At 43.6% G+C, this 72,089-nt stretch overlaps 1 protein-coding gene across 1 annotated transcript; it reads left to right on the plus strand.

The window, feature by feature from the left end:
* Positions 1-8,836: 8,836 nt before the first annotated feature.
* On the plus strand, positions 8,837-53,156 carry SPATA31F3 (SPATA31 subfamily F member 3). The gene is made up of 5 exons (XM_055125335.1): positions 8,837-8,969; positions 47,492-47,564; positions 48,238-48,298; positions 49,315-49,805; positions 52,779-53,156. The coding sequence occupies exons 1-5, from the start codon at positions 8,856-8,858 to the stop codon at positions 53,036-53,038; spliced, it is 999 nt and encodes a 332-aa protein (XP_054981310.1). The 5' UTR covers positions 8,837-8,855; the 3' UTR covers positions 53,039-53,156.
* The last annotated feature ends 18,933 nt before the right edge of the window (positions 53,157-72,089 follow it).

Genomic DNA, 72,089 nt, shown 5'->3' on the forward strand with positions numbered 1-72,089 from the left:
CATACTCGGCTATGTTGTGTTGGAGGGCACACACACACAATTATGGTGATCCAGGGTCTTTCACACTTGCTTGTGGCACTGTGTTCATACCAGAGGAGTCAGGAATTTGTGCTTCGTGGTTAGGGAAGTGCTGGGAACTAAACTCTAGCCTGATGCGTACAGCACTACCTCAGAGATGGTTCCCAGGCCCCGGTCTTTGCTTTCTTTTTGTTTCACTTCTCCCTCATCTGGTAGAACAAATTAATCATACATTTCTGGTAATTTCTCCTTCTCAGTATTTCCCACCTTTCTCCTTCTGCCCATTATACAATAGATAATGACATTTTCCTAGTTCAGATCTTTGAGACTTCCTGCCAGTGTGTATTTATAAATTCCTAATTAATTTATTTGCCTTGTATATAAAGCCAGTCCCCCAATTCTGTAGCCAAAAATAACTTCTTTTAAACTTTATTCATTCATTCATTCTTCTTCTTTTTCTTTTTTTTTGGTTTTTAGCCCAACTGTGCTCAGGGTTTACTCCCTGACTCTGCGCTCAGGAATCACTCCTGACTGGCATGGGGATCATATATGTTATTGGGAATCTAACTTGGGTCAGTTGTGTGCTAGGCAAGTGCCCAACCCACTGTACTGTAAATTCTTTTTTTTCTTAATGTTTTATTTTTAATGTTGTTTATAAACAACAGCAGCAGACAGTCTCTTCTGTCTGTTGCTGTTGTTTATATGATGGCCCTGTGTAGTTCAGTCCCACACTGACTGGATTGCGGTGCTCACACCCTGGGCTGTGGGACAGGCTAGGATCCTTATTCTTTAGTGGTGCCTGCATTAGTATTGGTCATATGCTCACTTCTGGCCCCTGTGGGGATCATGCATGGGCCTCTACGAGTTGTGTTCTGGCCACAGTGCTCACACCCTTTTAGTTGCAGCTCTGTCTCTCTGTCTCTGTCTCTCTTTGTCTCTTTGACTCTCTCTCTCTCATGCACACACACACACACACACACACACACACACACACCCCTCTTTGTGTGCAGGGAATGGCACACTGTTGGTGCCAAGGAGCTGGGTACAACCTCCTTGAATCCAAGGAGGACCATGCTTTGGTCATGTAGACAATGATGGGAGGTCAAAAACCATTTGCCTTTGTTATATCTTTTGGATTGTAGATCCTGATCACCACAGAGTGTGACCCCCACCCCCACCCCACAACCAATAAATAGTAACACATATAATATAATATATGATAATAGAATTTATATGTAACACACATGTACATATTGTATTATATGTGTATGTAACATAATATATGTATGTGTGTTATATATAAATTCTATTAGGAAGGCTGAGTTGAAACCTTGATTTTGCATGTAACTTATAGCCAGTATAGCAAATCAGAAACAATATCACATTTCTGGAGAATGACTGAAGACTACTGTGGGCTTAAACAAGACACAGCCTTCATCAGAGCTACCATGCCAAATCTGGTTTAATTGCTAAGCAAATCAATAGATCTTCAGGTACATAGTATATGGCCATTGAGCTGACAAAAGCGTTCTTTTCAATTCCAATCAAGAAAGAGCATCAGGAACAATATGTATTCACATGGGATTGCCAACTATACTTATTTAGTTTGGCCGCAGGGTTCTATAAACTTTCCTGCCCACTGTCAGAATTTATTTAGATGAGAGTGGGAAGGCCTGGAGAGCCACAGAACCAGTAGTACTGATCCATTTCACTGGTGCCGTGCTGGTGCGTGCCAGAGGATAGGAGATAAACCCCTACCGATTTGGAAACCTGACATTTCATTGATGTTTTGCTGAGTCCAATGATGAAGGGGATGTTGGGAAAGCCAGAGAGACAGCCTAAGAGGTCGAGCTCATGCACTGCATGCAGGAGAACCCTTTCCACCCTGGTACCACATGATCCCCTGAGCACCACTGGGGACCTCAAAGCATTGAGTCAGGAGTAGCCCCCGAGTACTGCCAAGTGTGACCCCAAAACCAAACATAAAATTAAAGACTGCAGTGGAATATCTCTCCAAGGCCAAAACCTTGTATCACCTGCTACAAAGATGAAAGCACAGTGCAGTTCAGTTTTGGAAATGGTATATTCTACACCTTGGAACATCGCTCCAGGTCACATACAGGTGACATGGAAGTCTGTCTGCTTTGTGTGTGACTTGGAGGAGAAAAGGGCACTGCGGTACATTCAGACTGTGGGAGAGAAGTTTGACCAATAGGATCTGGGGCCCCATATGGTACTGAAAGTCAATGGCAGGGAAAGACTCAATAGGGAGCTCATGTCCATCTCCCGCGAAGGAATCATTCACAGCAAGGGCCTTTGGAATTCTGGCTCCTGCTGCCTGTGGATGTTTGATCTGACAACATCAGGAACTAATACAGAGCCCTGGTCTGCATTTCTTCCCGAAAGAAACCATCCAGCTACTTGGTGTTGAGTCAACTGTCGTGGGCCTCGCCCAGAGTGGATGAGCTGGTGGCTCATCATCCCAGAGGTCTGCACTTGTGTTTCCTACCTGAACTGCCTCTGCCAGTGCCACTGTTTAGGGGCTTGTGAAATGCTCGCTCCACAGCCAGGGACTCTCTCAGCACTGCATCTCAGTGGGGGCTCTGAGACCCCTTCCCAATGTTCCCCACACACAATTCTTGGACACCAGCTGGGTATCCTATCTGCTCAGATCTTCCCTCTCTACCAGGACCTGGCACCAGCTGCCAAAGGTTAGGGATCAGGCTCAGGGCCAGGTTCTTTCTAGTTGCAGGGTTACCTGTGCTTCAGAGCAACCAGCTACAAACCTGAGATTCCTTCACCTGCCTCCCCAGGTTTGATTAACTAGCTAGAATGACTCCGGGAACTCAAGATACCCATGGACTCACCAGCTCAGCAGTTTATTACAAAGAATAATTCAGGAAGAACCAGAGAACCAGAGAGAGGAGAAGGACATGGCTTGGGGAAAGAGTGTGGTGTTTCTGTGCCCTCTTTCAGGGGTACCATCATGTCCCCAAGTCACCACATGTTTGCCACCCTGGAAGCTCTCCAAAAACTGTCATGCTGGGTGCTTATGGCAGCATGGCCCCTCGGGCCCAGTTGATGAAATCATTTGTCATTGGCAGCTGAACGCCGTCTTCACCCTTCTTAGCTCCCTGCAGTCTGGGGGTGGGACTGCAAGTTCCAACCTTGAAATCCCAGGATTCGTTTCCTTGGCAACAAGTCCAGTCCTCGGATGCTTCCAAAAGTCACCTGATTAACATACAAGAGATACTTTTTTTTTTTTGGTTTTGTTTTGGGGACATATCTGCTGTGCTCAGGATTTACTCCTGGCTCTGCACTCAGGGATCACTCTTGGTGGGCTTGGGGGACCATATGGGGTGTCAGGGATTAAATTTGGGTCAACCACATGCAAGGAAGCACCCTGTCTGCTGTACTATTGCTCTGTCCCCCAACAAGAGCTACTTTGATCTCTCTTAACACATAGGAAATGCCAAGGGTTTGAGAGCTGGGATCTGGGAACTATGGCTAATCAAAAGTATATGAGAACTCTATTTTGGTGATTTGAATAAGATCAGCTATATATTTCTTACAAATTTCAATATCAAAGTATTTGATGAAGGACATAGAAAATGGGCCCTGACCGGAGTCCCGTAGATACATCACATAGCACCTCACTTGGGGACAGCTGCCCCCAGAAAGACTTTGTACAGCCTTTTATTATTATTTGTATTGGTTCCCCTTCTCTTGCTGCTTTAGTTGCAATGACCAGGACTCATGTGTGCTTGGTGGTGGCACTCCCACCCCTGGCTATAGGCTCATCAGGGTCACACACTTCAGTTGTGGTGATGGCACACGTGCTTACCAGGCATCATACTTTTTTTAGTGATTGTGATGCTGTGGCACATCCTAACTGTGCTCACTGAGGGTCCCATTCCTGGCCACAGTGATCATGTTTCTGTTTTGGTACTCCCTGGGGATCACATACTTTAGTTGTAGAGCTCACACACACTTGACCACACACCAGACCTCACAAATCTTGTTGCCCTACTGGGACTCAGGGATCCAATTCACGGTCACACACTTGCAAGGAGGCAATTTTAGCCACAAACCATCTCTGAGGCCCCCTGGACAGCCTTTTTTTGGTTGTTCTTGTTTAGGGGCCACACCCAGCAGTGCTCAGGGGCTCCTGGTTCAGTGCTCAGAGATAACTCCTGGAAGTGTTCAGGGGACCATGTGGTGCTAGGATCAAATCCAGGCCTTCCATATGCAAAGCATGAGCCTCAGTCCATAGATTATCTCTCAGTTCCCCTGAACAGTCTAGAAAGCTCAGCTAAGGAGCCAGTTTGGTCACAATGCTCCCTGGACAGAGCAGCATGGCTCAGTATACATATGGTATAGAGAGAACTTTCCATGATGTGACATCTACTGTGGGATTTGCATGGGTCTTCCTATCCTTTTGGTTCTGAGTTCTGCAAAGTTGTAGGTCTTGGTCCAGAAGAAAGGTATACAAGGGCCCACTGACCAATCAGCTCTGAGTACTGTGGGGGTGTTTGAATACCTCGTATCAAGGGACTAGTCTGAGAGAAGAGTCATGTTATTCAGCAGAAATAACTGACCCTGATCAGCAAAAAAGGATCAGATCATTCTATAAGACTGAGGTGACCATGTGAGCATGCAACAGCCCCGAGTTTGAGCTCCAACTCCACAGGGCCTTGAGAGGCCCCGCAGTGGAGATTTAGAGGGAATGTGAGTGAGAGCCCAGGGGATGCAGCTAGGAACATGCTGGTCCTCTTTTGCTCCATCTACATTCAACAGCTCCAGCCTGGAAAGGGTGTGATTTCAGCTGTAGGATCACCAGCCCCTCTAGGAATGAAGGCCAGGGTCACGGTACCAGGAGGCCAACAAACCCTGATGAGGTGTTAGAAGATGGCGAGGGAAACTTAGGACAGAGAAGGCAGAGGCAGACCTACAATCCACAGCAGGGGTGAAGTTTATAGCTTGTTCCTCTCAGCGTGCCCCTTGAGTGTACCCTCAGTTAGGAAGGCTGCAGGGCATCATGGGGGAGCTGCTTCACGACTCCCTGCTGGGAAGATGTGTGCATCCCAGAGAGTGACCCCTCCTGCTGTGGGGAGCATGATCGAGGACTGGCCCCCATGGCTGTGTTCTCGGCACAGTGCATTAGCTCTGAGGCCACACTGCTCATATTCCCTTTCCAGCCAGTGACTGTGCACAGCAGGGACCTCATGGCAGACCCACTGCTGGCAGACAGTCTTCGACAGATGGAGGCCTGAGGACTCTACAACAGCGTCACGGAGACTCTCTGGAAGCTTGGCCTCAAGGTTCTACTCATCCCATCTTCCTCTACTCATCTTTCCTCAAGGATCTTAAGTGCTTTATGGTCTAACCAATCTCACTTTCCCCAATCTTTTATTTATTTTTGTTGGGGGGCCACATCCTGAGGTGCTCAGGGGTGATTTCTGGCTCCATGCTCAGGAGTGATACTTGGTGCTGCTCAGGGTACTGGGGATCAAACTGGGGTCAGTGGACTGCAAGGCAAGCCCTTCTCTCTGTACTCTCTCAGGCCCCAGTCTCTTCCAGTGTTTTCCGTCCCCTCCCCTCTTAACTTCACAGATTTTTCCCTAATTTCTTAGAAGTCTGTTCTGATCTTGGTGTTCACATCACGGAAGCTCTGAGCTAATGCAGGCAGGTATAAACATACCTGCAGAGCTGTTTCCATGTGGGCTGTCATGCATGGATGGCTCAAGCAGTAAATTGCGGGGAACTATAAAAGCCAAGGAATGTTTGGAGACAGCAGTCATATTCTGAGAAAAATAGTCCTTGGCCAGCTCAGCACAAAGGCCAGACCCCATCTGGGAGAGACCACCAGAGTTAAATGTTATCCTTGACTATTACCTGCTAACGACCCTTAGGCTAGTTGAGGCAGCTTGGGGAAGAAATTCTAACTGATAGAACAACTTTTGCTTTTTGGGCCACACCTGGCAATGCACAGGGGGGTTATTCCTGACTTTGCACTCAGAAATTACTCCTGGCGGTGCTCAGGAGACCATGTGGGATGCTGGGAATCGAATTCGGGTCGGTTACGTGCAAGGCAAATGCCCTACCCGCTGTGCTATCGCTCCAGCCCCATGATAGAACAACTTTTGGAGGCAACACAGGGCCCTCTATTCCGGACTCACCAGTACCCCCTTCTCTAGGTCTGTCCTTTATGGGATTTGTCTCTCTGTCCCTCTGTCTCTCTGTCTCTGTCTCTCTCTGTCTCTGTCTCTGTCTCTGTCTCTCTCTCTCTCTCTCTCTCTCTCTCATCTCATGTTTCCCCAATAAATAAATCTGTTACTTCACTATCTTGGGAAATTCTTTTCTGTGGTGAAAGACAAGAAACCTGGAATATAGGTAGAGGTTGGCATAGACTTTTTTACTTTTTTGTTTGTTTGTTTGTCACCCTGCAGTGCTCAGGACTTACTCTTGGCTCTGCACTCAAGAATCACTCCTGGCAGTGCTCGGGAGATCAGATGGGCTGGCAGGGATCAAACCTGGATTGGCCTCAAGGCACAGACTTTTGTGTTTCCTGCACGGAACAATAACCTCACCTCAGCCTGAGAACCGGGGGCAGGACCAGCTCCCCATCTGCAAAGATCAGGTGAGTCCTAAGTGCAGCTTTCCAAAAGACTTAGTGAAACTGGTGGGACATTTATTATCTCAGCCAGAGCCCAGCCCTGCCTCTTTCTCCTTCTACCTTCTTCTATCTCCTTTCTGCTCCCTTCCGTTCCTTGTTGCTAAGGTTTCAGAGAGGTTAAGTAACTTTCAGTGGTGGGACCCTGATTTAACTTTTTTAGCCTTTTTGGCAAAAAAAGTGTGAACCTGGTGATGCTCAGAGGTTACTCCAGGACTTGTTTGTTGTTTTGGCCACATCCAGCGGTGCTCAGGACTTTCTCTTGGCTTTGCACTCAGGAATCACTCCTGGAAACCATAGAGGATGCCAGAGATTGAACCAGGTTGGCTGAGTATCAGGCATGTGCCCTGCCCGCTATACTATCATTCCAGCCCCAGGGCCCTGATTGAAATCTGGCATGATCTGACTTCAGAGAAGGTGAGCCTTGATGCCGGTTCCTGTTTTCCTGCTTATGCAGCTCCTGTTTGCTCCACCGTCCACTGTCCCCTACTCTCCTGGAGAGGCTCTTGAATATTCTAGTTTGTTTTCATCTTGCTACTCTTGGAATGGGGAAGGCCAAGCATTGTTCTCCTGTTATAACTCTTAAGGTAATAGAGTCCTTTGGGGAAAGAGAAACTCTGGAGAAGGTATTGGACCATCCTTGGCATGCTTCTCCCTGGAGAGTTAAACTGTGAAGGTTTAGTTTTGCTATTGTTTGTAGAGAACCCATGGGCTTTATATCCACATATTAGAACATGACCCTCCTTTATACAAAATTTTCTATGGCTTAGTAAGGTTTCTTTCTCTCTCCCTTTTTTTTTGGGGGGGGGTCACACCCAGCGATGCACAGGGGTTACTCCTGGCTCATGCACTCAGGAATTACTCCTGGCAGTACTCAGGGGACCATATGGGATGCTGGGAATCGAACCCAGGTTGGCCATGTGCAAAGTAAACACCTTACTTACTGTGCTGTCACTCCAGCCCCTCCTTCTCTTTTTAAGTCAATTAAATATAAATATAATTTATTCCTTTTTTGGGGGGTGGTTGCCATACCTGGTAGTGGTCAGGGCTTACTCCTGGCTCTGTGCTCAGGGGACCATATGTGGTACCACCGATTGACCTAGGGTTGGTCACTTGCAAGGCAGGCATGTTGTCCTCCATACTACGTCCCCAGCCCCCAAACCATAACTTTTTTCCATAGTGCCTGTAAAATTTTTGATCAGTTTCCTTTCCCCACATTGGCCTCAAGGAGATGCTACTGACAGTTTCATTCTCAGATGGTCATGGGTTTCCATTAGATTCTGTCTGAGAAGTGGAGCATCTGCGTGGGATATGAGTAAAGGGTCACCAGAGGGAAGACAGCCAGGGAGTTCTGGGCCCAATGTAGGCATGTGGCTGGCAACATGCATTTATTTTCAGAATCTGCAGGACGCTTTACAGTCTTGGGCACCACACCTGGGTTTCTTCTGGGTCCTCACAGGATCTCCTTTAGATGGAAACAAAACAAAACAAAAAAACACTCACTCTGACAGGAGGAAGGCCAGAGAGCTTTTTGCTTTTGGGGCTATTTTCACTGTTTTCATCATCGGTTTCTTTTTCAAGAACTTTTGTTCACGCTTGGTGTTTGAAACCAAGAGTCACGGAGCGAACTGCACGCTAACACTCTCCCTTGCCCACAGAGACGCAGTGTCTACAGGACATCTGTCACTTAATTTAACCTCTTCCCATTCATCCTCATCCTCCTTCTCATCTCAGCTGGACCATTTGATCTTCACATCAGACAAAAATATGCCTGGACAGACCATCTTAAAAACAAACAAACAAACAGACAAAATCCAACCATCATTTTTTTGTGTGTGTGATGCTTTGTTCCCTTTATGGCTCTTTTCTCTGTTCTCCCTTCAAGCAAAAACACTTATCTGTCTCCACTGCAGTTCATTCCATTTTTTTTGAATCCACCACATCAATTAGACTTTAATTCCTGCCATTTCACTGAGAATGCTCTTGTCAAAAGCCTCAGTGGCCTTCAAATGATGAAATTCAGCATTCAATTCTCAATCCACATCTTGTTTGTTCTCTAGGCAACACTAACATTGCTGATTTCTCCTTCTTAACCTAAAAATTCTCTTCAATTGACCTTGGAGACACAACACCCCCACACACACCCCCAGTTTTCTTCTATATTATGAACTGCTCCCTCTCATATTTCTTACCAGAGCAGAATGCGTCAAGACTCGTTCCTTTATCTATATTTACTCCCTATATCAGGAGTTGCCAAACCACTTTTGTAAAGGGTCTGGTAAGTATAATTTTTTGCTTTGTTTGCTATATGGCTTCTGTTTTAACCACTCAAGAACCATAGACATTATCTACTGAATGATAAACTGATCATTGTTCTGATTCCTATATTTAGTCAGTGCTTACTAAGTAGCTATTTGTCAAACTGGTATTTCAATTAGTTACCTGAGTATTACTGGACTCAGAGGAAGGAATAGTTTCTTTCGTGAATAGCAGAGGGCAGGGAGTTCTATCCTGATGTATTTCTCTTGTGTACAATTTCCTTTGTAGTTTGGGGATTTTTGAGGACTTGATGTCAGCCGTCAGATGTCTTTGCAGACTACTTGGGAGTAGGAAGTGTGTGTGGTGGTGGAGGGCGCAGTCTGAGGGATTGGGGGAAGGGAAGAGCCTTACCAGATGGGGGTGGGGTGGGGAGGATTAAGGGACTGTTTCTTAGTAAGGCTGAAAAGAGGAGGTTACTTTATTTGTTGAGATGGGCGATTAAACTCCCAAAGTGAATTTTGAGAGACAGCTGCACACAGAAAAGAGATGGTGATTAGAACTAATTACTGTTGTTGTAGATGTTTTGCATTTCCACAGCACTTTGTATTTACAAAGAATTTTGTAATCACTTATTAACTCTTCCCCACCAGAACCTTGTGACAGGGGCAACAGCACTGCAGATGCTTTTGTTTGTCTTCTGGAAAGAAATCTGAGCTGTTTTGGCCATCAACGAGGATTAGAGAATCCAAATCTTTATTCTAGCTCTTTTACTCGCTGACTTTGAGAATCCAATACTTAGACATTGTCTTTCTCATTCTATTATGATCTTTGAGGGACGTGAGGGAACACAACTAGTGTGCTGGAATTTGTGGTGCTAAAAATTGAACCCAGACTCTGGCCCAGATGCAGAGCGTGCGCTCCATCTTTGAGTCATCTCCCTGGTCATTATGGTTGCATTATGAAGAAATACTCATGAGGATAGGCCAATGCTTTGCAAAATTAAAGAAAGATAAAAGTAGGGGCCAGAAAGATAGTTCAGTGAACAGGGCGCTTCCTTTGCTCTTGACAGACCAGGTTCCACCATCTCAGACATCCCACATATCCCCTGAGCCCTGCCAGGAGCCATCCCTGAGTGCAGAGCCAGGAGTAAGCCCCAAACATCACGAGGTGTGGTCCAAAACCCCCAGAAAGATAACAGCTGACATGTATAACAATACTAACCCCTCTAAAAGTCAGCTTCCTCCATGCTTTTGAAAAGTGAAAATAGGGCTGAAGAGAGAAGTCAAAAAGCTGAGCACATCCTTTGTGTGTGGGAGGCCTGGTTTGATTCCCCGGCATTCACAGATCCAGAGCATAGAGCCAGGTTACATATAGCCCTGTTACATATAGAGATGCAGATCCTCAGGGTCTTGTCCTCAAGGCTGAAAGCAAGGGACTCAGATGGCCAAATTCAGAAAAGACTGATGAAAAGAAAAGAAGGCAGGGAAGCTCCCAGATCATGGGAGGGATCTTCTGAAGAAGGAGTCCAGAGAGTCCAGAGAAAAGAATCCTTTTCTCTGGAATTTTTATGTCCTTTTAACAAAGGTGGGTGGGCGAGCATTTCTTTCTTATGTTCCAAAAATGTTGGCTGTTAAAACAGGGGAGAGGACACTGAGATGATTATCTTCTGGTGCAGACCCAGAAGGGCCCGGGCCATCCAGGTTATCAGACACCACCTCAGCTGTCCTAGTGACAGTTCATGTCAATGATTCCTTTTCTTTAGGGCTGAATCCCTCATCTCACCCTGCCTACTCCCCTTTTGTCCCTATCAGCCTCTGAGCACCACTGGCTGTGGCCTCCAAACAAAAATAACAAAAAATAAAGTAACAGTCTATCATAGATTTATCAAGTTTTAGCATAATGCCTAACTTAATAAATGCTTTGTAAGCATTATTTATTATTAATACTGAAATATGACCCATGAAATATATGCATTCTTATTCTCTATTTCCTGGCTTTAGTGTCTGAAAAAAGATGCATGCAGCTTATTTATTTATTACATTTATTTATTCAACAGTATTTATTAACCATTGGGAACAGTTTGTTAGACATTATTCTGGAAACTAGGGCTACAGCGGTGAACCAAAAAAGGATTTCTTGTTCTCACTGTGCAGACAGTCTGGCCGAAGTGAAGATACGCATCTTTGTGGGTTTGAGTTTTAGTCTGAGAGAGATCAGATGGGAGCATAATTAGGGTATATCTAGAAAAGGTGTGGGGGAGTTTTTCTTCTGATTTTTAAAATAAAAGTATAGCAATAGCTTAAGTCTACGCATATAGGTTATTCTTTTTTTTTTTTTTTGCTTATTGGGTCACACCCAGCGATGCTCAGGGGTTATTCCTGGCTTTGCACTCAGGAATGACTCCTGGCGGTGCTTGGGGGACCATATGGGATGCCGGGGATCGAACCCGTGTCGGCTGCATGCAAGGCCAACGCCCTACTCGCTGTGCTATCGCTCCAGTCCCATAGGTTATTCATTTTCTAGAAAAGTATTCACATGTATACTTGTATGTGTTGTCTTAAAAATAAATACCACTTTATAAAATATTTCAAAGAAATGTTTTATTTACTATTATATAAATAACACCACTACCTAGAAAAACCTTTTTTGCTTTACAATATATTATTGTTTAATTGAGTGGTGGTTTGCAAAACTTAATCCTCTTAGAGGCATGGTAGTAAGCCTCCATTCAAAAGTATATTAATTTGGGGGCCAGAGTGATAGTACAGCAAGGAGGATGTTTGCTTTGCATGTGGCCTACAGGGGTTCAACCCCTGGCATCCCATATGGTCCCCCAACAAAGCCAGGAGTAATTCCTGAGTGCAGAGCCAGAAGTAACCCCTGAGCATTGCCAATGTGACTGCTCCCCCCACAAAGTATATAATTTTTTCCTTTTTCCATTTTTTAAAAATACATTTTAAAAATTTGAAACACTGTGGTTTATAGTATCATTCACAATAAGGTTTCATGTATATATATTTCCAACTCCACAGCCTCCACCAGAGTATCTGCTTCCCTCCACTACTGTGCACGGGTCCCCTCCCATCCACCTCTGTCCCCAGCCATTGGTAAGCTCAGATCTGTAGACCCATTTTCCGTTCTGTTGTCTCTGACCATTGTTTGTTCCTTGCTGTGTTTCTTTATGCCCCACATACCAAAAAAAAAAAATTTCTAACTACCTAGGAAAATTTCAAGTAGAAAAGTTGGCTATCATTTCATTATAATGATTCCTTTAAAACTGCCTTCACCTGTATCTGTACTTAGTTTATCCAATGCACATTTACCAAACATTTCCCAGTGTGGATCAAATGAGTGCAATTTCCTGACATCTGGGAGTATCTCAGAGTTGTTGATGGCTTGAAAGAGGGTAGCGATGGGAGAGAATATTGCATAGACATATTCTCAGCTCCCATAGCCCTACGCCTGCTTTGAAAGGATGAGTGAGATAAAGGGAGAGAAGTCTTCATGATGACGACTGGAACTGGATTAAGTCACACCAGAGAGTTAGGAAGAGCACCTCTAGGTTCTCCACTTGCTTTCTGAAGTGATTTCTAGGGAAATAGTCACCCTTACCCCCCACAGAATAAATACTTGCACTTTTGTGTAAGCTACTGGAGTTCTTTGACTGAGATGGAGCCCAAACTCCTTCCATGATCCCTTTGAGATAACTCTGAGTCCTATAAGCCATGGGTTTTGCCTCTTGCATGTCTTCCTAGATTGGGTCCTTGCCTAACTGCATCTCAAATCCGGAAGCTCCTTGACAGTTTAATCTCCGCACTTCAGACACCAAAACTGTCATCAAACTCTCTGGGTTTGCCTCTTGGTGAGTGCTGGATCAATGGCTACGACCAAGCAGGAGGGGATATGAAGAATTTTCCTGCTTATGGCAAGTCATGGAGACAGGACACCAGTGTTTCCAAGTGCTGCCCCTCTCAGCTTGTTTGTGGGGAGAACTTATCTGTGTCAGGGGTTGCAAGAACTTGAAAAGTCTGCTGCTAGGTGGCTCCATTTGTTCTGTGCCCACGAGAGGGCCACATGATGTTGCTGCATGTTCAAGAAATGGTGGCTCAACTGCTCCCTGGGTGGAGATGGCATTGTGCTCTCAGCCATGAAGGTCATTTTCTTTGTGTTCTATGCATGCACCAGCTATAGGGCTTGGATCGTTGGCAGAAACATCTGGCAGTGGCCTTTGGGTTCTGGTTCTTGAAAAGGTTTCCTTCAGAAAGTCTGAAATAAGAATAGCTGGGCACACTGTTTACAATAGCCAGAATCTGGAAAAAACCCGAATGCCCCAGAACGGATGACTGGTTGAGGAAACTTTGGTACATCTATACAATGGAATTCTATGCAGCTGTTAGAAAAAAGGAGGTCAAGAATTTTGTAGTTAAGTGGATGGGCATGAAAAGTTTCATGCTGAGTGAAATGAGTCAGAAAGAGAGAGACAGACATAGAAAGATTGCACTCATCTATGGTATATAGAATAACAGAGTGGGAGACTAACACCCAAGAACTGTAGAAATAAGTACCAGGAGGTTGACTCCATGGCTTCGAGGCTGGCCTCACGTTCCGGGGAAAGGGCAACTCAGAGAAGGGATCACCAACTACATTGTAGTCGAAGGCCATGTGGGGGAAGGGAGTTGCGGGCTGAATGAGGGCTAGAGACTGAGCACAGCGGCCACTCAACACCTTTATTGCAAACCACAACAGCTAATTAGAGAGAGAAAACAGAAGGGAATGCCTTGCCACAGTGGCAGGGTGGGGTGGGGGGGAGATGGGATTGGGGAGGGTGGGAGGGACACTGGGTTTACGGGTGGTGGAGAATGGGCACTGGTGAAGGGATGGGTTCCCAAACTTTGTATGAGGGAAGTATAAGCACAAAAGTGTATAAATCTGTAACTGTACCCTCACGGTGATTCTCTAATTAAAAATAAATAAATTAAAAAAAAAAAAAAGAATAGCTGGGCAGACAAGTTATTCTACCACCCGAGGTGCAGAGTTGCAATGGCAGGCCCAAGGCCTAATTGTGTTATTAACAATTCATCTTAGTATTTATGTTATAGATGTCAATATATTTATTATCCCTGGTCATTTATCAGTGCCAAGAGATATTCCTGGCACATGGCTTTGCTACTACTGAGCCTAGCATTTTAAACTAAAGGGCTGGAAAGAGGACTGTTTCCATTTCTAGCAGCCCTATTCTCTACCTCCTGCTTAGAGAGAGAAAGTAACCTGGGGGTTTTCAAATGCTAAGGGTCAGGACTAAATGAGCAAAGATATCACCATTAAATCCTGCATCATTGCTGGACCTGTCCCAGCTTAGGGGTGATACAAGGAGATGCAGGGAGGCCATTTCCGAGAACCACAGCTTCAGGGCAAATGGTCTGGGATTTCTCCATTTGAATAATCCATGATATTCCACCCCATCTTGGCTGGAGGATATAAAACCAATTTTCAGGGTCTAGATAGATTAGTTATTTTTCTCATGTCCAGAGTGAGAACCCTATTTCTGGGAAATTATCCTGCTAACAGAGTGATACTTGAAACTCATGGGGCTAGAACCCCAGTTGCTAGAGCACCTGGGAGCCACTAGCCACAGCCACTAGCACAGCTGACTCCATGTCCCACGAGCTCCATCCTACTAGCACTGGGTCCTCAGCTGAACCTCTCATCAGTGAAATGCTGCCATTTGTCTAAGCTAACCAGGCCTGTCTTTGTCCATTGGCCAGTATGTCTGCTTCTCCCTTCACCCACTAATTTCTTCTTCTGGGGTGATTCAAGTCCTTCAGGTATTTGAATTGGTTCTGGTTAGATATCTTGAAGATCCTCATGAAAACTTGCCCCTTCCTTGCAGGCTGATCCCCTACAAGGCTCAGTCAGTCTTGGAGTGCAGTTAATTGAGATTTTGTCAACCTACTGCCTCCCTTCACTGGTCCCATTAGACCTGAAGCTGATCCCCTACAAGGGTCAATCAGCCTTGGAGGGCAGTTAATTGAGATTCTGTCAACCTACTGCCTCCCTTCACTGGTCCCGGGGAAAGTCCTCATTAGACCTGAGTGTTGGCTGAGTACCCCCACCACTGAAAGTGACATCCAGAGGCTATGTTCTATATTTTGCTTTTCTCTTTGTTTTTCTTCTCCCACCCCCTCTGCTTTTAACTCTATGGAATTTTGTAGCCATAGCTACCACCTGGATCAGGCCTATTTGATATGTTGAAGATTGAAGGGAAGCATTTTCACATAAGGACAAATGTTTAACCTCCTTAACATATATATGGATAATAATACATGTATTCTAAAGTTATGTGTAATCACTGAAAGTCAGATGCAATCTGGCTAGCTCTGAGTATTACTCTAGGAAACAGTATATTACAAAATTGAGCAAACTTCAATTGTGTTATAATGTCTTTAGTTATGAAGATTTAAAAACCCTTGCCATTTACAGAATTGCTCAAATGTTTCAAGTTCAGGGAATTTTGACAAATTTTCCAGAATACAGATTTTTCATGAAATTGAAGATAAAAATTTCAGAGCCTTATATTGGGGAGATGGCTCAAGGATGGAGTACTAAGGGATGGAGCTTTGCGTGGGAGAGCTGCAGGTTTAATCACCTGCATCACCTAGCTTCCATGTATTACCTGGGGTAACTTCCAGTCACTGCACTTGGGAGAAGCCTCAGAGCACTCCACTGAGTACAGTCCCAAATTCAAGAAAGTTGCAGAGTTTATTTTAACACACATACGCGAGTGTGTGCACACGTGCACACGTGCACACACACACAAACACACACATATACACACACACACATACACTTGAACTTTCTATAAGTGCAGGGAACTGTGATTTTCTACTGGAATTAAATGGACTATTACAAATATATAGCATTCTTAAGAATTTAAAAAATTATTTCAAAGTGTATGCTTCACTTTTTGCAGATTTAAAAAAAAATTTTTTTTAGTTATGACCTGTAGCAAACTGGCAGATTAAAAACATTTGCTTTTCTCTCTTCCTGATACCTTTAGTATGTATTTTTTTTCTTTTGGGGTCACACCCGGCAATGCACAGGGGTTACTCCTGGCTCTGCACCGAGGAATTACTCCTGGCCGTGCTCAGGGGACCGTATGGGATGCTGGGAATTGAACCCGGGTCGGCCCCGTGCAAGGCAGATGCCCTACCCGCTGTGCTATCATTCCAGCCCCCAGCACGTATTTTTACTTTGGGGGCAGTGTGTTTGCATAATTCCAGGAAGAAATCAGAAACCCCAGGACATTTTGGGAACCTCAAGAATGGAAGAATTAACCCCAAAATACAGGCATTAAAGGTAGATCTTGATGGTGAACGAAACATTTTTTTATGAAGCCCTACCTGGATCCTTGTCACTAGTCAAGCGAAAGCCTCAGTTTCCCTAGATTGGTCTTACTCCCTAACACCCAAATACAAATTACACTGAGGGTCTGGGAGGACCCTGAGCAAACTGCCACATCATAGTAGCTTTGAAAAGAGGTGGTGGTAAGGGGTGGGGTGGGGGTGGGGTCCAGCACACAAGGGTCCATAAGTAATGTAGCTGATCAAGGGTGCTGTCCTATGGGACTAACTTTGACCAGGAAAAGGAAACGGAGTAATCCTCTTACTTTAAAGGACTATGGGGTAAAGGAAGCCCAAACAAACTAACCCAAGGTCTGTAACCTGGAGAGTGTGATAACCTCTTGCTGGGAGAAGACACCTTGTTCTTGTTGATTTACTAATTGTTGCTTTATTGTTATTTATACCTAGTATCTATAGAATAATTGTTGCATCTGGATAAGAGTGTTCAGAACCCTGGGCTCCTACTGGAAGGAAGTAGAGAATGTGTTTTGGTGATATACTTTTGCTATATGCTGGTAAGAATGGTAAGAATCCCAGGCTTCTGTTGGTAGAAGGTAGAGAGAAAATGTGTTTCAGTAATAAACTTTTGTTTTGTCTAAAGGCACACCTCATTGGGCTCAGGGATCACTCCCGCCATTGCTTAGGGGACCATATATGGTGCCCCAGATTGAACCCAGGTCAGCCGTGTGCAAGGCCAGCACCTTACCTGTGATACTGTCTCTCTGACCACATCAGTAATGTGTCTTTTTTCCCCTCTTTTTTAAAAACTAAATTCTAGTCCTTTTAGTCACTTTTTGTAACTAGCCTTTTCTAAAGGTCATGAGAGCTGGAGGTAAAGAGCCTGGTAAACCTCAGGGAGATCATCACAATGATTCTACTCGTTGAACAAAACTTTTACTTTGTCTTCAGCAGGATGCTTACAAGAGGGCTGGAGAGGGTGGGTTGCTGGGACAATGGTGGAGGGAAGTAGACATATGAGTGGGCAGTGTGGAGGTTGCTGGAATAGTTCATGTATGAATTTCTACTAGTGACAGTTTGTAAACCATAGTGCCCCAAATTAAAAGTTAAAAAAAAAAACAGGGAAAATGAGCAAGGGACATAAAATAAATAAATTTGAACATTAAAAAAAATGGGCATTCACTGGGTCAAGTTTGAGATATCTCCTGAACTCCACTCCATGGTGCTTATGTCTCTTCCAGTGAGGACATGGGGCATGGGGGGGGGGGTAAGGGAGTGGTGGACCCTGACTCAGCAGCGAGGGCCCTCCCTCCCTTGGAAATGCAGCTGCCAATATAATTACAATCACATGGTAACTCTGTGGTCTTCCACTGTTGGCAGCTGACTGGTTTGTTCCGTCTTCAGTGGTTTGCCCCTAACCCTCCACCGTTTCATCATATATTGAATCGTATGTTTACATGGATGTAAAAAGGTCTATCCTCAACACAATAACATTGAAAATTAAGGAAAAAACTTGTACTGCTTTTCTTTGGGGTCAGGGCTGGAGTTTTTGGGCCATCTGCAGCCAGTGCTGAGGCTGCTACCAACGCTGTGCTTCTGGGTTCCTTCCTGTGGTGCTCAGGCAATGGTGTAGTATCCAAGCCAGAACTGGATACATACAAAGCAATCACTGCATTATCTCTCTGGCCCTAAAACTTGTACTTTTTTTTAATGTGGGTCAAAATCCTTGGAAGAAGAACTCTTCTCTGCATCTACTCTCTTCCTTGTTCTCAGAGAGATCTCCTCTAAGAAGGCAGCCCTCCTTGGCCCTCTGTAAGTGTATATATCCCTATTAAGCAATCAGCCCATCCTTTCCATTTTCTAAAGCCTTGCTGGTGGCTTTAGGAAATGGACAAAATAAATTTGGGCTTCATCTTGCCCACTTCACTGGAGACTTGGGGACCCAAATCACTCAAATATGTACCTTGGCTTGCCAGGTGGGTATGTAGCTGATAAAGGTCATCTATTTAAAGAGAAAGACTTCTATTTCTAGTCCAGAATTAGGACCAGCACCCTGTCTCAGCAGGAAGTAGTTACAGAAGAGACATTATGCCCTGACATCCTGGAAGATTTCCAGAATAGATGTTTCTCAGGGAAGAATTTGTTAATGTTAGTATGGGGCTATTATTTTTAAATATACCTTGCCATTTATTGCAAGTCAATGCAAAATTCCTTTTCAGGGTGGGGCAGAAACTTCTGTTGCAGCCTGGTGTTAGAAGGTGCTTGACAGAAAAACTAAAAAAGGCATTTCAAATTCCAACTGTTTTTTTCCCCCACCACTATAGAGTGGGAAACTGAACAAGGACTTTAAATCACAACTGATCTCTTCCTTAGTTTACTTTTTAAAGGATAACTTACCAAACTGGGACCCACATCAAAACCTGGCCTCATACCTAGAAAGCTATTTTTTTAAAAAAAGAAAAAACAACAACAACAACAACAAAAATCCCTGCCTGGGTGTCAGAGAGAGAGAGTACAGAGGGTAAGGAGCTTGCTTTGCGTGTGTCTGATCAGGCACATTTAGATGATCCCTGGTACCCCACATCCCCACATAGTCCCCGGAGCCTTATCAGGAGTGATCCCTGAGCACAGAACCTGGAATAAGTGCTGAGCACAGCTGGGTACGTGCCCCCCTCCCCTTCAATAAAAAACTCTACCTGGAGGCTGGGGAAATAGTACAATAGGTTTCAGCAGATTTGCTGCTTGCATTAGATGCAGTTGAACTGGGTTTGATCCCCAGCACCTCATAGAGTCCCCAGAGCCCTGCCAAGAGTGATCTCTTGAGTAGCCAGGTGTGGCCCCGAAAACAAAAGAAAAGGAAATGTGCCTGGGACTCTTCAGTGTCACCCTTGGGGCCTAGATTCCCCCACTCAAGAATTCCTTCTTGGCTGGAGAAATAAACCTGCTCTCACGCACCCCAGCCTTGTCGCTTAGTTTTCATGCTGAGGGACAAGAGCCCACCAGCCACGGAGGTTTCTTGCTGCCTGTTCTGTTGCTTCCTTCTAGCCCCTGTTCTGAGTCACTCCCTTGATTCTTCTCTGGAGGCAAATAATACTAGCTGCGAAAGGTTCAAGGACAAGAGATTAAAGCCCTTGCAGGGAAAAGTTCCCATATGAGGGTCTCTGATTTCTAGTCCTGTTTTACTAAAGAGAGAGTCAACGGAGTCATCCTCTAACATGAAGAAACCCAGTCATAAATCCACAAGACATTTAAAAGTATGAAAAAATCCCTACAAACACCTTCTTACAGACTCATCTTATGGACACCCAGGTTCTTTGGCTCTCTAGAAGGAGAAATGTACAAAGGGCCGTAGCTGTATTTTTTCCAGATGGAGATTACTGGGGCAAAGGAGCATGTGCCTGAGTACACAGGAGGCAACAGAGAACAGTGTCATGGCTGGCTGCCTGGAAGAAGCTTAAGCTTTCACATGGGGTCCAGCAGATGGCTCAGAGGCTAAGTCCCTGCCTGCAAACATGAGACCATGAGTCCCATCCCCAGGACTGTAGGATAACATTGGTTTGTCCTTTCTGCCTTGTCACAGGGAGCTTAGGTTTACTGGGTTACTCCCAGTGCTCCCATTCCTCTGTGTTTATCTGTAACCTTTTCCTTTCTGTGCTGCTTCCCCAGCCAGTCAATCTACTAATCAGACTCTGTTCACTTGTAAATATTGCTTTTCTCTTCTCCTTAAGTGCTTTGCATAGTTAATTCAGAGCAATGTCCTTTTTGTATAGACACAGGAAAACAGTTAATGCAATGATTATGTAATTTAGGAGTTAATTGAGTCCGAATGATATTCACTCCTGGCCATCTGTTCTCTCAACTTAAGCCTCAGTTGCCCTCACTTCCTAGCATCCCAAAAGCAGGGTCCCGACGAGGGACTAGATGGACCCAGGGTAAGCTGTGAGCTACCCTGGCATTGAAATGGGCCAGGCCAAAGGGCCATAATACTTAACTATAAATTAAGAACATGGTCATGAACAAATTCTGTCATGATCCAAAAAGTAACAGCTGGATTAGGACCCTGCTAGGGTTAGGAAAGATTAATCTGGCCTGAGCACTATAGTCTGAGATCTATATTGAGATGTCCCCAGGAGAGCCACCCTATCAGCTTAATGTATCTCTTACTGTGTCCATACAAAATAACTAATATTAAGAAGTAGAATTAAGAGGTTAATTAAGTTATTGAACTAAGGAAAGGATAAAAACGGGTAAGTGGTATTTTGCCTTTGAGCCTGATGGTGATCAGGAAGAGCTTTGATATGTTGATTGTGCTACCCAACCTGGGTGTGTGGTTGCTACCCCCAATGCCCGGAGTTGGTGAGAGATGAAAAAGAGACCAAGGTGGCAAATCGGAGTGCAGAGAGACTAGCAAGAGGGACAGGAGGAGACGGGAATGGAGAGCTTAGTGAGATTGCAACAGGCGTGTCGGGAGAATGGAATAAATGGCAACTGATCACCAACCAGCTTGGCCCTCATTTTCTCCTTCATCTGCCCATGGCATTGGCCATCCCTGGTGGGGAAGAGGCCCAAGACCACTGAATGCAGGCGGAGACAGAGAGCCCCGGGACTTCCCTAGTCACCTTGTGATTACACCCAAGACCACCCACATGAGAGTGGCTCTGGTAACTGGCACTGCCCAGCACTGCCCTCAGCAATAGAGAATGCAATTTTCTGCACACAGCTAGGTGTGTGTGAGCACTGTGTGATACCGTGAGAGAAGGGTAGTCGAGCACCACGTCCAGGAGTGCATTCCCTTCCCCCAGGCACAGGTGTCAGCAGCACAGCGACCCCAGCCCCCCAACCTCACAGCCAGATGTTAGACTCAGAGAAAAGCATGACCAAGTGTGTGTGTGAGTCCAGTCACTGCTGAAGGAAGACGTGTGTGTGTGTGTGTGTGTGTGTGTGTGTGTGTGTGTGTGTGTGTGTGTGTGTAGGGGTGGTGGTGATGGGGGCATAAAGTTAAAATGGTATTAATTTTTGTTTTTAAAGGCAATCAGAAATTATTTTAAAATGATAGTAAGCTCTAACATGTTGGATTCAAAATTGTCCCTCCCATTTGGCGACCCCCTTATCCTTTGCTGGGAAGCACCACACTGTCCTCCAGGAACTGGGGTCATTTTGGCACTGCACGCTTAGGTGGATGAGTGCACAAAACGATGACTCATTTTGGCACTAGGCACTCACTGCGCATGCCTAGTGGAGATGAATACCACATGCCCTAAAACTGCAAAGCGGGGCTGGACGATGGTGCAGCGTATTGCCTTGCATGCAACTGACCCATGTTCGATCCCCAGTAGCCCATATGGCCCACTGAACACCACCAGGAGTAATTCCTGAGTGTTGCCTGGTGCCCCCCTCTACCTCCCAAAAGATGTCAGAGCTGCTCATTACTGCCACTTCAGGAAGACCCTATACAGAATGGGTTGTGCCCGCACTAAGGTTAGGAATTCACCTCTACTCAGCTTGGGGGAAGTTAGTCATCAAAATCTTGACTAGCTTGCTTTGAAGAATTTGTTAACCCAGGTCTGTTTTGGTTAATTTTCTGAGAAATGTTTAGGTAATTCACAGGGATGACAAGCCCAAGTCCAGTCATCAGTCTATCTCAGTTCCAGTCTGAAAACTCTTGTTTCAGGACACAAAAGGGAAACGACCAACAATCTTTCTATTTTACACAGAAATGCTCATTTTACTTGCAAAAGAGAAGTACCCAAGAATAGGATAATTATAACAGTAGAAATGTAGGAGTATGAAATTTGTAATGTTACGGATAAACTAAGCATGAAATACAAATGCCACATCCGAGTCAGCTGGGTAGTCAGAGCGCAGCTGAAATTTTGTGAAGGGGCAGGCTGGTTCAGCTGACAAGAGGCCCAGTGGAAGAAGGAGGAGACAGAGAGAGAGGACAGAGAGAGGAGCAATTGTCTGAACAACTGACAGCTTCTCAGGTTCTTAGGAAGCCTTGTGGATCTGCATATTTACAGCAGTGAACTAGCCACTGCTGTTTTGTGTACTTGAGGGTGATTTCATGCCTGTTTCACGAGGGAATAATACTCAGATTGATGATTTGTTATGATCTTGACAGCTTGGAGATTGTCTTGGTAAATTTGGATGCCTTTAACAAAATATCACAGGCCAGGTGGCTCATCAACACAGAAACTTATTTGTCGCAGTTCTGAAGGCTTTGAAGTCCAAGATCAAGATCCCAGAAGATTCAGTGTCTGATGAGGGTCCACATTCTGGTTCCCAGGTTCCTATCATTGTCTCTAATCTCTAGTAGTGGGAGATGGAAAGGAAGCTTTCTCTGTTTTTTATAATGGTACTAATTCCATTTGTGACTTCATCTCATAATTCATTTGCCTCCCAAAGACCCAACTTCCTAATACTATGACATTGTGATTACAGTTTCAACACATAAATTGGGCAAGGGGGAGGGCACATACATTTAGTTCATAACAAAAAAATTTGATATACTGCAAGAATGATTGCTAAGATCCTTGTCAAACCCCTCTAGTGAGGGCCAAGAAGATAACTCAAAGGTTTGAACATGGGCTTCACATGAGGGAGTCTTTGTTCATTTCCCATCACTTCATGGTTCTTTGAGCAAAGTGACTCCTAAGCACTGTGCAGGCAACAAACAGCTCATGAACACTGCTGAGTGTGACTTGAAAATTAGACAAACAAAAAAGTCAAACTTGGGGCTGGAGCGATAGCACAGCGGGTAGGGCATTTGCCTTGCACGAAGCCAATCCAGTTTGATTCCCAGCATCCCATATGGTCCCCTGAACACCGCCAGGAGTTAATTCCTGAGTGCATGAGCCAGGAGTAACCCAAAAAGCCAAAAAAAAAGAAAAAATAAAAAAAATGTCAAACCCTAACATATAAAAATGAACTCCTCCAATGGATCCTGGCACCAATAGCTCAAATAACTCATTGTTTCATTCAGTCATTTCTTCATTTTTTCCATAAGTATTTGCATAACAAATCTATGCTGAGATACAGCTGTAAACATACAGGGGCTGGGGAGATGGCTCAAGGATGCTGAAAACCCTAGTTAGAGCTAAAGTAGGTAGTCAGATAAGGGCCCTTTGGCAGTAAATTTCCAGGAACCATAAAAACCAACAAATATTGGGGGAGACAAAAAGTCATTAAAAAAAAACACAGAAGAAATGTTTGGAGAAACAAAAAGACTTACAACCAAGAAATATTTGGGGAGAAACTATATGGAATACCCTGATGCTAGCACAGGACAAAGGCCAGACCACTCTAGTGAACTAAAAGTCTTTCTCCTTGACAACTTCCTTGCAATGACCTTTAGCCCAAGCCTATGCAGCTTGGAAAGAAAATCTGTAAAATCAGTTTCCCAAAGCAGCTAGAGGTATCCTGTTCTGGAATTGCCTCACATCCCAACTTCGTACAAAGTTTCTTTCCTCAATTTTAGAGGGTTCACTCATTTCTCATATTTCCTGAGTAAAACTATCACACGGCATTGCTTATCTTCTCCAGAAACCTTTTTTCCCCCTGAGACAATGAGTCAAAAAGCCTAAATATTGGTACAATGGGAATAAACTTCTTTTCCTGCAAAGAGCATAGCATGGCCTCAGCATAAGAACCAAAGCTTCCTGCAAATTCGTGTGGAGGTGACCAGCACAACTCAAGTGGGTCTCAGGTGCAGTTTGATGGCTACTTTAGTGACTGGCTGGCAGGCTTTTATTTATTTTTTTAACTTATAAAAAAATGGTTGAGGTCTGTGATTTACAGTACTGTTAATGATGGTTTCCTGTGTGCATAATGACAACACTATATCTATCATGGTATGCCCACCTCCCTCCCCCAAGGCCCCCAGTACTCATCCTTTTCACTCCCCTCTCCAACAAACTCAATTCTGTGCATCAATTCTCTTGTTGTTTGCCTTGGCCCTTTGTTGCTACCTTCCTGTGTGTTTTTAAGTCCCACATATGAGAGCTTATTCTGTATCTATCCTTTTCCATCTGACTGGCTTCACTAATCATGAAATCTTATGGTTTTAACCATGTCACAGAAAATTACATTATTTTTATCTTTCTTAAAGCTACATAGTATTGTGTGTGTGTGTGTGTGTGTGTGTGTGGGTGGGTGGGGGGGGGCTGGAGCGATAGCACAGCGGTTGGGCTTTTGCCTGTCACTCGGCCAACACGTGTTCGATTCCTCCGCCCCTCTCGGAGAGCCTGGCAAGCTACTGAGAGTATGGAGCCTGCACGGCAGAGCCTGGCAAGCTACCTGTGCATATTGGATATGCCAAAAACAGTAACAATAAGTCTCTCAATGAGAGATGTTACTGGTGCCCGCTTGAACAAATCGATGAGCAACGGGATGACGGTGACAGTGACAGTGATATATATATATATACATATATGTATACACATGTATGTATACACATGTATGTATATACATGTATGTATATACACATATATATGTATATATACATATATATCACAGCTTCTTGATCCATTCATCTGAGGTTGGACAATTGGGTTGTTTTCATACCTTGGTTATTGTACTAAGTGCGACAATGAACATCAATAACCACATTTCTTTTTGAATGAATGTATTTATGTTTTTGGGGTTGAAGATGCGATGTTTTGTGTTTTGCCAAGAAGTGGTATTGCTGGGTCATATGGGAGTTCTTGTCCTTCTTTTGAGAGGTCACTGTATTGCCATCCATAGAGGCCGAACCAGATGACATTCTCACAACAAGATTCTTTCTCATCATAACCCACTTATGCTTGCTGTTTCCAGACTTTTTGATATGTGCCATTTTTACTGGCATGAGATGATATCTCAATATTGTTTTGATTTGCATTTCCCTAGTCATGATAATGAGCGCTTTTCATGTGATCTTAGGTCATCTGTATGTCTTCTCTGAGAGTGTTTTCTCATCTCTACCCATTTTTGGATGGGGTTGTTGGATTTTTGTGTATGTGTGTGTGTGTGGTTGAGTTTTGTGTGTGCTTTACAAGTCTTGGATACTAGCCCTTTAATTGATTCATTGTATTGAATTTTTTTCTCCCATTTAGCAGGGTATCCTTTTATTATAACTTGAGTTTCTTTTCCTATACTGATTTGTTTTTGTTTTGGGGCCAATTTTGGCTCTGCACTCAGGAATCACTCCTGGCAGGTTTGGGAGACTATATAGGGTGCTTGGTAATTAACCCAGTCAATTGTGTGCAAGGTAAGCACCTGACTCACTATACCTCTTTCTAGCTTCTGTACAGATGCATTTTAATCTGATTTAGTCCCATTTGTTTAGTTTGGCTTTTGAGGCTGGCAGGACTTTTAGTGCACAAATGGGGAAGAGTTCATGCAGACTCTCTAAGTCCCAATTTCCATGGGGAACACACCCCACCACTCACTGATCTCCAACATTACACACATATATCTATGGTTTGGGGTTACAAGTGACAGTGCTCAGGGCTTACTCTTGGCTCTGTGCTCAAGGATCACTCCTAGCAGTCTTTGGAGACCACATGCAGTGTTGGGGATTGAACCCGGGTCAGCTGTATGCAGGGCAAGTAACTTGCTCACTTATACCATCTTTTTGGCCCCAACTGACATATACTTTTAATTTTTTTTATTTTATAAGGTAGATTACATTTAATATTCAAACACTAATCCCACCACCATTATAACTTCCCACCACCATATTTGGGATGTTTCCATCCCAAACCCCAATCCTTGTCCCAGAGCAGAACCAAAATAATATATTTTGCATTGTTTTTCATGAAAAGCCACTAAATGCTACAAAAAAGTATCCATAGAAAAAAAGAGTGTGAAGATTGATCTATTTTGGCAGGGGCCATTAAGACCTTCAATGAGATATCACTAACATGTTGTTAAAGGTTGAACCTTGTGAACTTTTGTGTATATATATATATATATATATATAATGTCTGTGTGTGTATATATATATATATCCCTCTATGATTGGTTGCCTATTATTTGAACCCCATCAAATGTGGTGTGGTACTCTTGGAGAATGAGTAGGGTGTGTCTTATGATGTGTTGTGTGGTTGAGAATGCTGCTTCACGGTCCAGAAATAGGTTCACTAGTGTGTGAGGCTCGACCCGAGTGTGTGGGGAGCGACCTTGAGCATGGCGGCAGTTGGGTTTTGGAGGTTTTTGGCTACCGGGGTTGAGTCCCTTGGTGTGGGGAGGGCTCTCACTCGCGCCCCCCTCTGGGGTGCCCTGCCCAACAGATATTTTAATAAGATCCTCTGTTTGGTTATTAAGGCCCAGTGCAGTCCCATTTTCTGGAATCTTAAATAAATTAGGGAGCTGATAAATATAATTAACCTGAAATAGATACAGAAAAGAGAAGCTAGAGTTTGGTATACCATTACACTCTCTCATAAAATGCTTATTGAGAAGACCCTACAACTGCAATACTAAAACTCTGAAAACACCAAATGTACTTGCATGATATCATGCTTATAATTGAAATTGGAAGTACCGGGTGAAAAATTCACCAGTGCTAGGGGATAGATTCCAGAGACTGGTAGTGTAACCTACTAAACACAGTAAGAGGCAGGATGATAGAGATAGAGTTATTGTTTTTTAAGTTTATATGCGAAGCCTAGAAGCCTAAGTGAGGCAGCTGAGGATTTGGAGTCAGGATCCAAGCTGAAAATGAGAGAAAACCTCACACACAGGTTTTTGCGTGAGCAGAGGCCTCCACTTGACTTTGAAAAGTACCCACGACTGGGATTACTGGTATGGTGCTTCTTGTATTTGTAAAAAATTGCTTAAAGATTTTTTCCAAAATAGTTGTGCTGTGTTGCATTCCCATCAGCAGAGCTCAACATTTTTGATATTAGCTTTGCCAACATTGTGGGTATCAGCATTCTAGATTTGGGCCCTTAAAGTGTGTAGCAGTATTTCTTAATTTTGATTTATATTTCATGATAACATATGATGTGGAGTATCTTTACTGTGCTTTTGTTAAAAGCTTTTACCCATTACACACACACACACACACACACACACTCACACATATTTGTGGGTATTGGGCACCAAACTCAGGACCTCACACATACAAAGCATGTGTTCTACCACTGACCACATTCCCAGCCCTCTTTGCCTATTAAAAAAAATGACTTTTTAAATCATTTTATTTTATTTTTGCTTTTTGGGTCACACCCAGCGATGCACAGGGGTTACTCCTGGCTCTGTACTCAGGAATTACTCCTGGGGGTGCTCAGGGGACCATATGGGATGCTGGGAATCGAACCCGGGTTGGCTACGTGCATGGCAAATGCCCTATCCACTGTGATATCGTTCCAGCACCCAAATGACTTTTTTAAAAAAAATTCAAACATTGTGATTTATAAAGTTCACAATGCAGTTATTTCAGGCATCAGGCATTCAACATTCCAACACCAATCCCACCACCAGTGTCAGCTTCTCTGCCGGTTCCTTCACATGTGAGGCTTGTCCGTAACATGTGGAGAGGGTCCTTGAGCATGTGGCTGGGTTCCGGAGGTCTTCAGCTGTCGAAGCTCTGCTCAGGGCGGGGAGGAAAACTCAACCCACCCCCTCCAAGGCCCGGTCCCTCCCGCCCGCCCCCAGTGAAGACAGCCAGGCGTGGGGGCAAGAGACTCTGCCATCAATATCACTATCATCCCAATCCCACCACCAGTATCAGCTTCTCTCCACCAATGTTCCAAGTTTCCCATTTACCCCCAAGCCCGCCCCCTTAGTAGGCAGAAAAATTTTACTTCATATTACTTGTTACAACAAAACAAAAAATGAAATTATCAGAAAATAAGTCAAAATTTTGATAACTATAATATTTCACAATGGTGTTACTAAAGTCATTGTCTGAGAATTTACTGGGCTGGTTGAGCCTTTTCTGTTATTTTTGTTCACTGAGCTTGTTGAGCTTCTGTACAACTTTTCCATCAAAAGTAATTTAAAAGTAATCCCAGAAGCTGTAGGGTTGGGTTGTTTATAAGCGAGAGGAGATTAGGTGTGACTGCTGCCAACCCTCTCTGGAAGGGGGCAATCTGCCCACCCCCAGTCTGGAAGGCCTCAGACTTCAGCCTGGAGATCCACCTACCTGGGAACATTCAGTGGCTTAGCATCTTTTTCTAAAAATTGGATTATTTAAAAATTACTTTTGAGTTTTGACAGTTGGATGTTCTGGATACAAATCCTTTATCAAATATCTGATTTGCAAATGTTTTCTCCCAGCATGTCATTTATGTTTTTATTCTCTTAACAATGCTGTACAATGAGCAGAAGTTTAGATTTGTTGTGTTTTGTTGTTTTGGGCAACACCCAGTGGTATTGAGAGGCTGCCCCTGGCTCAATGCTTAGGAGTCACTCCCAGTGGTGCTTGGAGGACTATGTGATGCCAGGGATTAAACCTGGGACTCTGCGTGCAAAGCCCATTGAGCTTTCTCCCTGGCCCAGAAGTTCAAAATTTTTCTAAAATCCAATTTACCGATGTGTCTTTTATGGTTCTTTCTTGAATGGATAACCAAATATGTTTTGCCTAATTCAAATATTTATAAAGAGTTTTTCCTATTTTTTTCTAATAGTTTCATGTGTTGCATTTAGGACTATACTTAATTTTGAGTTATTCTGGAGTGTGTGAGGTACAAGTCAAGATTGGTTTCTGGAGAAAAAGGGGGCAAGGAATACCCAGTTATTCTGTACCATTTGTTAACATACTATCATTTCTCCATTGCAAATGCAAAACCATTGCAAAGCAAAAAAAAAAAATTATTTTGCTTTGACCAAAAATCATCTGACTCTAGATTCTCCATTTATTTTATTATTTTATTTTATTTTATTTTATTTTTTGCTTTTTGGGTCACAGCGGTTACTCCTGGCTCTACACTCAGGAATTACTCCTGGTAGTGCTCAGGGGACCATATGGGATGCTGGGAATGTGCCAGGTCGGCCGCGTGCAAGGCAAACGCCCTACCCGCTGTGCTATTGCTCCAGCCCCCTCCATTTTTCTTTAAAGGGTCAGTTAGAGGGCCGGAGCGATAGTACAGCGGGTAGGGTGTTTGCCTTGCACATGGCCGACTGGGGTTTGATCCCTGGCATCCCATATGGTCCCCCAAGCACCGCCAGGAGTAATTCCTGAGTGCAGAGCCAGGAGTAACCCCTGAGGATCGCTGGGTGTGACCCAAAAAGAAAAAAAAAAAGAAAAAGTAGAAGAAGAAGAGGACAGACAGCCAGAGCCATAGGACAGTGGGGAGGGTGTGGCCTTGCACGCGGGAGACCCGGGGTCCATCCCCGGTATCCGATAGGCTTCCCCAAGCCCTGCTGTGGTGGTAGAGGTGGGGAGATCCCTGAGCACAAAGCCAGGAGTCAGTCCTGGGCACTGCCAAAGGAAAAATAGCCCCAAAAGTAAAAATAAAAGCGCACAGAGACCCAAGGCAGGTTGGAGAAACTGCCCAGGTGGATGGGTGGGCGGGGAGGGGGCGGGGAGCATGTGCCCCCAACCTCCAGTTGCCCTGAGAGGACCCTTAGCTTCAGCCACAGGAAGCAGGAAGAAATGAGGGTGCTCAGGGCATTCCTGGCCGCTGGGGGCTGGAAGCGGAGCTCCAAGGGCTGAAGGAAAAAGGAAGTTTGGGGGAGAAATCAGAAACTTTGGGAAAGAGTGGGGACGCAGGGAATTGCAGATGCATTGGGGAGGATTAGAAGAAGATGTGGGGGGCAACAGCACAACAGGGAGGGCGCTGGATTCCCTGAAAAAAATAATAATAATAAAGGGTTAGATAGATATTTTAGACTTTGTAGCCTAGATGGTCTCTGTTTGAATTGCTACTGTAGTATGAAAGAAATCATAGACAATATGAAAATAAATGTGCATGACTATGTTCCATGAAACTTTGTTTCAAAATGTAAGTAGTATATTAGTTTTCCAACTCCCTACTTGATTTTAATTGCATTTATTTTTGTGTCTTTTCTTTAGTACCACACCACTACTGCAAATTTTTGAAATTAGAATGTGAGTATTTCACTGTATTATTTTCCTCAGTTGTTTTTATTTGAGGGTGGTGGCTCACACCCAGTGGTTTTCAGGGGACCACATGTACTATCAAACCTGAGGCTTCCCTCCTAATACACTCCAGCCCTTTGAGTTACTTGACCCCTCAGTTGTTTTGGGTATTTACTTTTCTTATAGTTGCACATAAATCTAAAAAGAAAAATCTTCTGGGAGTATGTAAATCAATTTGGGGAAATTTAAACGTCAACTATATTAATTTTTCAAATCTTTGAACTAAATATATCTGTTTATTAGGTCTTCTCTGATTTCTCTCATCAACATTTTATAATTTACAAATGTTTGGGAATTTTCCAGTTATCTTTATGGAATTAACTTCTAGTTTAATTCCTTTATGGTTTGCAAAATACTTTTTATGACTTCCGTTTGAAAAAATTAAGTTTTATTTTACTAACTAGTATATATCTATCTTGATGAACATTCACCATGCATCTGAATGTGTAGTGAATGAGATGATTTATGGTTTGCTCTATCAATATCAATATGGTAGATTTGGTTGGTGGTATTGTTCAGGTTTTCTATATTCTTGCTAATTATCTCCTACAGAGAGGGGCGCATTGAAATCTTCAGGAATAATTGTGGATTTGATCTATCTCTTTTCAGTTTTCTCTTTTTTTATTTTTTTTTTTTGCTTTTTTTGGGGTCACACCTGGTAATACACAGGGGTTACTCCTGGCTCTGCACTCAGGAAACACCCCTGGTCGTGCTCAGAGGACCATATGGGATGCTGGGAATTGAACCCGGGTCAGCCGCATGCAAGGCAAATGCCTTACCCAATGTACTATTGCTCCAGCCCCAGTTTTCTCAGTTTTTGTTTCATGCATTCTGAAGCTCTTTTAAGTGCATGTATGTATATTTTAAATTATTATGTCAGAAGAGGCCCAGGTTTGATCACAGCACCACACCGTATAGTCACTAAGTGCTGCCAGAAGTCCCCGAGCACAAAGTCAGGAGCAGCCACTGAACATTACTGTGTGGGCTCCGAAAATTTAAAAAATAGGTAGATAAAGAAATATATTTACAATGGAATATTATATTACTAGAAGATGAAATCTTGTCATTTGCTGCAACTTAGGTGGAACTGGAAGATACCACATTAAACAAAGTAAGTCAGAGGGAGAAAGACATAAATCAGATTATCTCACTCATCTGTGGTATGTAGAGAAACAAATGAGGCATTAGTATTAAGTGATAACAAATCCTTGGACTGTGACTGTAGAACTGAGATCACCAAGGTTGGAGAGATAGTACAGGGATGAAGGTGCTTGCTTTGTATGCTGCCAGCCCTGGCAGCTAAATCCCCAGAACTGCATATGGTCCCCCAGGTTTGGCCAGGATTGATCCTTGATCACAGAGCCTGGAGTACATTCTGAGTACTGCTGGGTGTGTGTCAAAAACCAAACCAAGTCAAAACAAAAACAGAGGTTACCAACTGATAAGAGGAGGAGTTTGGGAGGAATTGAGAAGGAACTAGATGTTCATAAACATTAACATGTTTGGAACAACATTATCTGAACTACGTAAAAATAAAATTTAAAAATTATTATGCCTCTTTTGGATAGTTGTTCTATTCATCATTGTATAGCAATCTTTCTTTATTGCTATCAATTTTTTTTTTTTGCTTTTGTTCTGTTTGGTGCTGCTGGGTTTCAAAGAGAGGGCTTCAAATATAAGAGACATATGTTTTACCACCAGTCCTATCCCTGGCACCTACTTCTTATTATTAAGTCTATTTTGTCCAATATGGAGGGAGTTGATCTAGCATTTTTTTTTCTGATTGGTGTTTGCACTGCATATTTTTAATCCACCATATACAAACTTAACATATATAAATTTATGTACATTTATGGACATATGACCCATAAGTATGCATTTTAGTGCATTTCTAGAAAGTAATATGTAGTTGTACAGATTATTATTTTAAAAATAAAATCTGGGAGAAAAGTGGGAACAAGGTAGCCAAATAGGGAGAACCCACATTTTCATCCAGCTGTGATGACAATGAATATAAAATACATTGAAAAAAAATACCTATTTTTCTTCTGGCAAAACACTCCATGATAATGGTTTCAATGGGATCATTGGGGATTTGGCTCTAAGGGCAAGGACAACTGTATAATCACAAAATAAATAAGTGATCTGCGGCTTTGGTGGTGGTGGCGTGGTCTCTCTCGCCTGCCACATGCATTCAGTGGCCTTGAGCGCCTTGAGCCGCTTTCCCCACCCAGACCTGCCCCCACCACTGACACACACATGAAAGAGGTAACAGGGCTGTCAGGCTGGTTGGTGATTAGTTCACCATTTATTCCATTTATTCCATTCTCCCCACGCTCCTGTTTCAGTCTCACTGAGCACCCCATTCCAGTGTCACACTGGCCCTCATTCCCGTCTCCTCCTGTCTCCCATGCCAGACTCTCTGCGTTCTATCTCGTGCCTTGGTCTCATGCCCAACCTCCAAACCTTGGGGGTAGCAACTACACCTAGGTCAGGTAGCACAATCAATATATGAAAGCCCTTCCTTCCAGGATTTGTCTTTATCTTTGTCTTTGAAGATAAGACAAAGATCTCCTGCAGCAGGAGATCTGCTCAAGAGATCTAGGGGTGTGTTTCTCCTTTCTTTAGTCCAACAACCATTTAAACATTCATCTTAATTCTACTTCTTAATATTAGTCATTTTGTATGGACATAGTAAGAGATACATTAAGCTTGTACGGTGGCTTTCCTGGGGACATTTTGCTATAGATCCCAGACTACAGTGTTCAGGCCAGATTAATCTTTCCTAACCCTAGCAGGGTCCTAATCCAGTTGTTACTCTTTGGATCAAGACAGAGTTTGTCCATTACCATGCTCTTAACTTATAGTTAGGTATTATACCCTGGCCCATTTCAATGCCTGGGTAGCTCACAGCTTGCCTTGGGTTCATCCAGTCTCTTGTCGGGACCCTGCTTTGGGGGTGCTAGGAACTAAGGGCAGTTGAGGTTTAAATCAAGAAAACAGATGCCTAGAAGTGAATATTATCCAGAATCAATTAACTCCCAAATTACAAAAGCAGAGCATTAACTGTCTTGCTGTGTCTACAAGTCACAGGTATTGCTTAGAGAAAAATGGTGATTAATTGGTTGGGGAAGAGAGCACAGAGAAGGGGTTAAAGATAAACACAGAGGAAGGGGAGTGCCTCAGGAGCACTGTGATGGGTATAACCCAATAAACCTAAGCTCCCTGCAGCCAGGGAGAAATGACAAACCAATGTTATCTCACAGACAACAAAAGCAAATATAAAATAATAAGATTATAACAAATTAAAAGACTTTTTCAAAGCTGAGGAGATAGCTCAGAGGACTAGTCTGCAAGTTTTGCATCCCTGACATAGTGTGGTCCTCTGAGTGCCTCTAGGAGTGCCCAGCCAGGAGTAATAACTGAGCGCTACTGAATGTGACTCACCTTGCCAAAAAATTAGAAAACACTTCACAAAAAAGGGTATTTCATCAGTCAGTAGAAATATGTAAAAGTGCTCATTACCACCTCATTGCCACCATTTCAGGGAAATGAAAATCAAAATGACAATAAGACATCTCACACCAGGGAAAATGGCATATATCGAAAAGATTGGAAACAACCACTGTTGGTGGGCATGTGGTGAAAAAAGAAACCCGCATTCCTTGTTGATGGGAATGTCATCTAGTTCAGCTTCTATGGAAAGTGGTTATGAAGACTTCTTAAAAAACTAAGAATAGAGCTTCCATATGACCCAATCATTTCACTTCTTGGCATCTATGTGGGTTTTTAATTAGAAATCCACAGTCATTCAAACTAACATACTGTTTTTCTCTAGTTGTTTTCAAGATTTCTCTTTGGTTTTTAAGAAACTTGGTTATGAAATATCTGGGCATGGTTTTCTTTTAGTTTATCCTGATTGGGATTAATAGAACTTTTTTGTTTTAAAATAGGGGAAGGAGCTTTTGGTATTGGAAATGAACTTGGCATGTGGCAGGCACGTGCTCTATTATCTGGCCTATCTTCCCAGCCTCACTGAACTTTTTAGCTACATAAAAGTGTGACTTTCAGGGGCTGGAGTAATAGCACAGAGGGTAGGGCATTTGCCTTGCACCGCATCCCAGCATTCGATTCCCAGCATTCCATATAGTCCCCTGAGCACTGCCAGGGGTAATTCCTGAGTGCAGAGCTAGGAGTAATCCCTGTGCATAGATGGGTGTGACCTAAAAAGAAAAAAAAAACAGTATGATTTTCACCAAACTTAGGGAACTTTTATTATTATTTTTTTATTTTTTTTTAATTTTTATTAAATCACCATGTGGAAAGTTACAAAGTTCTCAGGTTTATATGTCAGTTATACAATATTCAAACACCCATCCCTTCACCAGTGCCCATATTCCACCACCAGAAACCCCAGTATACCCCCCGCCCCCACCCCCTACCCCCTACTGTATAACTAATGAATTTCACTTCATTTTTTCTTTACCTTGATTACATTCCATAATTCAACACAAAACTCACTATAGTTGACATAACTCTCTCTCTCTCTCTCTTTTTTTTTTCTCTTTTTCCTTTTCCTTTTTTTTTTTTTTTTCTTTTTCCCCCTCATCCCCCTTCCTGCGCCTCATAGTATGGTGTACGCCACGCCACGTCGGCCAGCGTGGGGCTTTTGCTTAGTTCACAGTCCAGAGGTGGCTGCTACATTAAAAACCTTCAATATTTTCAACAAAAACTTACTGTTATTATTTGGAGTTTCCCCCCCAAGTCAGACCTGTTCAAATGGAACCAATTCACATTGCTGACAATTATAAATGTTAAGTCGCGCGGACGCAGCAGCGTCCGCCCGGTTTTGGATTTCTGTATAAAGTCCAGGGAGAATTCTGCCAGAAATTACATAGCCCAGCTCACAGTCCCAGTGCATTGCTGTAAGAAGTCTCTGAATTCAAAGTCTTTCGCGCTCAGCGGCTCCGGGTTTATCTGGGCCGAGGGCGTGCCGGTTACCGGGAACTTTTATTTTTTAAATCTGTTTTTGGATTATATGTATATAATATATATTAAACTAAAGAAAATTATGATCATGGGTATCTTCTTAAAGGAGTTTACTTTTATGGAATTCTTATTATTCTGAAACTAATGATGTTAGAAGTAAAAGATAAAAACCAATCTCACGCATATGCTGAGTATAAAGAAAGAGAGCAATTAGACAATCCCCAATGCAAACAAACTCAGAGGCATGATCAATAGAACTGGGACCTGAGGAGGCTAGGGAGTGGGGAGGGGAAAGGGACTGTGGGACAGTGATGGAGGAATCTGGAAACACCAGTGGAGGGATTGGTAGCTCTGTAGCTATAAAATGATGATTTCAATACAATTGCAAATCAGCATACTAAGAAATTTCATTATTTGAAAACTATGGTAAATTTAAAAATTAAAATTAAAAACTGAACCTCTGATGATACAAATTAGCTAAAATTGCACATCTAGATTCTTAACTTTTAGAACTCAATCATTAAACAAATGAACTTTTGCTAAAAAACTTTTATTGTAAACTTTTGTTTTGTTAATAAACTTTATTTCTTTTTAATAAATAAAAAAAGCTCCCGGCACTGTGTAATCCCACAACAGCCAACATCCAGACTTAAAACCAAGCTCCCGGAAGAGAGCGATGCAGAGAGTCTCTTGCCAGAGCGCCTGGCTGTCTTCACCGGGGCCCCTCAGAGGAGGTGGGCTCCAGCTTCCCTCCCCGCCCTGAGGAGGGCTCCCAAGGCCGAAGACCTCTGGAGCCTCGCCACAGCCATGCTCAAGGCCCCTCTCCACACGTTCGGATGAGCCTCATGCATGAAGGTACTGGCAGAGGAACCCAGGGCCGAGACCTCCAAACCCTCGGATCGGGACTGCGCCTCTTTTGCTCAGATTTCCCATTTTCCAGTAGCTTGGTGGTCATACCCAGGGACTGCCCCCAGCGCCATGTAATCCCACCAACGGCCAATATCCAGAGACTTAAAACCAAGCTCCCGGAAGGCAGCTTATAACCTACTTCTCCCTCTGGGAGAACCTGGCAAGCTACCGAGAATTTCCTGCCCACATGGGAGAGCCTCAGAAAAACTCCCCATGGTGTATTTGTATGCCCAAACCAGTAACAATGCTAGGTCTCATTCCCCTGATCCTGAAAGAGCCTCCAATGTGGCATCATTGGGAAGGACGAGTAAAGAGAGGCTTCTAAAATCTCAGGGCTAGGACAAATGGAGATGTTACTGAGACCGCTGGAGAAATTCGACGATCAACTGGATGATGATGATAATGATGATGAATAAACTTTTGTTGTCTGAATTATTAGTAAGAGTAGATGCAAATATATTTTACCAAATATAGTTTTAATTTACTCTTATTTCCTTTTTTTTTTTTTTTTTTTTGCTTTTTGGGTCCCACCCGGCGATGCACAGGGGTTATTCCTGGCTCATGCACTCAGGAATTACTCCTGGTGGTGCTCAGGGGACTATATGGAATGCTGGGACTCGAACCTGAGTCGGCTGCATGCAAGGCAAACGCCCTACCCTCTGTGCTATTGCTCCAGGCTTAATCTTATTTCTTAAAATGAAAATATATTAGCATAAAAATAATATGTAGGGGCTGGAGCGACAGCACAGCGGGGAGGGTGTTTGCCTTGCACGCGGCCAACCTGGGTTCGATTCCCAGCACCCCATATGGTCCCCTGAGCACCGCCAGGGGTGATTCCTGAGTGCAGAGCCAGGAATAACCCCCGTGCATTGCCATGTGTGACCCAAAAAGCAAAAAAAAAAGTACATATACTTGGTGATTATTACCTCAGTTTTCTTAAGAGGATATGTAGCAGATGCTTGCATGAAAAAAGCAGCTAAATCACTAGGTTTTTGTCATCTACTTCTCTTTTGGTTCTGTAGAAAATAAAAGTTTGGTTACCTTAGTAAAATATGAGAATAAATGTAATTGATTAGCTATGGTATATATTTTTTTCTGTTTCTATAGTAGCTAGAGCAATGCCTTTAATATACTTACCTATTAAGGTGTTTTGAATCAAAAAATTGACCATGGCAGTGACAGTAAAGATAAAACCCCTAAGATTTAAGTTTAAAATTTCTTAATAACAAAAAGCATATATCTCCTTTCTCAATTTAAAGACATCTGTTTCTTGGGTGAAGAGACAGTATAAAGTACTACTGTGTGTGTGCTTTGCATACTGGAAGCCTGGATTTGATCCAGCACTGCAAGATTCCCAAGCACTACCGGGAGCCATGGGGGGTGGAGGGGTACCCTGGAACACCATGCAGGGAGTACCCCCCACCCCAAAGCACCACTAGGTGCTAAAATCAACCAACTAGCAAAAGCCATTTGTTTCTGGTAGTTGGCTTCAGTATAATCTTAACTCCATAAATGAAAAGAGAAAGGATAAACTTATAGAAAGTGAAAATGCCAATAAAACAAAGAATAGAACTGAAAGGATAAGAAAGAGAGCAAGAAGAAATGAACAAAATTAAGACTAAAAAAAAAGCGTACTAAGTTGGATGATAAAAAAATGAAAGAGAAATCAATAGATAAAAAATGGCATCTTGAAACCCTAGCCTTTTACCAGTAAATGTATTATTAGAAAAAGACTCTGAGGTCATTGGGGCAATCAATCCATCAACTTAAAATACAAATAATGCGTAAGAGTTTCGCATTTGTTTTTCAGACAGAGGTTCCCTCCATCCACTTCTCACACTACCTCCGCCACTCCCTTCTGCTCCTTCTCTCTCTTCCTTCCTCTCTCTTTCCTTCTCATCCTTCAGGACTGCATGTGCACACACCCACGAAGACCAAAAATTTCTGTAGAGAGATGCACCCACACAGCCGTTTATACCTAGAAACACATATGGTCAGATTCAGGAGATTCATCTCCACACTCCATGTCCATGTGATACTGAAAAATACACCCACAGGAGACATCCACCACCTCAGTTTCCACACAAAGACAAAATGAAGTCTAAACCTCGCCTCATTGAGCTAGAATATATTCAAAATAAAATGTACCCAGAGTAAAATAAATATTTCAGGAATCCTTCTGTGGGCCCCACATATTATCACAGAGATGCCAGCAGCTTTCCACACGCTGATTCCTGCGTTTGGATCACTCCAGCTTCCATTTCCACATATTAACATCTTCTCCCTGCTTCAGGCACCAGCTTAAATGCCATCTTCTACATGAAACTTTCTGAGATCATTTCAGCCAAAAATAATCTCTCCCATTTATAGATTTATATAGCAGTTTAATCTGTAGCAGGCACATGCTGAGATATTTTGAGTCTTTTTTTGTATAACTACTTATTATTTCCTACTGGGCTTCAGGCATACAACTTTTAAGTTATTAGGATTTGCTTCTAGAGAACACATCTCTCCATGCTTTACTCAACAAACAGCCTTTAGTAGATACTACTTCATACTAATGGGAGAAGACAAAGGCACACAAGAGGAAGGCAAGTTAAATAGGGAGATCTTTATCTTCCTCTATAAAGAAATAGGGAATTGGGGTCACTTCAGCAGCCTGAAGTCTAGGATTCCTTTTCCCTGCTCAGGAGGGCGAGAACAATTAGAGCAGAGGAGCAGAAGGGAGGGGAAAGGTGGAGTCAGGGTTCATTAGCTTAATTTGTGAAAAACCTCATTCTCGTCTGGGTCACCTGAGCTGGATGCTTTCTTCCTATGGAGCAACTATAATTAAGTGGATAAAAGGTCTGAGGCACCAAGAGGCCAATTATGGGGACATCTAACGCCAAGGAATCTGGCATGACGTACTCCCACCTGCTGCTGAGTGCATGCTCTTCTTAGCTGTCTCTCTACATTGAAAGCTACATCTAGCTTAGGAAGTACTAGATGAGTTGAGAAGCAAGCCAGGGATACAAGTGGGACCCTCTCAGGCCCTACTATCACCAGGTTGCAATGTGCTGATTTGTTGTCTGTCCCTAGGGGACATCCCTGGTAAGAGGAAGTGAGCAGGGGCCTGAATAACACTGAAGACCTTTGGATGCAGTCTTGCTCTTTCGATCCTGTGAAGCGAAAGAAAAAATTCCGTTTTACCCTGGACCTCACACAGTTGAGGTATGTGCTCTATCACTGACAGCTTATATTTGTGTGTCTAGAACCTCTCAACTTGATGGAAGTGGAGGTTGGTGGAGTCTAGAAACAAACTTTTTTGTTCTCAGGCAACTTCAGTATCAGGGATCAAAACCAGGGTTCCCAAATGTAAAGCATTTTCTCTAGCATGTCTCCTAGACATGTTTCTAGATTCCCATAGCACTGACTGGAGTTATGCAGGGGTAAGCCATGTGGCCCAAAACCCACAAAAAATATTATGAAATGATACCATCAAAAGTTATAGATGCTTCCCCTTAAATAATGCCCTAGGAACAACTCTTATATGCACAGAGAAATCCAAATCCAGGGGACTTGGAGATCACCTGTATATAACTCCTTCCCTCTTTTTTTTTTTTTTTTTTTTTGATGGTGTTACCAAGGATCAAACCCAGGGCCTCAAGCATGCAAGGCATGAACTTTACCATTAAGCAACATTTCCAGCCTCCTCACTCCTTCTTAATCAAATTCTCTGCTTCATTATTATTTTCCCCTGAAATTCCTTTCTAAGAGAATAGACAACAAACTTGGGAAACCAGGATGGAGATCAGGACTGACTTTCCTTCCAGAACGTTGCCTCAGTCTGGGAACTGTGGCTTCCTAGAAATGCAGGTGGTGGGCCAGTTCCCACGCTTTGCAGATCTGGTGGGTCCTGGTGCAGTCTGACAGTTGTCGTTGTGGGGACTGCAAGGCCAGAATGCCCATGTGTGCAGGAGCTTGTGTGGACTTTTGAGTCTTTACCTCCAGGCATTTTGATGGTCACGCTTGTGACGGGTCATTGAGGAACTGTCTGTGATGGCTCCTCCCCATCCTGTGGTTCTCCTCGTACTCCACCATATCAGAGCTAATGACCTGTTCCTGAATTTGTTGTTTTATTTTCAAGGAGGGGGTTCATATCCATCAGTGCTGGGGTCTACTCCCAGCATGGTGCTCTGGAGTTCATGTGGTGTCTGGAATCAAACCCGTGCCTCCTACAAAGCATGCACTCCAGCCACTGAGCTGTCTCTCTGGCCTGTTCCTGAATTCTTAACCTCCGTTTATAAGGTTTATAAGTCATTGCCTAAGTTAAGTCATTGCTGAAAATGGTCAAACTCACCTTCCTAGAATTTGATAACATTTTAAGAGAGTTTTCATATTGCTTTAAATTGTTAAAGCCTCTGTTACCACCTCTCGTTAGCTCCCCACCCCCCACCCCCCACACTCCATGTGCCTTACTTTATTTTCTTGGGGGATGAGAGGGGAGGGTGGGATTTGGGCTACATCCATTGGTTCTCAGGAATCACTCTTGGTGGTCTCAGGTGACCATATGGGATGCTGGGAATTGAACTTGGGTCAGCCCTGTGCAAGGCAAGTGCCCTACCCACCATTCTAACCATTCAAATAGCAATGAAGCTAAAATATTATAAATTCTTTTTGTCCCAAAGAAATTCCAGGCCCATATTTCTTCCCCTGGTGGATTTTGTTGAACATTTAATGTAGAAATAATTCCACTTATGCATAAATTCTTTCACCAAATTCAATAAAATGCATTTCATTTCATTATTTGAGAACTGCATTCCCTTAACACCAAATCCAAACAGAGGCATTACAATAATAGAAAACTATCCATCAAAAGTCATCCTAAACACATGTGTAACAAATAATTTGTATGTGTGTGGGGGGGAATCCTAAAAGTTGAAAATAGAATTACTGGTACCAGAGAGATAGTAAAGTATAGCCAGCAGGGCACTTACCTTATATTCTACAGACTTAAGTTCATCTTTAACACCCCGTAAGGTCCCCTGAGCACCACCAGAAGTGATTCCTGAGCGCAGAGCCAGGAGTAAGCCCTGAACATCACTGGTTTGGCCCCCTTAAACAAACAAATAAACAAACACACAAAGAAACTACCATGTGATCCACATCTGGAAAAAAAAACAAAAAAATCTTTAAAAAATGTACCTCTACATGTTCATTTCAACATCATTTACAGCAGCCAAGAGATGGAAACAACCTAAGTGTCCACCAACAGGTAATTATTCACCTATAAAAGGAGAAGAAACTCCTGCCATTTGTGGCAGCATAGATAGACTTGGGACTATTACACTTAGGCTAACTGAACTAAATCAGATTAAGAAGACAAAGATGATCCCACTTACATATGAAACTTAAACACCAGACAAATAAACTTAAATTGAAAGACTGAGAATAGATTAGTGATCTCCAAAAGCAGGAGCTAGAGTGACAGTGGGGAATGGAAGAGGCAAGAGTTGTGTTGGTGAGATAGTACGGTGGGTAGGGCATGCCAGCAGCCCAGGTTCAATTACTACCACGTATGGTCCTCCAAGCACAGCCAGGAGTAAGCATTTCCAGGTGTGGCAGGCAGGCAGGCAGGAGGAAGGTCAAATAAGATCATAAATCATAAGTTCTGGGGATCACATGTATTTCACTGTGACTGCTTACAACACTGTATTCTACATTTGAAAGTTACTAGGAAAGTAGATTTTTAAAGTTCTCATCACAGATGCCAAAAATATGGTTGATAAAATATGGAAACAATGAACTGTACAAAGACCAGATGACTGGATAAAGAAACTGTGGTATATAGACACATTGGAATACTATTCAGCTGTTGAAACCATGCAGTTTACTAGTACATGGATGGATCTGGAAGTAAGTGGAACATGCTGAATGAATTAAGTCAGGAGAGGCACAGGGGATATGGTGCCGCTAGCAGGTCAGTCTGTACCTGTGGGGCAAGTGCGTCAGCAACCTGATGGTGCCTTCAGACTTCCAGATACCCCAAAATTTCTGCTGTGCCTTTGACCAGACACCAACAACTTGGGACCAAGTTTACCAAGAAAATAAATGACCAGAAGTTAGGTATGTGGGAGCCACACCCACAAACCACCTCTGGCTCAGCTATATAAGCTCATTTATTGGCCTTATTTCAGAGACCCATAAATCTAGAAAGAGATCAAAAGATGCAGTTAGGGCCTCTAGCATGGAGGTAGGCATGAACCCTTGACTGAGATCTCTAGACCTGCTTGGATTGGGACTGAGTCTCCCCCCACCCAGGTCCCCAGTTTTCCAGTAGCTTGGCAGTCACACCCACAAACTGCCCTGGTGCCATATAATCTCATCAATGGCCAAGACCCAGAGACTATAAACTAAAGCTCCCAGAAGAGAGCTCTGCAGAATGTCCTGACCCCGTGCCAAGTTGTCTTCACCTGGGCACCTCGGAGGGGGGCATATTGAGTTTCCCTCTCTGCCCCAAGCAGAACTCCGGCAGCCAAAAAACCTCCAGAACTCAATTGCCACCATGCCCAAGGCCACTCTCCACATGCTTGGACAAGCCTCACCCAAGAGGGGATGAGCCTCACCCAAGATAGGATGAATCTCACCTGACAGAGGACCAGTAGGAAAACCCAGGTATGCGGGAACCTGTGACTGAGATCTCCAAGCCCGCTCGAATTGGGACTGGGCCTCCTCCCCCCAGGTCCCCAGTTTTCCAGTAGGTTGGCACTCACACCCACAGTCACACATGAGATTACATGGCCCCCAGCACCAAGTAATCTCATCAATGGCCAAGATCCAGAGACTACAAACTAAAGCTCCCGGAAGAGAACAACACAGAATTTCCTGGACATTATATTCTATCCATAACGAGCAATACAAAACAAATCATCTAGCATTGCCTTTTCGGCAGGTTTGAGTGGTGGTGAGACTGATGTCAAAATATCGAATGTAACCAAAATAGAGAGAGAGAGTATGGGGGAAATTGACACACAGGCAGGGGAAGGGTTGGAATGGGGGTGGGGAATGGGGGAATACTGGAGAGTTGGGTGGTGGAAAATGTGCACTGGTGAAGAGATGGGTGTTTGATGATTGTATGACTGAAGCTCAAACATGAAAGCTTTGTAACTATATCTCACGGTGAATCAAAAAATGGGGGGGGATAATAATAAAATAATAAAATAAAATTAACATTCAGAATTAAAAAAAAAGTAATGTGGCATTCATACCCAATTCAATCAGCTTAATCAATGGCTGAATAAATAGCAGTACTCCTACATTATTTTTTTTTAAAAAGGAGAGGGACATATAAAATAATCTTTCTTATATATGGGATAAAAAGAGAAACATAGTAAGAAAATAACAAATGGCCAATGCAACAGCCTGATAATAGATCTGCAGAAATGAGCTTACCATGGTGTTGCTTTGTGGGAAGGGAGGGGGGAGGGGGAGGTAAAATGATGGAGAGGACACTTTGGTGGTAAGTGTTGAAACACTGTATTCATGAAGCCCTAGTATTAATAGTATGTAGATAGCAGTGTCCACCCCCAGCCCTCCAAAGTAGCTGAGCAGTAGATTATATGCCTCACTGGGGGTCAGTCCCTGATGCTGGGTGGGGAGAAAAAGTTGTAACCAGGAATGTTACATGTCAACTTTATCTCATGAATTGGAGGAAGGGGAGGGAAGAGATGTTGCTCTTTGGTTTGGGATGGGGGTCATTTGGGGTCACACCCAGGGCTTACTCAGCACTCAGGGTTTACTCAGCACTCAGGGATTACTTAGCACTCAGGGCTTACTCATAACTCTGAGTTTAGGAATCATTTTTGGCAGAACACTGGGGATCAAACTGAGGTCAGCAGCATGCAAGTGCCTTAACCTTTTTACTATCTTTCCAGTCCTAATGTTGCTCTTTGGAGGTCAGTTGCTCCTTAATGCCACTCTAGAACCTAGTGATCTGTAGTCTGAGTATGGACTGGAGCAATAGCACAGTGGGTAGGGCGTTTGCCTTGCACATGGCCAACCCAGGTTCGATTCCTCTATCCCTCTCGGAGAGCCCCGCAAGCTACGGAGAATATCCCGCCCACATGGCAGAGCATGGCAAACTACCGTGTGTTTGATGTTGTTGCGTGTTAAAACAGTACAACAGTAACAAGTCTCACAATGAAGATGTTACTGATGCTGGCTCAAGCAAATGGATGAACAAGGGGACGACAGTGCTATAGTGCTACCTATTTAGTATATAGGGATTGCTGGACCTTACTCCAAGAGATTCTGATTCATTCCATCTGGTATTAGACCAAAATATCTATTTTACAATCTTCCAGTGCATCTGATGTAAGACAGGGTTTAAGAGCCACCAGAAATGAAAGACAACATTTAAATTTCTCATGAGGGGACCGGAGCTAGCACATTGGGTAGAGGACACTTGGCTTGCACATGGCAGACCCAGGTTTGATCCCCGGAACCCCACATGGTCCCCTGCACACCGCCAGTAGTGACTCCCTAGTGCAGAGCCAGAAGTAAACCCTGAGCACAACTGAGTGTGGCCCCCTAAAATTAATTTCTCATAACGAATCCTTGTGATTAGGAAAATTGGGTGGACACATGCTGCCCTCTAGTGCCTCTGGCTGCTGGCTACATTTCTGCATAGCAATGTAAGCGCTTTTGTGTGCTTCTGGCCTTGCTGCCCCAACACTACTCAGCCACTGAGATATCTTAGCTCTTGGGCATTAATAAAGATGCACATGTAAAACAATGCTCCTCTCGCACCAGCCAATTAGCTTACATTAAGTGTTCATTACTATTTGCTGAGAATAAGACACAGTGAAACTTGTGTGAAGATAAGGCTTATGTGGAGATCAGGCATTTATGGAAATACAAACTCATCCTTGTCAGAATTTTTCACTACAGCACTATGAGATGATCCATGGTATGTATGATCCAGTAACTGTGAAGGGTTTCCTGAAGTAGTTAAACTTCAGGCACTGCAGCATTGTCATGGAAACAGAGTCTGGCTAGAAACATATAAATATACATCCTTCACAACTAAGTCGTCCTGTGGAGTCCACAGACGCTTTTGATGTATTGCATCTCCCTTGTCTGCTCTTCACTACAAACCATGAGGCACGAGGGGCGCATGTGACGATCCATACCACACATCACTAAAAACAAGTGTGTTTATAGAAATGTGCCTTTGTTTAGGAAGCCATGGATCCACCCACTTGTCCACACAGATACCCTATATCAGTGACCTTCAATCAATAGCACTAAAGGTCTAGTCTGAAGGAAGCATAAAACAATCTCTGGCTCTAATTCCTCAGGCCTAAATAGATGAGCAAGGGCTTAGATGAATTGCCAAAGGTGAGTTTACTGTAGGTGATTCTATTTTTTTACTTTTAAATTTACTAATTTTACATATTTACTAATAAATTTTGTGGGGGCTTAACTTTTTTCACGGACTCATCATTGGTATACACTATTAAGGCATGCGAGGTGGTTAGCTTCATACTTCTATATGTGTGTGACTGTTACCATTCCACCACCAAAAATAGTACCATCCTACCACCCAAAAGACCCACTGGCTCATTCTTTCATCCACTCCTCCCCTTTCCTTCTGACAACTTCCACAGTTTTCACCGAGTCAAGGAGTTAGTTTCATTGCTTCTTGCCAGTTCATTTTTTTCCAGTAATCCATAGTCCCCATATGAGTAAGACCACCTGATAACCGTTTATATCCATATTTTATTCTGTAAAATCATTCCATTTTGTACAAAAAAGGCAGGTTTTCATCTTTTAAAAATGTAGAACCATGTTCCATTGAGTATATACCCAAGGCTTCTTTACCAAGTCATCTGTTGGAAATTGTTTTGACTATGATGAATAAAGCAGCAAATGGGTTTTTGTATGTGGCTGTGCTCAAGGCCATTCCCTTGAGCTGCTCAGAAGACCAGGCAGTGATGGGAGTCAAATTCAGGGTTTGATCTCAGTGCACTTCAGCACTGTGCACTATCTCCCCAGCCCTGCAGCAGATGGTTTTGATGGCTTAGTGAATGACAGTGGCTGTGGTGGCTGTGGGTTATCTGTCAGGTACATAGTGCACTGACTGGTTGTAGCAGAAGCAAAATTTGCAGAATTTTGTGGTTTTGCCTGGTATCAGAGGTTAAGCTAATGGGAGCCTGAGAATTTTTGCAGCAGTTGTAGGAAACTGGCTGGTTGGGTAAGAGACAGAGTGTTCTGTTCACCTCCTTTTCATCCCCTTGGTGAAGTAGAGTTCCACCTTAGGGTTTCAGAAAGGTCAAACTTACCACACTCAACATAGGGCTGTAGATGGACAGTCTATTAGCCACATCCCAGACTGAATCAACACCTAAGTTGTCCTTTGGCAAATAAAGGGCTATGACACAGCACCTACCTCAGGAAACAGGAGGGCTTTGTGATGCAGGCTGAGGTGGAGGACGGTTCTGTCCTCTGTGACGCAGAGAAGACAAGACCTAGAGTGTGGAGGCATTAGTTTTCAAGACCCAGAGCTTAGGAAGAGGGATGGCTAATAAGGTCTAGATTATGATATTTCCCATCATAACTCTGTGGGAAATTGCATATCCCTTGTGCACTTATGGCTCCCTCATCATTATTGTATTGCTTATCTGGCGTGTGAAAAAGAGACATAAAACAATTAAGTTGGAACGTAAGAAGAACATTTGCCTGGTAGGGAAACCCTCTTACCTGACCGAACTGATTAAGCCTCAAACAAGATTTTATAACCTGTTTTTTCTCTTATTATTCTTGCCCCTAGCTTTTACGTGCTGGTTTCCTTACCAAATCCTAGACCAGCTTTCGAATTGGGTGATTCTTTGGGTTGAGAAATGTTTAGAATAGTGGATGGCAAAAGTCTTTTCATGAGTCAGTTCTACTTTTTCTCTGATCTTGTTCTGATCTCCCTGAAGAACTTGTTCAATGAAATGAGGGTGGGAGTACGGAGTATCAAAGGAACCTAAAAATGAAGCCAGACCAAGAAAGGAAATGTTGGGGTGAGAGTTAGAATAGAGAAATGAAAATATGATATATGAAGTGAAGGACAGAGGAGCTTGGAGAAAACATTTGTGGATTTTACAAGATTCTGGAAAGGGGTATGCCAGCTTCAATTTTTTCCTTTTTTTTTTTTTTTTTTTTGTCTTTAAGCAACCGCTGAAGGTCCAACAGAAGGCTAAAGACAAACCACCAGGAAGTAAAGTCACCATCAAACCACCGCGAGGTAAAGTCCAGCTCTCTCCCTGCACTCCCTGCACCATAGATGAGGTCTCCAGAGCTCTTGTCTCTTTAAGGCTGAGGTTCCACAAACTGACAAGTTCTCCCAGAAGATTTTCTTGGGTGGGAAATCAGAATCTGGGAATGTTCTAAAACTCTCCACCTCTTCATGGAAGTGATACTAAGGAAAAGGGTCCAAATCTTTAGCTGTGTCATTTGCTGTTTTTATGATCCTGTCAAGGTCACTTTGTCTCTGTTTTGTTATTTTTAAAGTGGGCATTGGGCCCAGAGCGATAGTACAGCGGGTAAGGTGCTTGCCTTAAATGCAGCTGACTGGGGTTCGATCCCCAGCATCCCATATGATCCCCAGAGCACTGCCAGGAGTAATTCCTGAGTGAAGAGCCAGGAGTTACCCCTGAGCATTGCTGGGCATGCAAAAGAAAAAAAAAATCAAGCCTTAAGATGGTCATTGATGATCCCATCTCACTCAGTGTGGCTGTGAGCATCAAACAGGTTAGATACCAGAGAGTACATGTAACTGGTAAAGTTGTGTACAGGAGGGCCTTAGGCCCTTGGTTCTTGAGGTTTTCACTCTTCTTTCATCCAAATGTCTGTAGCTTTTTATCAGACGTTCCTGACTCCTCTTCTGATCCATGTAACACTCTCTTCTGATTTCTCAGCTAAGGCACTGCCCTGGAAAGTATCTGAGAAGCCAAAGAAGCTGCTTTCTGTGATTAAAAGGTGATTTACTCATATTGATCTTTACAGTCTTCTAACTCCCTGCCTGGCCTGTGAAGATTTCTTATCTTGGTTAAGGATGGGGCTAAGAAGAGGGGTAAGGGCAGGGACACGCTCGAGCTGGAACACTGCTTGGGAGGGTTGCCAGGGCCCAGGAAGTGAGAGGCCTCAAGCGAAGCACCCAGTTCTGCTCTGGGTTAAGCTCATGGTGGCCTTGGAATCCAGGGTGTGGCTGGATCCCATGAGAGTCCATGAAAGACTCTACACGCCTTTGCTGTCAGCCACCAGAGAAACTGCAGAGAATGGATAAATGAGTGCACAAATCAGTCACCATGGCCACAGTCTCTGTCCAGCCGCACCTTTCAGGGACAGGTGCCTGGGAGTCTGGCTGCTCCTGCTGACGGCTTCTCTAGATCATCTTCAGGGACTCTAGTAGCTGACACAGCCCCCAGACAGAGGCCTAGCATTTTATCATCTGCCTAAATGTCCAGAGAATGGGGTGGGCTCCAAAGAGAGACTGTGCTCACCTCACAGTCCCCAGAATACAGAGTTCCCCCTAGGACACATTGCCTCAGTGTGGAAGCACTGAATCAGACTGTGGGCCTTCTCATCCCCAAATGAGACTGACTCCAGGATCTACCTGGTGATCTCCTGGAGCTGCCCCATGAGCTCATTACCAGCTCCCCATGGGCAGCTTCCCTTCTGCTTCAGCTTCCTAACATGGGTCAGCAGAGACTTCCCACACATACCCTTCCGGGTCAGCAGAGACCTCCGCCACTTCCAGACCATCACGTCTGGACACTTCTCTCTGGTGGTTAGACACCTTATCCACCAGCCCCGACTCTGCAGACAGCAGTCCACTTCTGCTGTATGTTTCTGGGGAAAAGCAGTGTCCTAGACAGCCTGGGGGTGTCGGATCCGGGGTTGCTTACAGCTCTAGAAGAGAGCAGTGCCAGCCCCAGGCCATGCACGCCCAAGTGTAACTCCCTCAATAACTTCTGCCCTGTTTCCCTCCCTAGACAGGGCTGGCTCCCTCAGGAGGGAAGTGTGCGGCGACTCCTGTGCACAGACCCCAGCTGTGACATCTGCAATGATGTGGCTCTGGAGATTAAGCAGCTACTGTCTATTGAGCATACCTCGACCTCCAAAACTTCATTAGCATCATCGAAGGGCTCCTCTGGCCCAGAGTTTGGGTCTGCATCTAATCTGTCTCTCGAGAAGAATGCGGATTCCTCACTCGCCAAAGGGGTTCCATCTCCACATAAAACCACCACTGTGTCCCAAGTAGCTGCTAAGAACTCTATACCTCGGTCCATTGCCCAGTCACCTTATACAGGCAACATCAAGGATTTATGGGTTGGCCATCATCACCCATGGACGGGAATTCAAGTGCCAGATGTGTGCCGGGACAAGGCAGCTCAGTCTTCTTCAATCTCTGAAAAGCCTGCAATTCCTGTCAACAAGAAAGATGAGAAGAAGACCAACACCAAACGTGTCCAGGAGAAAAAAGGTTAGCAGTCTTGAATACCCAATTCCCTCCTTTCCCGAGATCATAGAGCTAGACACTTAATGGCCATTCCTTCTCTTTACCTGGTAGTAGCTTCAATGGTCCCAAAGGAGTTTAAGTACTTGAATTTGTATACCTGTACTTAAGAGTATCCAAGATTTGTGGGAAAGTTCCTCTAGCAGCTTATATCACAATGTCTCAGTATTGTCTAGATTGGAAAAAGGGGTAATGAGTGGAATAGCCCTTTCTTTCACTAGGGGCTTTATAGTATGCTGCCTGTAAGTCCTCTATTGAAAAAAGACCAGCTTTAATCTCCCCCAGGAGAGAAAAGCTTGGTGGTAAGGGGCAGTCAGCCAGTGCATTCACATTTTCTGAATTTTTAAAAGAGTCACTAGAGCAAATATTATTGCAAACAAACCCAAACTCCATGACTGACTCTACCCTTCGCACCTGTGAGTTTGTAAGTGGCTCTATCCTTGCAGAGGGACACATGGGACTCTCACTGTGTTCTCTGCAGTTAGAAACTCACCTCTGCTCTCTGACTTCTCTTTGCTGAATGAGTCTGGTTCACAGTGGAGAACTTGCCATACAAAGGGAGCCCTTGTTCTTTTCCTTCAATGCCTTCTCTTAACCTTCAAGCTGTCTAAATTTTCTCCACCTCATTTTGATCCCCACACCTACTTCCTACATTCCTGAATTTGGCATTTGCCTCTTGACAGCCAACTAACCCTTGAGGTAGCAGTTGATGCAGTTCCTTGTGGGGCGGGGCGGGGGGGGGGGCGAGGCTGGCTCTTTCACTATCACCCTGAGATCTCTGCAGAGGCAGGAAACCACACATAGGCATTATGGTTCACAACACAGGCACTTAAAGGTTATCATGTACATCCCTAACTTTCAGCACTCAGTTCTTGTCCAGAGTGATCATTTCCAACTAGCATTGACGTAGTGGTCTCTCCTCTATCCTAATTGCCCTTACTCCCCACCACTTGTGGCAAGCTTCCAACTACAGTTATTTCTACTGTCCTTGGGTATTATGTCCTCCTGGCCTTCATTCTATGATCCTTGGGAATTAGTCTCATACTGTGTTTTTTATATCCCACAAATGAGCGCAAACAGTCTATGCCTGTTTCTCTCCTTCTGACTCATTTCACTCAGTATGATACTTTTCACGCCCATCCATTTATAAGCAAATTAAATGACTTCATTTTTTTTCTTGGTGGCTGCATAGTATTCCATTGTGCAAATGTGTACCATAGTTTTTTTATCCAGTCTTCTGTTCTCAGGCACTTGGGTTGTTTCCAAATTCTGGCTATTGTGAATAGTGAATGCTACAATGAACATAGGAGTGCAGATACTCCCCAGATACTGTCACTGAATCAGCATCTGCCTGATGCCCTCCAGGAAGACACTGGGGGACTGGAGGCAGGTTTTGGCCTTCTTGTCAGCTGGCTCTTTTTTTTTATGTGACTCTCCAAATTCTGACCTTAGCTGACCTCCAAATTCATGGCCTTAGAAATCACAACCTGCAATCATAGAGTCAGTGCTCCCTGGCTCAGTCTCATCTAAATAGTAAACTGTAGATCCTGGGCTAAGCTTTCAAGATGCCAGGAAGACTTGTGCAGAGTGCACGGTATTGAAGTACACTGGATAGAAATGGTGCCCCTAGAGACAGATCCCATTAGATCCCACATCTTTACCAAACTAAAGTTTTACCTGAAAAAGAAATTTCTGGAAATACATTTGGGGAGTCTCTTAAAGACAAAGGAGTGCCAGGAACAGACTGTGGCTGTCCCAGAGAATCTATTTCCTAAGAGTCTAAATAACCAAGGGAAAACATTATTCCAGGAGTTATTTCCCATCCCTTAAGACATCCCATAAGCCCCAGATGGTCCAATTTAAAGAAGAGCTTACAACTGTAGACTCAAGACAAAAACAAGTTAATTCCAGAGCACACTGTGATTCTGTTCTCTGGGCACGCAAGATTTCATAGCCTGTGGCAGAGGTCCTAGTGCTTTGTGTTCAGTTAAAGCCAAAGTGACCAACCCTAGCAAGGGGAAGTCCTAGAGCCCCGAACCACAGATCTTTGAAAGGACAATTCCTTTTTCTCAGTAAGATTAATTAGGACTCAGGGAAACTCAGACATGGAGGATCTTAGAGAAGAAATGTGTTAGGCCGTCCCTAAACTAACATTGACCCTACCTCAAGTGGGGAACAATTAGGAGCATTCCTGAGCACATCCTTCAGAATCTCCAGCTTCCTAAATACACTCCCTGGACCTTTCAGGTAGAGTTTTGGTTTGTTCATGAAGGCGCCTTGAGTGAGAAGGGATGGGGAGGTTCTGCTGGGTCTGTAGAGCTACCATCTCTGTCCTCTCAGCTTATTGCTCTCCATTAGTGTCTTCACCAGCTTCTCCCTCACCTTGACTTCTTAAGAGTATCACCCAGGATTCCTTCAGGAAAATGAACTAGATAAGAATGGTTTCAAGTGGCCAGAATGATAGTACACTGGTAGGGCACTTGTATAGCATGCATTCAACCCAGGTTTGATCTCTGGCACCCCATACAGTCTCCCAAGCCTGCCAGGAGTGATCTCTGAATTTAGAGCCAGAAGTGTAGCTCTAAACCACTGGATATGGCCCTGAGCATTACTGGGTGTGACCTACTGACCTGTGCACCCTGGGTGGCTCAAACAAACAAGAATTTTTTTGTAAAGATGTTAGAGCAAGATCAACAACTCCACCCTACCCCCAAACAAGGGTTCTGAGATACCAAATCTAGAATACTCATAGCCTAAAGGGCAAGTCCTCACAGAGCCAACATACTGCAACATCACTTGTTTCACTGAGTTTTGCAAACCCGGTATTTGAAGGAGTTACAGTTTTCAGATCCAAAATTTGCAGGGCCAAAATGTGTAGGGCCAAGAGCTACAGGGCCTGATAAAGCCATCCCATACTCACTTGAGTCTTAATTCTTCCAGAAGGTGCAGAAACTGGTACAGGAAATAAGATGGAAGATTCTCCACACCCCAAGATTAACCCTGATGTGAAAAGTCCACAGTGTAAAGACTCCTTTCTCATTGCTAAGAATGAGCCAACGACCAAAATCGCAACAAAAACATCCGAGAAGGACCTAGTCCTCACCAAACAAAGGAGGGAAGCTAAGTTAGAGAAGACAGCAGAGGCAGAGAGCTTGATCTTTTTTGATGCCCCCCAGTGCCCACAGCGTGAGCTCCAGTAGCGTTCTGTGCATGCCAGCCATTCCTTGCTCCTATGCCCTGCAAAGAACATCAAGAAGCATAATTCTCAGCTGACAGGTGCTATTCATGCAGAAAATAATTTCCAGGGCTCCCATCTCATGTCAGCAGAAGGCACTGGGCCACACAAGAAAGCCCCAGTTCAGGCAAAAGGAGGCCTAAACCTCTGCATCCTTCAGAAAAGACTATCAGTATCATCTCTACTAATGAGCAGGTGAGACACAGCTCTTTCCAAATATATTCTATACCTCTAAGCAAAGAACCACTTGTTTGTGCTTCCTTATTTTCAATGAGGTTTGTGATGGGGAGATAGCAGAGGAAGGAGATAGTATTTCCATAGCATATAAGAGTTTTAAGTCCATATTTCAGATGGGTCATCATGCTATACAACTCTTTCAGCTCTAGTCTGGACTATGAAGAAAAGATTTGCATACGGGAGGAAAACTCTCATTAAGGTCACGTTGAAGGTCACACTTGAATTCATTAATGGTTTCCCATGGTAATTTGGGACCTCAGAGAAGCTCTGTGGACATGATGATGGCACAAGAATTAGTTCATGAATCCAGTGCACTTTGGGCCCTTGGGTATGATATATCAATTACTTCTATGTATGCCCACAATCTAGAAGAGAGTTCCTTAAAAAGTGCCATGGTGCTCCATTTGAGGGGAGAGGGTGGTGCTTTTGTGTTTGTCAAAAGCACACAGTTTACGAACAGATGCCACAAACAAAGGATAGATAGAATCTTCCTTCTGAATCTTAGCATATCTGGAAAAGTCTGTTGTATCGCTGTTGCCTGTTTAACCCCCATTGCCTTTCACGTATGTGGTATGAATGGCCCCTTGAATGATAGTTTATGAAAAGGTCTCTAGCTGAGTCTTGCATTCAACAGTTCAAATATGTAGGTCCTTACTATGTGCCATATACTGTGTCAGACACTGGGGGTACAAAAGTCAACAGCTCCCAGGCATTTTCCCATGGAGCTCATGTAATTATGGGGTAAACAGTCAAATAGAAATTTATTAAAGGCATAAGTTGGAAGGATATTACAGGGATTAAGGCACTTGTCTTGCTTATGGACAACCCCAATGTGATTTCAGGCACAGCATAGAGTCCCTGAGCAGCTCCAGCCATGGTGCCTAAGCACAGAGCCAGGAGAAAGCCCTGAGCACCATAAGGCATGACCCCAAATTAAACTAAACCAAATAAGACAAAAACAAACAAAAGCCCTGTGAAGGATGCCCCCCCAAGCACTGCCAAGAGTTACTTCTGAACATAGAACCAGGAATAATCCATGAACACCTCCAGCTGTAACCCAAAACTTCTCTCCTACTCCATGCACAAAAGCAATATTAAGGATGGTTGGAGGGAACAAGGAAATGGGTAGAAATGTACAGGAGCAGAACTTGCCCTAGAGTTTGTGGTGGAGTTATGGGAATTTTCCTGGGGAAGTGAAACATAGACTGAATTTCAATGTATAATAAGTTAGACAGGAAGAAAGTGGTAACAGAAAGTCATCCTCAGGCTGGGATCACAACATGAATTAAGGCATGTTGTCAGTAAGACAGGTCTCATTAGACTTGCTGGCTAGGTACTTGTAATAATCAAACAAGAAGAGTATTGAAACATTTGAGGGATCTAAATGAGGTAGCCAAGCTCAAGAATAGGTTGCATTCCTGCATCCACTTTTTAATTCCTACAAGTAATACTGAGAATTTACTGTATGTCGGGCATTTGTTTAGGTACTGGGACTTACAGAGATAGACTAAAGAGGGTGGAAATTTCTCCAAAGACTAACAGTGGTGGTATCTAGGGAAGGTGATAGGAGAAACCTAAGTAAAAATTATATAGTCTATAGAAAGTGATCAAATATATGCAAAAAATAAGAGTAAGGAATTTGGGGACCCCCTCAGATGAGGGATGTAGGGTAGTTCTCACTAGAAATTAACATGTGAGCATTGACTGGGGGAGGATGAGAGCAAAACATATGGGTATCCAAGGAAGAGCAGTCTACTGAGAATTTATAGCCAGCACAGATGTCTAGAGGTTAGAGCATTCCCAGCTTATTTCAAGAAACCATCAGTGATCCTGAAGCAATCAGGGACGAAGCAGTAGAGGATGATGTCAGAGCAGTGAAAGGGCCAGATAAGGTAAGGTCTGAAAGGTCATTGCAAAGATGATGATTTTGAGTAAGTGAGGAACTAGTAGAGAATCTGCTTAGATCTGAATTGTATTTTAAAGGATCACTTAGACTGATATGCAAAAGCAGAGAGATTAGCCAAGAGGTCATTTCAATAATGGCAGCAGAGAGGAGATAAAAATTGTTTAGATAATGAATTCATTAAAAATTGTTTGGGGCCACACCCGGTGGTACCTAGGGATCATTCACGGCAGGTCTTGGGGGACCATGTCAGGAGCCAGGGATTGAACCCTGGTCAGCTGTGTGCAAGGCAAATGCCCTTCCTACAGTACAGTGTAGTTGTCCTACAGTAATAACTCCAGCCCCAAGAGGCATTTGTTTAGGTACTGGAGTTCACCTTTTTTTTTGCAGTCAGTGATGGATACTGAATATTGAAGTATATGTGGTGATTAGATGATTTGGGCATATGACTATGAAGTTCAGGAAGGACTCGAGATTTAGACAGGTTAAAAAGATAGATCATCATGCATAGGTGTGTGTGTGTGTGTGTGTGAGAGAGAGAGAGAGAGAGAGAGAGAGAGAAATAGGCAGGCAGACAAAGAGGCACAGAGAGATGAGAGATGGATGTATGGATGTATCTCTGTGGTGGCTTTGAGAGAGAGGAAGCACGTGGCTAGGTCTGCTGAGTCAAGTGTTTTCCTAAAACATCCCCCAAGTTCACAGGAAGTCTTAGGTCTTGTGACAGGCATATGCTCATTGTCTGATGGGAATTGGGCATATCCTACAGAGGATACCCAAGAGTGGAAAGTGACTCAGAGGGTCACAGCAATGTCAGGTGGGAAGCTGAGGTTAATGTGCACACATCTGACTTAGGTGGAGCAAATTCTACCCATGATTCCTCACGGGGTTCTACCTGCCCCTGCAGATATCTATCATGGAAATTGCAGGCAACTATCATAACCACTTGACTATTAGACCTGTTCACTCCACCCTAGCAGGGAGGTTACAAAATAGGACCAGTACTGGAGGAGTGTGACTTCATCATCTTGTTGTCTTGCTCTTGCTCAATCCTGTCATGCCATTCTTTTGCCGGCAGGGGACCAGGAAGACTCCCTGAGCTACAGCAGAAATTCTCTCATCCTTTCCATTCCTACTCCTGCTCTGTGAGGCTTTAGGTAAAACATCCTATGTCCCTAACCTCCCACATGCTCTGGATCTTAGTCTTCTCTCACAGCTTGTCCAACCGTTTCATTCCTTCCCTTTTTGTCATCCTATATTTCCCCCACTTTTCCACTCTGAGCCTCTGGAAAGATGTTTATCATGATTTAACAAAGAAAACAAAAAAGTGAAAAAATATTCACATTATAGACCCATTCAAAAATATTAATAGGGATAGGTGAATAGTAATATACTTTATCTTTAGAGTAATTTTATATTTGGAGAAATAGTGAATATCAAGTGCAGAGAATTCCCTTCTATCTCCTGCCCTTGGCCACAAGTTTCTAATAACTATTGAAGTCAGAGACTAGTGAGCAGCTTTCCATGTACTTATTGGCTATTTGTATATTTATTATATGCTATTTATAAACTTTCCCTTGTGAATAGCATCTTGCATTTAGTGTGGTACTTTATTATAATTATGAGCCAACTTAGATGCACTTTTTTAAAAATTTTTATTAGAGAATCACTGTGATGTACAGTTACAAACTTATGAACTTTTGTATTTGCATTTCACTCATACAGTGATCGTTTACCCATCCCTCCACCAGTGCCCATTGACCTCCACCAATGATCCCAGTAACCCCATCCCCCACCACCCCACCCTGCTTCTGTGGCAGGGCATTTCCTTTTGTTCTCTCTCCTTTTGGGTGTTAGAGTTTGCAATAGAGGTATTGAGTAGCCTTCATGCTCGGTCTATAGTCTACTTTCAGTTTACATTAGATGCATTATTAATTAAAGTTCATAGTTTACTTTGTTATATATGTCATGAGATTTATTTATTTATTTTTTACTTTTTGGGTTTGGGGGGCCACAACCACACTCAAGTCCCTGTGGTGCTGGGGATCAAACCCAGGCCCCTTGAATGCAAAGCATGCACTCTAGTGAGTTGAGCTCTCTCTCTGATCACAACACGAATTTTAAAGAATGTCTAATAACATATTTACAGTGTTACACCATACACTATTATATAGGATATAGCCTAAAAACTTCCTGTTCTCCATTCATCCTTTTCTCCTCCCCACCCCCAACCTCTGGCAATCACTGATATTTATATTTTAATTGTGGTAAAATACACATAACATAAAGTTTACCTTTTAAATAACTTTTAAGTATAAACTAAGGAGCACTAAGTATATTTTCAAAATATTTTCATTGACCCAACCAGAAACTGTACCATTAAATAACCTTCCCTCTTCACCTTTCTGCAGAATATTTGCAACTTCTACTCTATTTTCTGACTCAGTTTCCCCATACTTACTCATTCCATATAAGCATAATGATTATTTGTTCTGCTCTGTCTGCCTTACTTTGCTTGTTATAGTGTACGTTCAAGGTTCATTGTAGCAAATATTGAATTTAATTTGCTTATTATTAAACAATATCTCATTATATATCTATATCATGTCTTGTTAATCCATTCTTAACACTGATGGAATTGGTTGTTCCTACACTGTTATTGTAAATAGTGCTGTTATAGGGGCCGGAGTGATTGTACAGCAGGTAGGTCTTTTGCCTTTCATGTGGCTGACCCAGTTTTGGTTCCAGGCATCCCATATGGTTCCCCGAGCACTGCCAGGAGTAATTCCTGAGTGCAGAATGAGGAGTAAACCCTGAGTATCACCGGCTGTGACCCAACACCCTTCCCCCCAAAAGAAGTCCAACAATGTGTTATAGACATTGGTATTCAAGTATTTGAGTTTCTTTGAGTATATACCTTGGAGTTGAATTGCTGATCATGTGGTTGTGTTTAACTTTAAGAGAAATGTCTACCAAATGGCTTTCCACAGCAGTTGCAGCATTTTACATTCCTACCACCAGTGCACAAGGGATTTCTATTTTTACACATCTTCACCAACATTTGTTTTTCAGTAGGTTACTAGTGCCCGCTCGAGCAAATCGATGAGCAATGGGATGGCAGTGATACAGTGATTATTACTATTACATATATTTTTTATATCTTAATGGTTATGAAGGGAGAAACCTGGCAAGCTACCAAGAGTATCCCGCCCTCATCGTAGAGCCTGGTAAGCTACCCGTGGCATACTCGATATGCCAAAAACAGCAACAACGACGGTCTTCATTCCTCTGATCCTGAAAGAGCCTACAATACGCCATTTGGCTACACTAACACGCGACAGGGACAAATGGAGATGTTACTGGCACCCGCTTGAACAAATCAATGAACAATGGGATGACAGTGATACAGTGAATGGTTACAAAATGGTACTTCACTGTGATTTTGATTTGCATTTCTCTAATAACTAGTGAAGTCAAAGACTGGTGAGCAGCTTTTCATGTGATCATTGGATTTTTGAATTATTGATCATTGAATCATTGATCTTTGAAATTGGTATATTTTCTTTGTAGAAATATATTTCTTTGGAGAAAGTCTATTGCCTTTTTAAAAAATTGCAATATGATTTACAATAGAAATGATGCTTTTGTTTTAGGCATACCAACATAATTACACCATCCCACCACCACAGTGCCAATATCCCGCCACCACTGTCCCTAGGTTCTTCCTGTCCACTCTGACCTCCCTTTTTCCCCACCAACAGCTTGCCAGACTCAGTCCAATTTGTAGAGTCTCAAAATTTTGTTTTCATTTGTTGCCTATTTTTTAAATTTTTTTAAAGAAGAATTTTATTTTATTGAATCACCATGTGGAAAATTACAATGCTTTCAGGCTTAAGTCTTAGTCATACAATGCTGAAACAACCATCCCTTCACCAGTGCCCATATCCCACCACCAGAAAAAAAACACAGTACACCTCCCATCCCGCCCACCCCCGCACCCCCCCACCCCGCCTTGTAACTGATAAATTTCACTTTACTTTCCATTTACTTTGGTTACATTCAATATTTCAACACAAACCTCACCATTATTGTTAGGAGTACCCCACTAGAGTTAGACCTGTTGTGAAGAGAAATGAGGTCTTGGATTTCTGTATTTTAACAACTAAGTTTAGGGAGATTTCTTCTGGATATTGGATCATTGCAAGCTTGTAAACCCCATCTGTGGTCGTCATAATATGGCGGTCTCCACGCCCTTCATCCCCGAAAAGGGAGAGGCAAGAGAGAGAAATACCTTTCCCCTCCTGGGAAGGCATGGGGTCGTGGCTTAGTTCTCAGGCTGGAGACATTCTGCAAGTAGCTGCCCATGTCGAAAGTGGTTCAGCTGGGTCTGGATTCACGCTCGTGCAGCTGCGGAGGGGCCGCACACGTGTGCGACCCCCGGGATCACATCTCGGCAGCGGCCTGTTGTCAAATAGTTTTAAAATTTTTAGTTTTTGGTTAGAGACCAACAAAAAGGTATTTTTGTTTGTTTGGGGGCTTCACCAGCAATGCTCGGGGGCCACCAGGATTACACCTGGCCATGCTAGGGAAAGCCATGCAATGGTGGGTCAGGACATCAAGCTTGGTGTCCTGAGCATGCTAGGCATGTGCTCTAACTCTTTATACCATCTCCAACCCCTACGAATATCTTTTTAATTTCTAAAGTGTTTAACCACAGGTTTTAAGAGCACTTAAGTTTCTTTTACCTACCATGTCATCTTTTTTTTTAAATTGAATCACTGTGAGATACAGTTACAAAGCTGTTCATGATTGGGTTTCAGTCATACAATGTTCCAACACCCATCCTTTCACCAGTGTCACTTTCCCACCACCACTGTTCTCAATTTCCCTCCCTCCCCCAGCATGCCTCTACGCTCTATGGCAGACAATTCTCTCTCTCTCTCTCTCTCTCTCTCTCTCTCTCTCTCTCTCTCTCTCTCTTTCTCTCTCTCTCTCTCTCTCTCTCTCCATTTTGGGCATTATGGTTTGCAGTATAGATACTGAAAGGTTATCATGTATATCCCTTTACCGCACTTATATCTTGTCCAGAATGATCATTTCCAACTATCCTTGTCATAGAGGTCTCTTCTCTGTCCTAGTGGACTTTGCCCTGCTCCCGCCTCACCTCCCCACCACCCCCTACTTATAGCCAGCTTCCAACAATGGACCAGTCCTCCTGGCCGTCATTTCAATCAATCTATGTTTGTCCCTCTCCCTCTGACTCATTTCACTCAGCATGATTCTCTCTATGTCCATCTATTTATAAGCAAATTTCATGGCTTCATTTTTCCTGGTGGCTGTGTAGTATTCCATTGTGTAGATGTACTATAGTTTCTCTATGAAGTCATCTGTTCTCAGACACTCAGGTTGTTTCCAGATTCTGGTTACTGTGAACAGTGCTGCGATGAACATAGAAGTGCAGATGGCTTTTCTGCAGTGTGTTTTTGAGCCCCTCAGGTAAATCTCAGAAGTGGTATTACTGGGTTATATAGAAGCTCAATTTCCAGGTTTTTTGAGGAAAGCCCGTGTTGTTTTTCAGAAAGGCTGGACCAAATGGCATTCCTACCAACAATGAATGAGAGTTCCATTACCCCTGCATCCATGCCAACAATGGTTGTTCTTATTCTTTTTGATGTGTGCCAATCTCTGTGGTGTGAGATAGTATCTCATTGTTGTTTTTATTTGTATTTCCCTGATGGTTAGTGATGTAAAGCATTTTTTCATGTCCTTTTTGGGCATTTAACATGCCATCTTAAGTTTTACTTTTCCAAAATGTCACAGAGTCCATTGATATTATGTAGAGTTTTTCAACTTGCCTTCTTTCACTTAACAATGCATATTTCCTCCTAGTCTTAAGCTAATTTTTTTAAAAATGTGAATAATATTCCTTTGTATAGATTTGCCACAGCTTGATTACCTACTAACCTAGTGAAGTCTATGTTGGTTTCTTCTATATTTTGGCAATTATGAATTGAGCTTTAAATCAATTTGAGTAAATATCTAGGATCATACCTGCTGTTCTGTACAGTAAAAGTAATCTTAGTTTTATAAAAAAAAAAAAAAAGAAGAAGAAAAAAAAACCCTGCCAAACTGTGTTCTTAAGTGCTTGTTTGTTTCATTTTACATTTCCCCCAGTGTAGGATATCATTGGGCTGTCCTTTACCCCTTGCTACAAGGAGCTTAGGTTTATCGGGTCACACCCATCACACTGCTCCCAAGTCACTCCTATTCCTTTGGTAATCTGTAACCACTTCTCTATGCTCTCTTCCCCAACCAATTAATCAGCTTTTCCCCCTAATCAGACTCTGTTAATTTGTAAGGTCAGATCTTTCTAGGACACTGAACTTGTATTGTAAGTTAATATTGCCTTTCTCCTCTCCTTGTCTTTTGAATAGTTTACTTTAAAGCAATGTCCTTTTTGTATGAACAAAGGAAGATAATATTATGCTTTTGTAATTTGGGATTTAATTGGCTTTGAATATTATTCATTCTCGGGTATCTGCTTTCTCAATTTACACCTCAGTTGCCCTTAGTTCCTAGCACCCCAAAGCAGGGTCCCCATGAGAGACTGAAGGGACCCAGGGCAAGCTGTGAGCTACCCTGGCATCAATATGGACCAGGCCAAAGCGCCACAATTCTTAACTATAAGTTAAGAGTTTGATCATGAACAAATGCTGTCATGATCCAAAAGCAACGATGAGACTAGGACCCTGCTAGGGATAGGAAAGACTAATGTGGCCTAAGCTTTGTAGTCTGAGATAGAGATGGCCCCAGGAGAGCAATTCTATAAGCTTAATATATCTTTTACTGTGTCCATACAAAATGATTAATATATGAATGCTTATATGTTAGTTGGACAAGGAGAGGAGAAACATACCCATGGGATTCTGCTCTTGGGTGGGTGTCCTGCTGAAAGAGAATCTGTCTTAGAAGCAGCATCCCCTGAGGGAAAGAACTTTACCCCTATTGATTTTGACCACACCTATGTGTAAGCCCCAACCTCTCATGCTGGGGGATTTAACTAGACATTAAGAGTGGACTGGGGGGCCAGATCCGGAGAAGCCAGATCGAGATCCAGATCCAGAGGAGAAGGAGAATGAAGTAGCATGGGGGAGGAAGAAGCAGGATGAGAATCAGAGAAGAATGGAGATGGGAAAGGAATAAACTGCAACTGAGACCAACCAGCCTGGCCTTCGTTCCTTCCTTCACCTGCCCATCATCATCAACCTCCCTGGGGTGGGGGGAAGCGGCATGAAACTACCAAACGTGGGCGGCGGGAGAGATAGAGCCCTACTGCCCCCCTTTTTTGTGATTACATACCCCAGCAGTGAATAATTGCTGCTGTTACATACCCTTGCCAGTGCTGGCGCTGTCGATGTTGTTTTGGATTTTGTCCATTTTAAATAATCATTTTATAGTATATCATAGTAGTTTTAAAATGTCGATTTAATCATCAGTTCTAAAATGATGATTTTAAACATCTTTTGATAGGTTTCTGTGGCATCTGGATATCTTCTTTGATGAGGGGTTTATTTTTTTTCTTTTCTTTTCTTTATTTTTGTACTGCTGGGGATCAAACTGAAGGATTTTACATATGCAAGGCATGCATGCTAGTGTTGAGTCATATCTCTGGCTTTCTTTCATCTATTTTTAGATTTGTCTCTTCATTTTCTCATGTTAGATCTTAAGAATTCTTTATAGAGAAACAAGAGTCCTTTCACTTAAAAAAAATAAAATCAGATATGTGTTTAGCAAATATTTTCTCCAAATGTGCCTGTCTCTTCACTCCCTGAACTATCTTTGTTTTTATTTGTTTTATGTTGAAGGTATACCTGGCACTACTCAGGGGCTACTCCAATTTTGAGATTATTCTTTGTGGTGCTCGGGAACTATGAGGTACTAGAGATTAAAACAACCTCCAACCTCCATGGGGCTGAAGGGATAACTGAGTGGGTAGGGCTTTTGCCTTGCACGCAGCCGATCCAGGTTCGATTCCCAGCAATCCATATGAGCATCCCCCGAGCACCACCAGGAGAATTCCTCAGTGCATGAGCCAGGAGAAACCCCTGTGCATTGCCGAGTGTGACCCCCCTCCCAAAAAAAAAACAACTCCTGAATGAAAAGCCTGTATTCCAGTCTGTTGAGCTCTCTTTCTGGCCCTCTCTTAACTATTTTTTGCAGAACAGAAGTTTTCAGTTTGGGGGGTGGGACTTTGTCTCAAATGATACTCAGGTCTGGGGCCTCTCCCAGTGATTCTGGGTATCAGCAGGGCCACCACAGTAGGGCCGGGGCCTTGGCTACATCCAGTAAGCTTGTCGGACCGTGTTATGCTGGAGATGAAACTGGGGTTAGCCACATGCAAGACAAGCACCTTACTCCCTGCACTCTCTCTCTCACCCAGAAGTTTTTTATTTTAATGATGTACAAGTTAACTTTAATTTTGAAAAATGGATTGGAGTTCAGGTTTCTAAAAAGTAACCACAAAATCCAAAGTCTTACAGGCTTTTTCATAATCTCCTTTATGAAAAAAAATATATGCTTGGATTTTTTTTAGTTTTTGGGTCACACCTGGTGGTGCACAGGGGTTACTCCTGGCTCTGCACTCAGGAATTACTCCTGGCAGTGCTCAGAGGACCATATGGGATGCTGGGAATCGAACCCTGGTCAGCCACATGCAAGGCAAATGCCCTACCTGCTGTGCTATCCTCCAGCCCCACTGGCTTTTTTTAAAACATCATTTCACTGATCTGTATGTTCTCATTTCCTATGTTGCAAATTAATTAGATGCTTAATTACATAATTTTTAATTCTGGTGTTGGTAACACAGCGGTTTCTTTTAGTTTGTTTTTTTTTTCTTTTTGGGTCACACCTGGTGATGCACAGGGGTTACTCCTGGTTCTACACTCAGGAATTACCCCTGGTGGTGCTCAGGGGACCACATGGGATGCTGGGATTCGAACCCGGGTCGGCTGCGTGCAAGGCAAACTGTGCTATTGCTCCAGCCCCTCTTTTAGTTTTACACAAAGCACTCTGATCCAGAAACATAACTTTAGCTCTGGGAGTCAGTTTCCCTATCTATTAATTAGATTTAGAACAGAGTCACAGAATTTCCTCCAAGCATCTATAATGGTTTTCTTGTCAAGTTCTTTTGAGTTCATGCAGTTCATTGGCACACCCAACACAGAAAAGGAGTATATATGTGTTCACACAAAACTTTTTTTCTAAATTACTCACTTAGGAGTTTCCTAATATGAGAAGCTGGGCCAATAGTCTGTATTCCCAGACACTGCCCACATGTCTCACGAGCACCAGCTGTACTCTCAGGCGGGCAGGAAAGCAAGTTCCTAACGCACAGTGAGAAACAGGCACAACGACCAAGCAAGTGTAAAACAGATTCACAACCTTCTTCTGTGAGCCTTCACTGCTGTCAATTGCTTTTCCTCACACCAATGCACTTTCCTCAGGACTTTTAATGGTGAAAAAAATTTTTTTCGGGACTGAAGCAATAGCACAGCAGGTAGGGCATTTGCCTTGCACACGGCCGAACCAGGTTCAATTCCCAGCATCCCATATTGTTCCCTGAGCACCGCCAGGAGTAATTCCCGAGTGCAGAGCCAAGAGTAACCCCTGTGCTTTGCCGGATGTGACACAAAAAGAAAAAAAAAATTTTTTTTTTCATCTGGTGCCAGCACAGAGAAGAGAAGGCTGGACTCCACTCCAAGAGAAGCTCCTGTAGGAACAAAGACCAAGAAAAGGAATTTCAAAGAAGACCATCAACTCCTTTTTTAATTCACCCCCTTGACAACCAGAGAGTCTCTTGCCCGAATGCCTGGCTGTCTTCCCCGGGGCCCCTCAGAGGGGATGGGCTCCAGCTTTCCTCCCCACCCCGAGCAGAGCTCCCGACAGCCAAAGACCACCGGAACCTAGCTACAGCCATGCTGGAGGTCCCTCTCCACACGTTCGGACAGGCCTCTTGCATGAAGGTACCAGCAGAGGAACCCAGGTGTGTGTAATCCCATCAACGGCTAACATCCAGAGAGAGACTTAAAAGCAAACTCTCAGAAGATTGCAGCCGCAAGCAGCCGCTCGATATCTTTAGCCTTCTCCCTCTGGGAGAAACTGGCAAGCTTCTGAGAGTTTCCTGCCCACATGGGACAGCCTTGCAAGCTTCCCATGGTGTATTCATATGCAAAATCCAGTAACAAGCTGGATCTCATTCCCCTGACCCTGAAGAGCCCCCAGTGCAACATCGTTAGGAGGGCCGAGTCAATATGGACTTCTAAGATCTCAGGGAAAGGACGAAATGAGATGTTACTGAGCCCGCCCGAGAAATCGTGATTAACGGGATATTGTGATCGTGACCCCCTTGACAACCACCCTAGAAATGAACTTTTACCTAACTAGAAAACACCTCTGTGGGCAGCTTGGGGAAAACCCTGTAAAAGTCAACTTGAATGAAGGAAATATGCTCAAATGCTGCGTGAGCCCATGTGCTACATATGTCCACGTGGCCAAGCATATGTAGTGCCTGAGCACTTGTGTCATCCGCATCTCCCCTCTTGGGATGTGTCCAGGGGCTCTCTCTGCCTCTGAAGTAGCCTGGGTTGTTTCTTGAGCACATTTCTCTGTCTCTCTGTCTCTCCTTTCTCTCTGTCTCTGTCTCTGTCTCTGTCTCTGTCTCTCTCTCTCTCTCTCTCTCTCTCTCTCTCTCTCCCTCTCCCTCTCCTTCCCCTTCCTAAAAGCCCTAAAAGCCTCAAAATAAAATCTGTTTTTGCTTCACTGCTCATCTTCTGCTGAAATTCTTTTCTGAGAGAAAGGCAAGAACGCGGAAGACCAAGGTAAGGCCTAGGACTGGTTTTTCTTTCCTACAAAGAGCAATTCCTTGCTCCAGTCTGAGTCCATGGCTCCCTGAGAAATCAGTTGGTGGATATTAAGTCCCATGCCAGGCAGAAGAAGTGGACATCAGGTGTAGCTTGACGGCTACCTAGTGGGGCTAGTGAGACTCTGGTCTATGCAGCATAGGGGCTCATTACAGACTTTATCAGTCCTAGCCTTCCCAGCCAGTCCTGGGGTAGCAGAGGTGGATCAGGAGAAAGTGACCATGTCTTTCCACTGTGTCTCATATAAGTCACCCATTAGGACCTACCACTTCAGCAGATAGGATGCTTGCCTTGCATGAGGCTGACCAAGTTTGATCCCTGGCATCCCATATGGTCCCCTGAGCATCGCCAGAAATAATTCCTGAGTGCAGAGCCAGGAGTAATCCCTGAGCATCTCCAGGTATGGCCCCAAAACAAACAAATTCTTTTTACTCTAATTCACAGCAAGAAATATAGCTTATAATATGACTATTATAAAACCAAGCTCCCGGAAGAGAGCAATGCAGAATCACTCGTCCCTGTGCCTGGCTGTCTTCCCCAGGGTCCCTCAGAATTGTGGGTTGTTTCCCTCCCCGCCCCGAGCAGAGCCCCAGCAGCTGAAGACCTCCGAAACCCAGCCACAGCCATGCTCAAGGTCCCTGTCATGTGTGAAGTTGGACAAGCTTCACACATGAAGGAACCGACAGAGGAACCCAGGTGTGTAGGACCCAGGGCTGAGATCTCCAAGCCTGCTCAGATTGGGACTGGGCCTCTTCTGCTCAGATCCCCCATTTTCCAGTAGCTAGGCGGTCACACCCAGAAACTGCCCCCCAGAGCTGTGTAATTCCATCAATGGCCACCATCCAGAAACTATAAAACTAAAGTCCCAGACATCTTATAGCCTACTTCTTCCTCTCAGAGAAACTGGCAAGCTACCGAGAGTTTCCTGCCCACATGGGAGAGCCTGGCAAGCTCCCCATGGCGTATTCATATGCCAAAACCAGTAATAATGATGGGTCTCATTCCCCTGACCCTGGAAGAGCCTCCAATGTGGCACCATTGGGAAGGACAAGTAAAGAGAGACTTCTAAAATCTCAGGGCTAGGACGAATGGAGACGTTACTGAGACCGCTCAAGAAAATCAACAATCAACAGGATGATGATGATGATGATGATGATGATGATGATGATGATGTTACGACCATGTACACACAGAATTCTAAATAGATTTATAACTGAATGCCAACATACTGTTATATAATTGAGCCCAAGACCTGTTTTGTGAAATAATACTACTTTCAGTGCACATGGTGCTCCCTTATATTTTCTTTTTTAATTCTTTAGTTTTAATTTTTTTTGGATGGGGAGAGTCACACCTAGCAGTGCTCAGGGATTATTCCTGATTCTGTGCTGATGCTTGAGGACTAGGTGTGGTACTTAGAATTGAATGAGGTTTGATGTGCGAAATCACCCCACTAACAACAACAACAACAAAATAACACCTTGAGATTGGGATATTACACTAGGTAAAAGAGTTTAAGACTTAAAGTACAAACGCTATACAAATGTGCACCCATTGACAACATCGACGAGGAATATGATAGACTGGTTCAGCACCTCCATGATTGTGTGAGGAACGCCAAGAGAGAGAAAGCCACAAAAAGATGCCTGTCTTCGGAAACTCTGGAGCTCATTCATCAGTGTGGTTTGTCACGGGCCTCAGGCAATCACAAGCTAATGTCCAAACTCGCAAAACTGTGCAGAGAAGCGATAAAGTAAGACCTCAAAGAGAGAAGAGCAGAAGCTGGAAAAAGTATTCGCAACGCCTGCCTGTCCTTTGCCAACTATAACACCAAGGTGACTGCCCGCCGACATCCTGATGGATCTATTAAATCTTCCAGAAGGGCAATGGAAAAGGTTATCCACGACTTCCACTAGGATCCCTTTGATTGCCACTTCCACCTGCCCACATACCAAATTCCGCAGGATGGATATGTCGTTCCCAGCATTCTCCCTTCCAAAATCCGACACGCCATTTCATCGGTAAAGAAGCGTACAGCACCCAGTCCAGACAAGATCATACCCAAACACCTGAAGAATCTGCCTCCAGTACTTGTCAATACACTGGCTTGGCTCTTCACACACTACCTGTCTGAATGCAAGGTTCCATCCCAATGGAAAACCAGCAGGACCATCCTGTTGTACAAGAAGGGACATCAGCAACTATTGCCCAATCTGCCTATTTCCGTCGTCTACAAGTTAATTCACTCGAGTCATCCTGAATTGGATTGGCAGAACATCAGATGAAGGACAACCATGTGAGCAAGCCATTCTGAATAGGATTCAGTATGATTGACCATATCCACATGGTGACTAAGCTCATTGAGGTTTTGCAAGAATTCAAGACACCCCTCTGTCTAATGTTCATAGATTTAAAGAAGGCCTTTGATTCTGTTGAGACTGAAGCAGTCATCGAAGCCCTAGCCAAACAAAGTGTTCAAACTCAGTACATCAAGATCCTTCTTGAGCTGTACTATGGATTCACCACCAGAATCTCACCATTCTACAAGGAAGTGATCATCGATGAAAAGAGAGGGGTTCGGCATCAAAAAATGGGGCGAAGAAATGAACAGAAACTTTACCAAGGAAGAGATATGAATGGCCAAAAGACACATGAAAAAGTGCTCTACATCACTAATCATCAGAGAGATGCAGATCAAAACAACCATGAGATACCACCTCACACCACAGAGGTTAGCACACATCCAAAAGAACAAAAGCAACCGCTGTTGGAGAGGATGTGGGGAGAAAGGGACCCTTCTACACTGCTGGTGGGAATGCCAACTGGTTCAGCCCTTTTGGAAAACAATATGGACGATTCTCAAAAAACTAGAGGTTGAGCTCCCATTTGACCCAGCAATACCACTGCTGGGAATATATCCCAGAAAAGCCAAAAAGTATAGTCCAAATGACATCTGCACTTATATGTTCATCGCAGCACTGTTTACAATAGCCAGAATCTGGAAAAAACCCGAGTGCCCTAGAACAGATGACTGGTTGAAGAAACTCTGGTACATCTATACAATGGAATACTACGCAGCTGTTAGAAAAAATGAGGTCATGACGTTTGCATATAAGTGGATCAGCATGGAAAGTATCATGCTAAGTGAAATGAGTCAGAAAGAGAGAGACAGACATAGAAAGATTGCACTCATCTGTGGAGCATAGAATAATAGACTATAAGACTAACACCCAAGATTAGTAGAAATAAGTACCAGGAGGTTGTCCCCATGGCTTGGAGGCTGGTCTCTCATTCTGGGCAACTCAGAGAAGGGAACACCAAGTAAAATGTGGTCGGAGGTCATGCGGGGGAAGGGTGATGCATGCCAAATATAGACTAGAGACTGAACACAATGGCCACTCAACACCTTTATTGCAAACCACAACACCTAATCAGAGAGAGAGATCAAAAGGGAATACCCTGCCATAGTGGCAGTGTGGGGTGGGGGGAAACGGGACTGGGGAGTGGGGGAGGGATGTTGGGTTTACTGGTGGTGGAGAATGGGCACTGGTGAAGGGATGGGTTATCAAACTTTGTAAGGAAGAAACATGAGCACAAAAATGTATAAATCTGTAACTGTACCCTCACGTTGACTCACTAATTAAAAATAAACTATTAATTAAAAAAAAAAAGAAAAGAGAGGGGTTCGGCAGGGCGACACCATTTCACCGAAACTCGTCAGTGCCATCCTCGAGAATGTTATGCGACAACTGGAATGGGAAGGAATGGGAGTGAAGATAGACAGTTGGCAACTACACCACCTCCACTTCACTGATGACATCATTCTAATAACACCAAACATTAACCAAGCGGCACGAATGTTGGCCAATTTCAACCGTGAGTGTGGAAAGGTTGGACTACAGCTGAATCTTACAAATACAATGTTCATCAGAAACAAATTAGTTCCTGATGCAGCACTTATGTGTACCTAGGTTGAGAACTCGACATGACCAACGACCTGGCACCTGAGCTGTGGAGGAGGAAGAGAACATCGAAGAAGTGGTTAGGAGGATAAAGAACCTCCGGCTCCGCCCATATCTTTTTGACTCCACCATTCTTCCTGCACTAACATATGCCTCAGAGACCTGGGCCCTATGAAAACAGGATAAGAACGCTATTCAAGTCTCCCAAAGAGGAATCAAAAGAGCTATGTTTGGAATATCACATTTCATTCAAGTGAGAAAAGGAATCTGGAGTTCTAACCTCCATCAACAATTGAGAATCAGGGACGCTGTCTTGTTTGCCAAGGCATCAAAAATCAGATGGGCTGGACACGTAATGCAATTTGGAGATGACTGCTGGACTAAAGCTGTTACTGACTGGATTCCATATGACATCAAAAGAACACGTGGCTGCCCTCCTATGAGATGCTCAGACTTCTTTGTCAAGACTCCAAACAAATGGTTTGAGGCTCTTCATTTCCTGGAGCGAGCAGATGCCATTGGGCTACGCTAGCATGCAACAGGGACAAATGGAGATGTTACTGGCACTCGCTCGAGCAAATCGATGAGCAATGGGATCACAAGTGACAAGTGCGGGCCATACCCAGCAGTGCTCAGGCTACGTAGCCCCTCCCCGAAATCCACCTTTGTTCAGCAAACAGAAAATATCCTCCAACTGGACCCAAGGCTACGACTGCCCTACCATCATTCCAGTGCTCTCCCTGAGAACCAATATTGCCCACTTTGGGAAACACCAATCTAGAATAAAGTGTTGTTTTTTTTTCCCCAACAGGTGTTTCACCTGGCAGTGCTTGAAACACGAGGACCACTCCCCAGTTCCACCGAAGTTTGATTGTACTAAGTCCACTAGGGCCACACAGTAGTTCTTAGGAACCACCAGAGCTGCCCTTGGCCATATGGTGTCAGGGATTGAATTTCAGAGCCTTTCACATTCGAGGCACATGCTCCACCACTGGAGCTCTCTTCCTGGCTCTCAAATAGTGATTGTTATTTTGTTACTATTAATTATTATTATTATTATGGTTTATGGGTCACACCCAGTGATACTCAGGAGTTACTTTTGGCTCTGCATTCAGGAATTATTCCTGGCAGTGCTCAGGGGACTCATATGGGATGCCAGGGATGGAACTCGAGTCAACCACGTACAAGGCAAGTTCCCTACTCTCTGTACTATTTGTCCAGCCCAAGTTTGTATTTTTGTTTGTTTGCCTGCTTTGGGGTCACTCCCGATGATGCTCAGGGATTACTCTTGGCTCTGCACTCAAAAATCACTCCTGGCAGTGCTTGAGGGACCATATGGGGTTCTAGCAATAGAACCTGAACCGTGTGCAAAGCAAATACCCTACTTGCTGGGCTAGGTCTCTGGCCCTCAAACATTGATTCTTAAACAGGGAACTGGCTAGATTTGAGGCAGGTGGAAAATACACCTAAGAAACTGCAGGAAGAAGGGGGAAAATAAAGGAATTGAAAGTCTATCAATTCTAATTATGGTTGGAAAACAAGTAATAAAAGTTATTACTCTTATTTTGGTAACAGAATACACCTCTGCAAAGGTTTAAAGAATCTGCTCATGGGGCTGGAGCAATAGTACAGCAGTAGGGCTTTTGCCTTGCACGCGGCTGACCCGGTTTCGATTCCCAGCATCCTATATGGTCCCCCCGAGCACTGACAGGAGTAATTCCTGAGTGCAAAGCCAGGAGTAGCCCCTGTGCATCACCAGGTGTAACCCAAAAAGCAAAAATAATAATAATAATAATAATAAATTTTAAAATAAAGTATTTTCTCATTTCTAGAGAAATACAAAAGGTGCTAGCCCTATAAATGGTTTGAAGAAGACCCTCTCTGAGAAGTCTCAGGAAGCAGCCATAGGAATTTTGTTTTTAAAAATTCAAAGGAGTAGAGGATAGTTGGGAGGGGACCTGAGCTAAGCAGAAAAGCGGTGCTCTTGGACACAGAAAT

The sequence above is a fragment of the Sorex araneus genome, chromosome 1 (genome assembly GCF_027595985.1).
Source record: "Sorex araneus isolate mSorAra2 chromosome 1, mSorAra2.pri, whole genome shotgun sequence".
Taxonomy (NCBI): domain Eukaryota; kingdom Metazoa; phylum Chordata; class Mammalia; order Eulipotyphla; family Soricidae; genus Sorex; species Sorex araneus.

Excerpts from the sequence above, each read along its gene's own strand:
- SPATA31F3 (XM_055125335.1), top strand. The coding sequence starts at position 8,856 with ATGAACTGCTCCCTCTCATATTTCTTACCAGAGCAGAATGCGTCAAGA. Across the intron at positions 48,299-49,314 it reads CTGCTTTCTGTGATTAAAAG|ACAGGGCTGGCTCCCTCAGG; the intron begins GTGATTTACTCA and ends TTCCCTCCCTAG. Across the intron at positions 49,806-52,778 it reads ACGTGTCCAGGAGAAAAAAG|AAGGTGCAGAAACTGGTACA; the intron begins GTTAGCAGTCTT and ends TAATTCTTCCAG.